The sequence below is a fragment of the Sapajus apella genome, unplaced genomic scaffold (genome assembly GCF_009761245.1).
Source record: "Sapajus apella isolate SASKATOON/1434 unplaced genomic scaffold, GSC_monkey_1.0 scaffold54, whole genome shotgun sequence".
NCBI lineage: Eukaryota > Metazoa > Chordata > Mammalia > Primates > Cebidae > Sapajus > Sapajus apella.
Window position 1 is genome coordinate 453,176 of NW_022436994.1, and position 71,321 is coordinate 524,496.

At 47.7% G+C, this 71,321-nt stretch overlaps 1 protein-coding gene and 1 long non-coding RNA gene across 5 annotated transcripts in view; one reads left to right on the top strand and one right to left on the bottom strand.

Moving 5' to 3' along the window:
• Positions 1-16,710: 16,710 nt before the first annotated feature.
• On the top strand, positions 16,711-24,570 carry LOC116527299. The gene is made up of 3 exons (XR_004258479.1): positions 16,711-16,769; positions 17,174-17,299; positions 24,491-24,570. It is a non-coding gene; the product is annotated as an uncharacterized LOC116527299 (long non-coding RNA).
• A 24,190-nt stretch (positions 24,571-48,760) lies between these two features.
• The window catches only part of EGFR (epidermal growth factor receptor), a 198,678-nt gene continuing 176,117 nt past the window's right edge, over positions 48,761-71,321 (bottom strand). For 3 of the 4 annotated variants that reach the window (XM_032244179.1, XM_032244180.1, XM_032244181.1), the window contains 8 exons: positions 66,615-66,770; positions 65,668-65,743; positions 59,803-59,949; positions 58,315-58,412; positions 57,381-57,548; positions 56,647-56,694; positions 55,891-55,999; positions 48,761-54,511 (listed from right to left, as the gene is read on the bottom strand). In XM_032244179.1, the coding sequence (XP_032100070.1) occupies positions 54,150-54,511; positions 55,891-55,999; positions 56,647-56,694; positions 57,381-57,548; positions 58,315-58,412; positions 59,803-59,949; positions 65,668-65,743; positions 66,615-66,770 (1,164 nt within the window). In that variant the 3' untranslated portion in view covers positions 48,761-54,149. The remainder of the gene's footprint in view (positions 54,512-55,890; positions 56,000-56,646; positions 56,695-57,380; positions 57,549-58,314; positions 58,413-59,802; positions 59,950-65,667; positions 65,744-66,614; positions 66,771-71,321) is intronic. The other variant, XR_004258480.1, reaches the window with a different exon arrangement.

Genomic DNA, 71,321 nt, shown 5'->3' on the forward strand with positions numbered 1-71,321 from the left:
CTCAAGGACCTAGAAATAGAAATTCCATTTGACCCAGCAATCCCATTACTGGGTATATATCCAAAGGATTATAAATCATTCTATTATAAGGGCACATGCACACGAATGTTCATTGCAGCACTGTTTACAATAGCAAAGACCTGGAACCAACCCAAATGCCCATCGATGATAGACTGGACAGGGAAAATGTGGCACATATACATCATGGAATACTATGCAGCCATAAAAACGATGAGTTTGTGTCTTTTGAAGGGACATGGATGAACCTGGAAACCATCATTCTCAGCAAACTGACACAAGAACAGAAAATCAAACACCGCATGTTCTCATCCATAGGTGGATGTTGAACAATGAGAACACATGGACACAGGGAGGGGAGCATCACACACTGGGGTGTGTGGGGGGAGGGACAGTGGGAGGTGGGGAGTTGGGGAGAGACAGCATGGGGAGAAATGCCAGGTATAGGTGATGGGGAGGAAGGCAGCAAATCACACTGCCATGTGTGTACCTATGCAACAATCTTGCATGCTCTTCACATGTACCCCAAAACCTAAAATGCAATAAAATATATATTAAAATTTTTTAAAAAATAAAATAAAGTTTTATTTAAAAAAGTGTTGTTTTGGTTTCTGTAAATTTGAGACACCTACTAGACATCTAAGTAGGCACTGGGATATTTGAGTTTGGATTTCAGGGAAGACGTTGGGGCTGGAAATAGACATTTAGCAATCTGAGCATTTGGCTCTCATTCATATCAGGGGTGGGTTGGTGGAGGGCGAGGGGAGGGCCCATGTAGGGTCAAGCAGCGAGCCGCCACAGAGGATGCAGCAGCCGGGGGCGACATGGTCTAGAAGGGTGGGAGATGTTAGAACATGCTGTGTCTATGGTAATAATTGGGGTGGTGTCAGCAGGTGGGGGGGAACTGATGACATCCAAGGGGGAGGAGGTAATTATAGGTGCACAGTCCTTGAGTTAACAGGAGTTGGAGGGGCTGCTTGAGAAAGGAGTGAGGGGTTTCACCAGAGGCCACAGAGCGGACAGGGGCTCGGTGGGCCCAAGCACAGGGCATCCTGCAGGGGTGGTGGCAGTGGAAGGTCATTGCCGGTGCACTCTCAGCGAAGTAAGAGGTGATGCCGTGGTTGCTGAGTGAGGAGAAAGGAGGACGCAGGGAGTTGGGCAGTGAGCAGTTGTGAAACCACCTTCAGGGGAAGGGAGAGCAAATGGATTCTAGAAATGCAGAGGGTCATTGGGTGGGCGGGTGGGCCCTTGGGGTTTATGGTTATATAGCCAGCAAGGCCGCCAGCACCCGCAGCCCCTGATGAATTCTGTTTGGTGCTCAGCCCCTCTCCCTGACAGGATGGCTTTTCTGTGAAGGAATCGCCGAGAAGAGGAGAGAATTGGCCTTCATCCTAAGAACCCAGAAGAGAGCTACATCCTAAGAACCCAGAAGAGAGCTACCAGATGGGGACCCACACGGAGTGCCCAGGACAGATGACCTCTGCATGTGAACACATGGAGCGTCTCCGTCATTGATGCCTGGACCCCAGCTGCGGTGACGGCGATGACAGGAAGGCAGCTGGGGACTGTCCAAGGGCCCAGCGTTTCCCTGCTCAGGGAAGCCGCCATGAGCCCAGCCAGCCTCCTGCACAAGTGCAGGACGAAAACAGTGAACCAAGCCAGACACAGCCCCACCTTCCTGGAGCGCGAGCGGGGTCAGGTTGCTTTCTGTGAACTCCCGGGCGGCTCACCTGCTCACTGGCTGTCCAAGGAAGGTTCCCGGCTGCAGCCCAGCCTCAGACACCCCTGGGCATTTGGAATTGGAAGGCCCTCTTCACTCTGTCCACTTGATGTCCCCACACCATGGTCCAGTTGACAAAGTGGGTCCTGAGCCAGGACCTTGCCTGACAATTTTCTTCAGGGTTGGTGTCAGCAGCCCTGACTTCCTCAGTGAGGGAAGATGGGCTCCTGGCCATAAAATTCACCTTGCAAATCCGCAGGTGTCACGTAGCAGAGATCTGACCTTCCATGCTGCTCCCATCAGATGCTGGGGTGTCTGACAGGCAGCCAGTGGCGGGCGCAGCAGCCCCTCCTCTTCTAGCAAATAGAGTTCAGGTTGCTGATGTGTTCCCTCAGGTCCAGAAAATCTGAAGACCAGGAGGGCGTCACCCTGGGAGATATCTACCCAGAGATCCTGTTCATCCTCACTGCAGTCTGTTGAGGCTGCCATGATGGAACCCGATAGGCTGGTCGGCTTAAACACCTGACATTTATTTTCTCACAGTCCTGGAGGCTGGAATGGTCCAAGATCAAGGTTTCATCTGGGTTTGGTTCTGGTGAGGGCTCTCTTCCTGCCAGGCAGACTGCGGTCTTCTTCCTGTGTCCTCACATGGTAGAGAGGGAGAGAGAGCGCTCTGGCATCTCCCCCTCTTTTATAAGGATACCAGCCCTATTGGGTCAGGGCTTACCCTCGTGACCTCGGTTAATCTTAATCACCTAGTGATAGGCGTGGTCTCTAATGCAGTCACACGCGGAGTTAGGGCTTCAGCAGGTGGAGTTTTGGGAGACACAGTTCAGCCCATAGCAGTCCTATAGCTCCACCTGGGCCCAAGAAATCCCTTACAGAGTCCCAGGCAGGCTGTGTCCAGCAGTGTTTGGTTGTACTTCTGGACACCTGGATTTCTGAGGGTGGCATCTCAGGGCACGCATGTCCTGTTGTCTGGAGTGAGGAGCCTGGGATAAAGGGCTGGTTTTCCTGATTCGGAGGCTTCAGTCCCTCTGGAGGGAAACGGCATTCTGGTGTTTCTGCTTCTCTGGCTGTCTTGGCACCATTAGGCTGCCTGAGGCACCTGTTATACCCTGTGTGGGGCTGCACCTCCCCTCCCTCTTGGTGGCCTGGCCCATCTGGCATGGCACCAGCCCTTGTGAGGACGCTCTCCCTGCTGCTCCCCAGGTTCATTGTTTCACATGAGAGCTGCAGAAGGGGGTCGCTGGGAGTCGGAGTGCTGTACTCAATATATGTCCTAAGTTTAGATGGAAAACTGGCAAATTTCCCTCTGTTCTAGCTAGGACTGGTGATAGAAGACCAAAGACAGTCAGATCAGGGAAAAAAGTGTCCTTCCTGCCTCTCAGCACTAGTTCAGTGAGTTTCCTCAGCACCAGTGGGGTCAGGTTCTCAACACCTGCCAGGAGTCTGCCTCCAGCCCTCTCTCAGCTGCGCCCGGCTCTGGCCGGCCCTTCCCTGCTGTGGGAAAGATGAACTCCAGTGCTCTACGTGCACATGATTCCTGCAGCTGGTAATTTGGTGAGGAAGGAGAATTTTGTCTTCAAATGTCCTCACCCCTATTTGTGGACATTCTGTTGCTTTTGCTTGGATCCTGTTCTGCGGGGTCTGGAGGCATAGGGCATCCTGGTTGGCCTGTCTTGTCACGCAGGAGGCTGTGGCCCTGGCTTGTCAGCCTGGCAGCCCTGTGTCTGGTGCTGAGGTCTCCACGAGGAAGCTGCATGCGGACACTAGTGCAAGTTCGCCTGCTCCTCAGCCTCTTCACGGCATGCACCTGAGATGCAGGCTTGGCTGCAGGGCCCACACTCAGAAGGGAGCGCCAGGAACCTGCTGCTGTCGGGACAACTGCACCATGCGCCTCCGTGCCCAGGTCCCGCCGCTGTCGGGACAACTGCACCATGTGCCTCCCGTGCCCAGGTCCCGCCGCTGTCGGGACTGCACCATGCGCCTCGGTGCCCAGGTCCCGCCGCTGTCGGGACAACTGCACCATGCGCCTCCGTGCCCAGGTCCCGCCGCTGTCAGGACAACTGCACCATGCGCCTCCGTGCCCAGGTCCCACTGCTGTCGGGACAACTGCACCATGCGCCTCCGTGCCCAGGTCCCGCTGCTCTCGGCACCACTGCACCGTGCGCCTCCCGTGCCCAGGTCCCGCATGCTCTGGCTGTGGCCTTTGTCCCGCGCAGCACGCTCCTCCTTGCCCCATTACTGACTTTGCAGACTGATCAGCAGGGTCACGAATGTGGAGCCCCCCGGGGGAGACCCAAGGAAACCTGGTCTCCTACGGCCGGCCACTTCTTGAGCGAGGTGCTTGTTGGCCATAATCGCATGGCTCTTTGTCCTACCCCGAGGCGGGCTTCTGCCAACACGCTTTTAGCTTTCCGACAAGTCTTCCTTGTCTTGTCTGTTTTTTTTTTTCCCCATTGTGACTTTTTCTCCAGTATGTTCTCACTCCCTTCAGGATCCACCGCAGCCAACAAGGGGTCCCAGAAAAGACGGGGTGGCAGCTGCTGCCGCTTAGTTTCCTTGAAGTTGTGTTCTTGGTTTTGTGGAGCTTGAGGGGAGGTTTTTAGGCTTTAAATATTTTTGCTCCTTGGATGGAAACCCAGGGCCTCCCAGTGGCATTCTCTGCCACTGGAGGGCGCCGTAGAGTAGGGGTAGTATTTATGGAATTGTGGAATTGATTTAAAAGCTGTTTGCTCCAAGTTCAATAAGCGGACCATGGGGGATGTCACCACGCTGGACTGTGGGGTGGTGGTCTTTAGGGATGGTGGTGGGAGAGGGAGTTCCCATTGTTTGTCATCCCAAGATTCCACTAATGCTGGGACAAGAAGCAGGGCTCAGGGAGGTGACCCCAAGACAGGAGTGAGGACAAAGTCCTAATCTCCCAGGGGTGGGGCATTTGATCTGGGCTCTGAAGCTTGGAAGGCCTATGTCATCTTTTTTTTTTTTTTTTTTTTTTTTTTGAGATGGAGTTTCACTCTTGTTACCCAGGCTGGAGTGCAATGGCGCGATCTCGGCTCACCGCAACCTCCATGTCCTGGGTTCAAACAATTCTCCTGCCTCAGCCTCCCAAGTAGCTGGGACTACAGGGGTGCGCCACCATGCCCAGGTAATTTTTGTAGTTTTAATAGAGACGGGGTTTCACCACGTTGACCAGGATGGTCTTGATCTCTTGACCTCATGATCCACCCATCTCGGCCTCCCAAAGTGCTGGGATTATAGGCATGAGCCACCATGCCTGTTCGTCTATGTCATCTTTTATGGGGTGTGGGAGTGCCCCATGGAGGCAGTCAGGGCCCATGATGGGAAACTGGGTCCTTGGGGATGGACAGGGGTCTTGGCTCCCATGAAGCTGCACAGCACTCTGAGGCCAAGCCTCATGGTCAGGTGTGGGGTCCAGAGTCAGTCAGACCCAAGCACAGGATGGTGGTGTCCTATGTGCTCAGCCCAGGGGGCTGTGGCCTTGAGGGTCCTGAGAACCAGGAGGGGCTAGTGCTGGAGGTCTGGAGTGTGTTGGGCAGCCTGAGATGAGACCCTGGAGGAAATCTCAGGAAGCCTGGGGACATTTTGAAGCATATCCATTGCTGGAAAGAGATACCCCTGTGGAGTGGGTCTGTGGGAGTGGTCTGTGGTTTTCCCCGGTTTAATCCTTCAGTTCCGGCATTCAACAATTGATTTTTCTGGCTCCCAGATTACAGCTTTGTTTTCTAAACTCTGGCTCAATCTTTCCCAAACTTGGCCAGTTGCAGGCTTTGGAAGAACAATTGCATCAAGCTTCTCGGAGACCCAAACGTTAGATGACAAAAAGCAGAGCTCAGGTGCCAGAGAGTCCTCTAGCTTCCACCAGGTACCCGTCATGTAAGTTATCACTGCAGGGCAGCTCTGAGTGTCTCCTAAGTGTTTTCCTCAGTGGGTGGAAATGAACGAAGATCATTCAGATGAGAACAAAGGCTGTTTATTCAGAGCTGCTCTAGCAAGGGGGTTCGCGGCCACCACTTGCATCCTGATAGACTCTCAGGCAGGCGAGGAGTGGGGAAGCTTCATAGTGGAAAAGGGGAGGCTTCGGGTGCCTGGCAGAGGCGAGGGCCTGGGGAAGCCGGAGGTGGCTGGTGAGAGGCGGGCATCCCATGGGATTGGCTAGGGGACATCCTGGGCTTTCTCTGGTTGGTCCTAGATTGGAAGCAGGGACGAAAACCAGGAAACTGTCAGTTATTAATGAAGTCCTGCACATTTGGGTCTGATTGTTACAGAATGTAATGTTTAATTTCCCATATTCTTTCCGGAGAAAGCAATCTGAATTCCTACGAGCCTGGGATGGAGCAGGTAGGCCTCCCGGGCTGGCTCCTGTAGATGGTGGCTTGGCCTCCTGGGCTGGTTCCCGTAGATGGTGGCTTGGCCTCCTGGGCTGCTTCCTGTAGATGGCGGCTTGGCCTCCCGGGCTGGCTCCTGTAGATGACGGCTTGGCCTCCCGGGCTGGTTCCTGTAGATGGCGGCTTGGCCTCCCGGGCTGGTTCCTGTAGATGGCGGCTTGGCCTCCCGGGCTGGTTTCTGTAGATGGTGGCTTGGCCTCCTGGGCCGGTTGCTGCAGTGGGTGGGTGGGAGTTCTACTTTTATAGGTGCTCTGGCCATTGTTCATTTATGTGGTCAGTCTCTGAAGTGCTTGGCTATAAAAAGTAGCTATTGTTGTCTCTCCCACTGACGATGCCCAAATTATTCACCTGGATGGTCTTAGAACTAAGTTCTGCCCACGTCAGTGGCTGCTTGGCACGCACACTGGGCCATCTCCAGATCTGGCTGACCCTGGCCTCATATGATCTTTCCATAGTGGGGGAATGGGGGGAAGGGGAAAAGGGCCTTGGCACATGGGAGCACTCAGGTGACCGGCTGCTAGACTCCTTTCCTAGAGGCTCAGGGTCCACAACCGATGCTGTCATATTATATGTGCTTTGCATTTTAAATTCTCTAACGTCATAGTCTTCCCAGGCAAGCATACATCCTTTACAAGGAAGAAGGCACTTGCAGAATGCCTTATCATTCTCTCTGCTCATATTTCTTAATTTCTCTTTGTGTCCTTCTCTCCCTCATTTCCTTCGGCATTTTCCCTTGATCTCCAATTTTTCTTTAGTTTCTCATTATTCTGAATATTCTGATTTTCACAACATCCAAAATATTTCCAGGATGGGAGATTGTATTCATTTTTCTTATTGCTGCTATGAGAACTTACCATAAGCCTGATGTCTTAAAACAACACAAACTGACTATCTCAGCGTTCTGGAGGTCACAAGGCTCATGGGGCTAAAATCAAGGCACCAGCAGGACCAGTTTCTTCTGGAGTCTCCAGAGGAGGATCCATTTCCTTGCCTTTTCCACTTTCTGGAGGTCATGGGTATCGCTTGGCTCATGGCCTGTCCCTGGCTCTGAAAGCCAGCAGTCGCATCTCCAGGTCAGTTGGCCTCTCTCGCCTGTCTTCTCCGGCCCCTGCTCCGTTATTACCCCTCTTTCCCTGACTCTGGCCCTTCTGACTCTCCTGGAGGGATTCTGTGATGATGCTATGCTACCTGAATAATCCAGGATACTCTGCTCATCTCAAGACCCTTCCTTAGATCTGCAGAGTCCTTTTGTCATGGAAGGTGACAAATTCATTGGTTTTGGAGATCAGGACATGAACAACTGTAATGGGCTGAACTGAGACCCATCCCCCATGTTCATGTTTAAAATCCTAACCCACAGCACCTCAGAATGGGGCTGTGGCTGTACTTTGAGATGGGGCCTTTAACTAGGCAATTAAGCTACGAGGTCAGTAGAGGGGGCCCTAATCCAACCTGACAAGCATCCTTATAAGAGAAAATTTGAACAAGGACACATACAGAGAAGAGACTGTGTGAAGACACAGAGAAGACAAGCATCTTGGCAGGTTCAGAGGAGACCAACCTGCTCACACCCGGCTCAGACTTTCCATCTCCAGAATTGTGAAACAATGAATTTCTGTCATTTAAGCCAGCCAGTGTGTGGCATTTTCTGTGTTACAGCCTGTGTTACGGTGGCCTTGCCAAACCAATATGACATCCTTGGCCATCTGTCAACCACAGAGGTTACAGCCTACGGGTTGCCTAAGTGTAGTTGGCTTTAGAAGCATTAATACTTCTTATTTCATTTGACAGGGATAAGAAGCCAGGGGCCTACCTCTGCTGAAATGCTTAAATGGGTTGAGAGGGTGTGAGCCTCTCAATAACTGAAAGGCTTTGGCTTCTAAATTTGACACGGGCCCCTTTCAAAGACAGCCAGGACCCAGCAGGAATTTCCGTCAGAAGGTTAGGACTTGAGTGGAGTTAGGATTTTCAAGCACTGGCAGTTTGTCCACCATAAAAAGAGACTGTCCTAATGGAGATGAGAAACTTCAGACCCAGCCTAGAGAGAATGGTTGGGAGGTCTGTGCACACGTGGACATGGTCCATTCTGGAATAAATTTAGGAGAGTTTACAGACGATAATAAATCGACTAAAGCCTGTTGTGAACCCCGAAGATCTGAGACAGGTCTCAGTTAATTTAGAAAGTTTACTTTGCTAAGGTTGAGGACACGCACCTGCGACACAGCCTCAGGAAGTCCTGACGACATGTGCCCAAGGAGATCAGAGCACAGTTTGGTTTGTACATTTTAGGGAGACATGAGACATCCATCAGTGTATGTAAGATGAACATTGATTCTGTCTGGAAAGGAGGGACAACTCGAAGTGGGGAGGGGGCTTCCAGGTCATAAAGAGACAAATGGTTGCATTCTTTTTTTTTCTTTATTGCATTTTAGGCTTTGGGGTACATGTGAAAAACATGCAAGATTATTGCATACGTACACACATGGCAGTGTGATTTGCTGCCTTCCTCCCCTTCACCTATATCTGGCATTTCTCCCCATGCTATCCCTCCCCAACTCCCCACCTCCCCGTCCCTCCCCATTTCCCCCCGACAGACCCCAGTGTGTGATGCTCCCCTCCCTGTGTCCTTGTGTTCTCATTGTTCAACACCCGCCTATGAGTGAGAACATGCGGTGTTTGATCTTCTGTTCTTGTGTCAGTTTGCTGAGAACGATGGTTTTTTGCATTTCTGAGTAGCCTTTCCAAAGGGGGCAATCAGATAGCATTTATCTCAGTGAGTGGAAAGGTGACTTTGAATAGAATGGGAGACAGATTAGCCCTGAGCAATTTTCAGCTTGACTTTTCCATTTAGCTTAGTGATTTTGGGGTGCAAAATATTTTTCCTTTCACAACATGCACTTTTTATCATCATCGTGGACTAGACATTCTACACGTCAGTGCTAAAGGACTCCTGCCTGCTACCGAGGAGGAAGCTCTCCCACTGGGGTGGGTGGGGAAGTGAGGCCTCTCTCTCCTTCCTCCCAAACTGCTTTGAAGGCGGTAACATGGTGTTAGAGGAAGGAAGAACACCGAAGAAAAGTGATTGTGTCACAGGATCACAAAAATAATTGTGTAGTTATTTAATGTGTTTCTCCTCCACTGCTGCACAAGCACTATGAGGGCAGGGTTGAGTTTGTTCTGATAATCACAGCAACGTGGCCTAATGTGGTTCATTACACATCATAGGCATTCAAAATACTTCATGAATAAATGAAAGATTCTGTCTGGAAGGAACTTTGTAGAGCCAAGTGAAGCTGACTTTATTTATACATTGCCTTTCTTTCTTTCTTTTTTTTTTTTTTTCTGACAGAGTCTCACTCTGTTGCCCAGGCTGGAGTGCAGTGGTGTAATCTTGACTCCCTGCAACCTCTGCCTCCCGGGTTCAAGCGATTCTCATGCCTCAGCCTCCCAAGTAGCTGGGACTACAGGTACATCACCATGCCTGGCTTATTTTTATATTTTTAATAGAGACGGGTTTTGCCATGTTGGCCAGGCTGGTCTCAAACTCCTGACCTCAAGTGATCCGCCCGTCTCGGCCCCCCAAAGTGCTAGGATTACCAGCATGAGCCATGTGCCCAGGCTGCCATTCAACTTTTAAAGAATGTTCACATTCATCTCAGTTGATTCAAACATTTCAGGTTGACAGTATCTGCATGGATTTGATACCCCCTTTAGGGAGGTAAAGGGTCTTGCACACACCCCGGTGTGACCACTGGGAAAACTGGGATCGGAAAGCAGCCATCAGACTCTGAATTCTCTTCTTAGGCTTCTTACTCGCTCAGATAAAGAAACTAAAGCCAACAGAGGTCAAGTAATATTCACAGCTTGCTTACATAAAAGCAAAATCATGGAGAAAATCTGTCAGTGAAGATAAACAGTATTCTTCTTCTCAATTATTTTCCTGCAGTTCTTTATTCTAGTGCAAGGCAGATTTCTGAGCCACTGGGTAAACACGTGTAACGGCTTCTTTTGAGAAGTCTGTTCAGATCCTTTGACCGTTTTTAGATCAGCTTATGTGTTTTCTTGCTATTGAGTTGTTTGAGTTCGTTGTATATTTCGGATGTTAACCCATTATCAGCTGTATGGTTTGCAAATTTTTTTTGCATTTCCCAGGTTGTCTCTTGGCTCTGATGTTTGTTTCTTTTGTTGTGCGGAAGCTTTTTAGTTTTAGTTTGATGCAATCCCATTTGTCTGTGTTTGCTTTTGTTGCTCGTGCTTTTGCCATCATAACAAAAAAGTCATTGCCCAGACCCATGTCAGGAAGCTTTTTCCTATGTTTTCTTCTAAGAGTTTTACAGTTTCGAGGATTACACTTAAGACTTTAATTCATTTTGAATTTATTTTTTATTTAGTATGACATAAGGGTCTAATTTCATTCTTCTGTATGTGGAACTGCAGTTTTCCCAGCAGCATTTATTGAAGAGACTGTCCTTTCCCCATTGCGTGTTCTTGGCACATTTGTTGAAGATCAATCAACCATGAATACATGGATTTTCTTTTATTATTGTTATTATACTTTAAGTTATGGTGTACAGGTGCGGACCGTGCAGGATTGTTACATGGGTACACACATGCGATGGTGATTTGCTGCATCCGTCCCCCCCGTCTTCGACATTAAGTATTTCTTCTAATGTTAGCCATCCCCTATCCCCCACCCCCTGCTATCCCTCCCCTTCTGAACTGTCTGCTCTGTTCCATTGGTCTATATTTGTTTTTTCTTTTTGTTTTGAGACGGAGTCTTGCTCTGTTGCCCAGGCTGGAGTGCAGTGGCACGATCTTGGCTCACTGCAATCTCTGCCTCCTGGGTTCAAGTGATTCTCCTGCCTCAGCCTCCCAGGTAGCTGGGATTATAGGCGCTTGCCACTGCCTGAACAATTTTTGTATTTTCAGTAAAGATGGGGTTTTGCCATGTTGGCCAAGCTGGTCTCAAACTCCTGACCTCAAGTGATCCACCTGCCTCAGCCTATCAAAGTTCTGGGATTACAGGCGTGAGCCACGTAGCCTGGCCAATTAATCTATATTTCTGTTTTTAAGTGGGCACCATGTTGTTTTGATTTCCAAAGCTTTGTAGTATATCTTGAAATTAGGTGGTATGTTTCTAGTTCTGTTCTTTCTGCTCAAGATTATTTTGGCTATTTACCAACTTTTGTGGCGCCATACAAATTTTAGGATTTTCTATTTCTTTGAAAAATGCAGTTTGAATTTTGATAGAAGTTGTATTGTAGATCACTTTGGATTCTATGTACATTTTGACAATGCTAATTCTAACAATCCATGAACATGAAATAACTTCCCATTGATTTGCGTTTTCTTTAATTTTTTTTCACCAGTGTTTTATAGTCTTCAGTGGACATCTCTTTCACTTCCTTCTTTGACGAAAGTTTTCCTATTTTATTTTTTCGTAGGTATTTTAAATTGGATTTTTTCTTGCTTTTTAGATAGTTTGTGATGGGTATTAGAAACCCTGCTAAATTTTATATGTTGATTTTATATCCTGTAACTTTACTGAACTTGTTTATTAGTTCTAACATATTTTTTGGTGGACTATTTAGGATTTTCTATAGAAAAGACCATGACATCAAATGGAGACAATTTTACTTCTTCATTTCTGATTTGAATGCCTTGTATTTATTCATTTATTTAGCCTACTTATTCTGGCTAGGACATCAGTGCTATATGGAACAGAAGTGGTGAGAATGGATCTCTTTGTCTTGTCCCTGATCTAGGAGAAAAAGCTTTCAGCTTTTCACCCTTGAGTACACGATGTTAGTTGTGAGATTGCCATATATGGTTTTTATTATATTGAGATGCGTTCCTTCTATATCTAATTTGTTGAGAGTTTTTTTCACGAAAAGATATTGAGCCAGGTGTGGGAGCTCACACCTGTAATCCCAAGGTGGATGCATCACTTGAGGTCAGGAGTTTGAGACCAGCCCGGCTGGTACATGTGTGTGCTGTAAAATTCCCTCTGCTAGCATTTTGTTGAGGGTTTTTGCATCTATGTTCATCAGAAATATTGGCCTTAATTTTCTTTTCTTATAGTATCCTTGTATGACCTTGGTATCGGGGTAATGCTGGACTTGTAAAAGTAGTTTAGATGTTTTCTGTCTTCTTAAGTTTTTTTTTGGAGTAGTTTGAGAAGGATTGGTGTTAATTTTTCTTTAACTGTTTAGTATAATTCACCCATGAAGCCATCTGGTTTAGGGCTCTTCTTTGATGGGTGGGTTTTAATTATTGATTCAATTTCCTTACTTATCATTAGTCTGTTAAGATTTTTCTATTTCTTCATGATTTACTCTTGGCAGGCCGTTACATTTCTAGCAGTGGGTCCATTTCTTCTAAGTTATCCAATTTGTTGGAGTACGATTTTTAATAGTAGTCTTTTACAATGTTTTTCATTTCTGTGGTATCCATTGTAATGTCTTTTTCCTCATTTATAATTTTATTTATTGGAGACTTTTAGTTAGCTTATCTAAGGGTTTGTCAATTTTATGTTTTCAAAAATAATAACTTATTTTAATTGATCTTTCCTATTGTTTTCATAGTCTCCATTTCATTAATTTCGGTTCTGATCTTTGTTATTTTTTTCCTTCTGCTAAGTGTGGACTTAGTTTTTTCTTCTTTTCCTTGTTCCTTGGGATGCAACCTTTGTTTGTTTATTTGAGATTTTTCTTTTTTGATGTAGACATTCATTGCTACAGACATTTGTCTTAAAGCTGTTTTTGCTGCATCCCATAAATTTTGGTTATGTTGTGGTTTCATTTTCATTTGTCTCACAATATTTTTAATTTCCCTTTAAATTTTGTATTTGACCAATTGCTTGTTCAGGGGTATGTTTAATTTCCATCTATAGGTGAATTTTCTGGTTTTCCTTTTGTTCTTGATTTTTACTCTCACACCATTACAGTCAGAAAAGATACTTAATTGATGTCAGTCTTCTTAAATTTGTTAAGACTTGTTTCGAGGCCTCACATACAATCTTTCCTGGAGAATGTTGTGTGTACACTAAAAAAAATGTATATTTTGCTATCTTTGGATAGAATGTTTGTATATTTCTGTTATATTTATTTGGCCTATGGTGTTGTTCAAGTTGAGTATTTCCTTATTGATTTTCTGTCTGAATGGTCTGTCTATTGCTGAAAGTTAGTTGTTGAAGCCTATTATTATTATTGTATTGTTTGGTATTTATCCCTTCAGTTCTACTAATATTTGCTTTATACACTCAGGTGGTCCAATGTTGGGTGCATATTTATAATTGTTATAGTATCTTAATAAATTGATGACTTTATCACTGTACAATAAACTTCTTTGTCTCTTATGACAGTTTTTAACTTAAAGTATATTTTGTCTAAGTACAGCCACTCTACTCTTTTCTGGTCACCTTTTGCATGTAGCATCTTTTCCATTTTTTCACTTTTCACCTCTGTGTGTTTTTAAAGGTAAACTGAATCTCTTATAGGCAGTATATTGTTAGCTCTTTTTTTTTTTCCTCATTTGGTATTCTACATCTTTTAATTAGAGATTTCAACTCATTTACCTTTAGAATAATTATTGGTTAGGTAAAGAGGTACTACTGTCATTTTATTAATTGTTTTTAGTTCAGTCATTGTGTTCCTTAGGTCCAGAATTTCAGTTTTTTTAAATGGCTTTCTCTTTTTATTTAACTTCTAATTTTGTTCATGTATTGTTTTCCTGATTTGGTTTAGTTGTTAATTTGTGTTCTCCATAGCTCACTCAACTTCTTTAACATGACTCTTTTGAGATTTTTGTTAGGAAGCTGGTAGATCTCTGTATCTTTAAAGTCAGTTACTTTATTTTTTTTTTTCCTTTGGTGGTGTCATGTTTCCCTGATTACTTGTGATATTTGCCTTGCATTGGTATCTGTGCATTTGAGAAAGCAGGCACTTCTTCTAGTCTTTACATCCTGGCTTTGACAGTGAAAAATACTCACCAGTCAGCCCATCTAGAGATTTTGGGTTGGCAACTTTGTGGGGATCGTGGATAGGCTTGTTGTTGGAGTCTTCAGGCAGTTTGGTCTGGTTTTGGGTCATCAGGTGGATGATCCTGTTTCTTGGATTTACAGAGGACTTGCGGGGTGCCAGGATCCACTACAGCAGGCCTTTTGACTGGGTTTTCAGAAGCAGACCTGGAACCCATGTCTGCAGCGCCTGGCTGGAACCCTGAGTTCACAGGAGAAGATCTGGTACTGGAGTGGAACTTAAGCATGAGTCTGTAAGGGGATGACAGTGCTGGGGGACCTGGTGTCTGTGTCCATGGAGATTAACCTGGTACTGAATCTATGTGGGCTGACCTCACACTAAGGTTAACTTGGGGAACATGGCATCTGGCCCATGGGGGCAGGTCTGGTGTCTGAAACCATGGTGTTGGGCCAGAAGACTGTATCCCTAGGCAAGGTCCTGGAGCCTGGGTCCATTGGGGCCAGCCTGGAGCCTAGTTCCATGGGAGTGGTCCTGGAATCTGAGTCTGCAGTGACTGGCCTGGTGTTAGGGTTTATAGGGGAGGGCCTGGATCCTGAGTATGTAGCTGGAGGGTTACATCTTAAGATCCTCCCACCCCAACTGAGGGGCTCAGTTGGTGTTGGAGAAGACATGGAGCCTAGGGTCATGGTGAGGGGACTTGAAGTCTGGCACTAGAGGAGCTGATTACTGGGGCATTCCTGAAGTCTGGGACCATGGGAGTAGGTCTGGTTCTGGGACCAGTTTGGAATCTGAGGGGAGCCTGAAGCCTCAGTTTGCGGGGTCAGCCTGGAGCCTTGGACTTTGAGTTCTGGCTTGGCACCAGGTTTTACTGGTCCTTAGAAAAACTCCTTCTTTATTTTCAGCACTGAAGAAGTGTAGACTCAGAGGTCACACAGTTGGCATGTGGCAGACAGAACCAGCCATGCCATGCTTCTTTGAGGCCCAGCAACCCTCAGGATCTTAGCAAAATGCCATCTTCAAAACAACTTGTCAAGATCTCACAGGCAGTGAGTGTCATGTTTTATATCGTGTACAGCCTGCAGGGCAGGGCGCAGCAGGTGTGAGTGCCTCTGTCTAGGGACTCTATTCCCCCCAGGGTTCAGAAGCAGGAAAAACGTGGGCCACGCATGTGGTCGTGAATCTCAGCCAGCTGTCTCCTCTGTCACAGCTTTCTCTCCAGTCTCACCTGAGTTCGAAAATTCCGAACGAAGTTGCTGATATTTTATTGATCTGAAGGGCATAGGGGTTCATGGGATTTTGCTGAGTCGTCTACACCAGGTGTCAAAGAGTCCGGTGCCCAGACCTTGGCAAGTGCACGTGACTGATTACCTCGTTGACAGAAAATGTGGAAGTGCGGCAGGCTTGGGACAATCTGGCTCAGACTCTTCCTTTCAGACCGGAGCACCGAGGCCCGGGCAGCGGGGGCCACTTACAGGACGTGGGGAGGCAGAGAGCAGGAGCTGGGCTCCCCCCTGCCGGCCGGCTCTTCGGACGCGCTGCGTCTTCGGGACTTGAGGGCCCGATGGCCGCGCTGCGCAGGCCGCGCGCCACCGGCAGAGGGCACCCGCGGTCCGCGAGTGTTTGCGGACATTGAACTGAGGGCCGCCGCGCTCCGTAAGAACAGATTGACTTTTACGAAGATGGGAGACGCCGCGATGCAGTCCAGCGTGGAGATGGGTCCGTCTGTGACAAGAGGCAGCGCGCTTGGAAGGCGGCTTTGGGAAATGCAGGGGCACCCGCGGTGGCGCGGCTCCTCGGAAGTCCCTGGGCAGGCCTGTTATTCAGGCCGCTGCTCACACTGAGGTGAGACAGCTGGAAAAGAGCTCGCCTTGTGCAGCGTCACACGGAGCGGCCCCGTCCCGTCAGCGTGGGGGTCCCCTGGGCGCCGGCGAGGCTCAGGCGGGACGAGGAATAGAGCTCGTCCCTGTGTCGGCCCGGGCGGCTGCTGGCGGGCGGGGCCTGGAGGGTGTCCGGGCCGCAGCCGCCAGGACCTTGGCGCGCGCCGAAGGCGGGCCTGCAGGCGGGGACCTGGCCCCGCGGGCCGGCGTGTGCGGCGCAGGGCTGGGCGGCGGGCGCCCGGAGCTGGGGGCGTGGGTCCCGCCTTCCCGGCCACGCCGGGGCGAACGCGGAGCCGCGGCCGGCAGGGGGCGCTCTCGGCCCCTCCACCCGCGCGGCCGCCGCGGGAACCCGCCCCCTCCCTCCTCCTCTTTCCTCCTCTTTCCTCCTCCCGCCCCCTCCCGCCTCCTCCCTCCCCCTCCCGCCTCCTCCCTCCCCCTCCCGCCTCCTCCCGCCCCCTCCCGCCTCCTCCCTCCTCTTCTTACCTCTTCCCTCCTCCTCCCTCCTCCTCCCTCCTGTTCCCGTCTCCTCCCGTCCCCTCCCGCCTCCTCCCTCCTCCCTCCTTCTCCCGCCCCCTCCCGCCCCCTCCCTCCTCCCGCCCCTTCCCGCCCCCTCCCTCCTCCTCCCTCCGCCTCCCTCCTCCTCCCTCCGCCTCCCTCCACCCAGTTCTCCCAGACCGACCTCTCCTGCTCCCTCTCAGCGCCGCCAGGGAGCAGGGCAGGACGAGGGGCGCCCCCTGGTCCGCCGTGGAAGCCCGAGGCGCGGGTGCCAGGGCAGGGAGCCAGCCCAGGGCTGCGGGCGCCAGCTGCGGGGCGGCCTGGGGCTCATCCGCTGCCTGGGCGCGGGGAAGGCGAGGGTCCCGTGCTGGGTCTGTGTGCGCAGCGCCATGCGTCGGCCTCAGGACGGGGACCCGGGCGAGAGACACAGATGTGGGCGTTTTCCCGTGGAAGCTGTCCCCGAGGCCGTGGGAGTGGAGGGCACTGGGCCGCGGATGGAGACAGGATGCCCCGAGGGCGGGGAGCGGGAGGTCGGGGAGGGGAGGCAGCAGGCGGGAGGGGAGGAGGGGCCGCGGGACCGGGAGAGCCGCGCGGGGCCGCAGGGCGCGCCCAGGGAGCTTCCTGCCCTTCGCACCTCAGGCTCGGGGAGCCGTTTCGTTTCAGCTTTGGCAGGTGCAGGATCTGCGCTGGAAGCCACCTTACTTCCTAGGCGGTACCTGAGGTGACGGGCAGGATCTTCTGTGATGAAATTACCCACACGAGTCACCACGGGATGACGGTGAGCAGGTGCCATGGACGGTAACACTGAGCGCATGCAGTTAACGGAGCAGGAGGGAAAGGAGGAGGGCAGACACCCATTTTCACAACTCTTCTGTGTTAGGGTTCTCTAGAGGGACAGGACTAATAGGATAGACGTATATATGAGGGGACGTTTATTCAGGAGTATTGACTCACACGATCACAAGGTGAAGTCCCGCAGTAGGCCATCTGCAAGCTGAGGATCAAGGAAGACAGTCCCAGTACCCAAACCTCAAAAGTAGGGCAGCCAGCAGGGCAGCCTTCAATCTGGCAAACCGCTGGTGTAAGCCCGAGTCCAAGAGCCGGAGAACGTGGAATCCCGTGCTCGAGGGCAGGAAGCATCTAGCACGGGAGAAAGATGGAGGAGAGAAGACTCAACCAGTCTCGTCTTCGCACGTTCCCGTGCCTGCTGATACCCAAGCTGTGCTGGGAGCTGATTAGACTGTGCCCACCCAGATTGAGGGTGAGTCTGCCTTTCCCAGTCCACTGACCCACATGCTAATCTCCTTTGGTGACACCCTCACAGACACACCCAGGAACAATACTTTGCGTCCTTCAATCCAGTCAATACTGGTTGACAGTATTAACCATCACACTCTGCAAGGAAGGTGTTTTATGTCCATTTTATAGAAGAGGAAACTGAGGCTCAGAGAAGTTATTTGTCCAAGATCATAGAGCTAGTAAACGATAGAGCCAGCTTCTGGCCAAGCTTGAGCGGTTCTAAAGTCAAAGCCCCTTCTGCTAGGTCCTGCTGATATCTGGGTGCTGCCTGACTACTGGCTGCACAATTTCCCCTTGAGGCAGTTCTTCTGCGATTGTGCCCAGCTGTCCTGCTTGGTAGAATTATCCAGTAGACACTCTTCAGTCCCTGTCTTCCATGCCATCCCTCTGGTGTGTGACCCAGACCGTGCATTCCTCGCAATGTTTCTCTCCCTTGACTCCTGCAAAGCCATCTGCTTGCTTCTCTGCCCATTTCTCCTGAATATGTTTCATTAGCTTCCTTCTCACAGTCCACCCGTGGTTGCTAGTGCTCTCAGGGTTATGTTCTTAGATATCTTCTCTTTTAACTTCACATGAGGAAGCACAAACCCAAATAGCTTCATGGCCATGGAGGGAATAGTAACCTGAATAGCCGATGAATGTCAGATATCAGGAGCTGCTGGAAGATGGCACAGATGCATGGCTTAAGGAGGGAGTGGTGGAGAGAGAGGGTAGGAGCATTCGTGAGAAATTAATCAAGTGATGTCTGGATGGGGACTACAGCCAGAAAGACGGAGAATGTGGGATCCCAGGAAGCTAGTCCTTAGGAAATTGTTTTGGGTAGATGGAGGAATTTGACATGTAGAATCTTAAAACTTACATTTCTAAAGTCATGCCATTAGGTTAGGGACTATTTTGAGTAGACACTTCAGGAAGCCTGAGGCATCAGGACAGCCATCAGGAGCTTGCTTTCCATGGAGCTCTTTTAGAAGTGGCCCAGAGGGTTTGAAGTCCAACAGTCAGGATTCATAGACAGGGGATGAGATTCATGGATCGCAGTGGAACAATAAAAATTGCTTTTCCCCTGGGGCATGAGGGAGAAAGAAGCTCTAGGAATTTGCAGAGAGCACTTACAGAATGACACTTGGTGACACTCATATGCCATCAGCCCAGCTCCAGAAGGACTTAAACTTTTTTCACAGAAAGAACAGCAAATTGGAAAGAGTAAAACTCCCTTTCAGAGGCAGCTGGAAGCCTCTCCTCCCAGCCTACACATCCTGGGGGCTCTTCCTGACCCTGCGCCTGCTCTGCACTGCTATTCCCGAGGCAGACATGGCCCAGGAACCACGTTCAGCCCATCATCTCCTCTGGCTGGCTTTTAAGAGAGGAGTGTCTCAGCTTAATTTTCAGTGAACGGCAGCCCCTGGGACCCTGAGATCACTGAATGTATTTGGCACAGGCTATGAAACCAGCCCCTTTAGACAGACCTCAGACTTCCTAGTGCCATCCAGGCCACCTATGCCCTTAACTTAGACTTGTGATGAGGTATCCTTGTGTCTGCTGGTCCTCCATGCAGCAACCCCCAGGCTGTGGTTCCTAGCTGGCTAGAGCTGATGCCTCAGAGGAGATACACTGACCCACTGAGCCCTACATCTTTCTAGACGTGCTTTTACTCCACCCTGCCTTCTCCAGCTCCCTTTGCTCTTGATTTCTGATTTGTGGTTTTATACTCCTAACTCTGTATTTTTTCATGTCATTGTTTCTTCCTAGAATGCTTTCCCCACTGCCTGACTATTCCTAAGGTTGGTACTATCTTTTCAGACCTCAGGCCACTGTGACGCCACACAGCAGCACAAACTCACGCTTCCCTCAGTTTCCACAGAAAACCACGGAATCAAGGAAAGACAAACATGGGCTGTGGCATCGTAGGGTGAAGCAAAAGACAAGCACACCCCAATCTCCAGGGAAACTTTCACTAATGTCACCTTTAATGATAACCAGTTGCCAAGTGTACCTCAGCCTCCTGAGTAACTGGAACTACAGGCACAAACCACATTTAGAGATGGGGGTCTCATTATGTGTCCCAGGCTGGTCTTGAACTTGTGGCCTCAGGCCATCTTCCTGCATATCTGGGATTACAGGCACGAGCCACTGCACCTGACCCTTCCTTCTTAACTGGTGCAGGAGGGCCACGAGGAAGGCAGAGAACACGGAGACACATACCACCCTCCACATGTAGTTCTGGGAACCCCACTCCCAGCCAGCAAGAATGCAGCCCGCGTGGGCTGGAGACATTCTTCATGCCTTGTTTTAATACATCATGACCAGTCCAGGGAAATCTCTCCACTCAGGGATGAATGAGTATATCTTTCTTTGCACCCACCGATCACCCCCTGCAGTACAACATGCAGTTTCTGGTGTGTTTCAAGCACAATGATTCAGCGCACCTTGACACGGGCCGCCCCAAATCTTTGCCCACACAGGTCCACTCCAAACCACATTAACAAGACACAAGGACTCTATCAGGGATTTTGTAGGTGTTCAGTGTGGAGGGTACATGCTGCAAACCCTGTGGTATAACTTCACTTAAAAACCCTCCAAACATTTCTTTTTCCCTGAATTCTCTCCTGGCATCAGCAGCCTTGTTTTCTCCCTCAGAGTCTCTGTGTCCGGGCCTCCCTGTCTGGGCTGCTGCATCCCCTGACTTCCCTGCACAATTCCTCTTAGTCTCTTCCATTTGCATCTTCATCCTCATTTGCTGCTGGCCTAACATAGATTGTCCTTGGGATCTGACCCTGTGCCGGAGGCCACTGGGACTCTCCCATGCCCTCCTTTCTCTCTATAATAATGCATTTGCAATTTTTAGCTGGGTGAACAACCGCCCAGAGTAGACTCTACTTCCCAGTGAGGTGTGGCCGTGTGAGTCAGTCTGATGGGACATGAGTGGCATGTGGACACCACCTCCGAGAAGGGCTCTGAAGAGCCAACACACCCCTTCCCAGGCCTTGCCCCCTTTCTCCTGGAATACCGTGGTTCGAATCAGGATAGCCCTCTGGAGGCTGTGTACGGAGGCTCTGTGCCTGAGCCTCAAAGAAAAAACAGAGAGAACATGGGCCCCTGGTGGATGATTCAGCCTTTTATTTCAACTTAAAAAAATGTTCCCAAGTTTCCTTTGTTGTATTTTTTTCTACAGGCATTATGTTTTATCATCAATAAAAAAAAATCCCACCATTTGAGGCCTATTTAAAATTTTACTTTATCGACTTCCATTATTTCCTCCTATCACAGAAGATATGAAATGATTTATAATTAGATTTTGAGAATATTTTACAGTTTTGACAATAAGGAGGTTGGAATACTGGCAGCAGAGGGCCCATTTGGGCCCCCGATTTTCTCTCTCCAGGTCGTTAAGTGTTTGACTGGGCCTTGCATCTACTGGCCCTGCATCCTGCAAACGATTTGACCCTAGGACCTCTCTTCACTGCAACATGTGAGGAGGAAAGGAGACAAAGTGAAGGGAGTCAAAGGGTGGTGCTGGTAGAGAGAGAAGAGTCAGTTCCTCCCGTATTCCTGCTTTTTGAGGAGCCAGTAAAATGTTTTTATTTACAGGGAAGGTAGTTACTGGGCCTCCTACTCATTCATGATCAAACCTGGACAAAAACCTACAGCGCTGCCTTCTCTTCTCATCCTTGGACGGGGCTCAGAGCCCAAGTCCAGGCTCTTTGACTGCAGGAGGAGGAGCCGGGGTCGGAAGACAGGCTGTGCTCTACACCGGGCTCCACATTACGAGGCCTGCACCATGGGAAATCATCTGGAGGCAGCTGTAGTCACGGCTCTCAGATGGCCAGGCGTGCCTCCTGCCACTGCAATCTGCACAGTCCTCTCTCAGAGGGATGTGGAGAGATCGCTTTGCCGGAGCCTTCTCACTTAACCTGAAACTCGGGTCATGGTCTGAAGGAGGCGGCTCTGCGTCACCCTTAGTGGTGAAACTAGAGGAAAGAGGCTCTTACTTCTCCAGTTTCTCCTCCTCCACTATTCTGAAATTCAGAGATGCAAAGTCTCAGCAAACTCAAAATGTAATTGAGCTGCCTCCAGGAAAAAATCTGCATAGTTCTGGTTCTCTGGCTCTTCTTGATCTTTCTACCCAAGGAGGTCCCAGTCACAGAACCATATATAGCTCTTGCTAATCTCTCAAGTTAAATGATAAATATTATTTAATTACAAACCATTGTGCTAGTTGTGCAGGGTAAAGAGTTTGTTGTCTGCAGAAGCTCACGACCTAGGGAGAGACAGTCATGTGAGTGAATGTAAAGGCAGGAGCTACCACAGATCCCCTAGCAGAGTTCAGTGAGCATGTAGCTAGCTTGGCCGGGGGGAGGAGGATGCTTGGGTCTGTGGAAGCTTTATAGGGAAGGGGGGTTGTGAGCCAACTCCTACGGGATGGATGGCGATAAAGACATCCCAGGCAGCTTCTGGAAATAGTCACCCAAGCAGGGATTGGGCCATGAGGTGAGTGAAGGGTGATGTGGTGGTGGATGTCATCACACGAAACTAGAAATCAGACAGGGGCTTCAAACGCCACAGTGTCTGCAAAGGAGGATTCTGTATACTTTCAGAAAACAAAAGTGACATGTAGGCATCTGTGCATCAGACGAAAGGGGAAAACGCAAAGACCGTTTAGAAATGGAAGTGCCCAAATCCTGTGGTGAGTGCAAAGGAGGCCACAAGGGGAGGACTCGCAGAAGACCTTCCGCACGTGGCCGGCGGGCGCAGCAGTGGTGATGGTGGGGACCGGCTGAGAGCCTGCCTTGCTGTGCCAACTCCCCTCCACCAAACAGGGCAGCTGGCATTTTCCTCCCACACACTTTGATTGCTTTTGATATAATAACAATTCATAGTACTTCTATAGAGAGAGTAGGAATATTTAATTATATTTAATTCTTTTTTTTTTTTTACTAAGGTTGACCAAAATTTTATTTCTTATTGATAGTGTAGAAAAGGAATGGTTTTATTTTTGTAAATTTTACAAAAATATTCATCACGTGCATTTAAGGCCAAGGACTTGGAAACCACCCATGCCAGTGAGAGCCTTGAAACCTCTGCCTTTACTCCTCTGTATCTTTCCCAGAAACTACTACAAGGTTGTAACCTGGCAAAAACAAACAGCAAATTTTAAAAAGCTGTGTGAGCTACAAAATAGTAGATCTGAATCAAGAGAGCTCTGAAGAGAATTTCCCGGAAGACAGTAATGCAGTAGTCTTAGGAAGCATTGAGTTTTCTTCCATGTGGGAAAAGGAGAACTCTTTCCCCAAACACACACTACAGATCTTTGAAGACACCAGAAGGCTCAACTACAAATGGCCAATCTATACTTAGGACTCATCAAAAGCTCACACGATGAAAATAAACTACACTTTTCAGCACAGAACTGCTGAGATGGAAAGGAAACCTGACCCCAGCTGGCTGCCTGCTATCTCTGACAGCTAGGAATCCTAAATTATGAATCAGAGCAGAAGGGGTATTAGTGCAATAATCTGGTAAATATTTTATTTCTCATTTTGACTTTGATTAATAAATAAACATCAGTGATTAGCTTTTATGAAGAAATAAATTAGATTTTGGAAAACTTGTGTCTGCCCTCATGAGCTTGACAGTTTTCCAAATACCTATTGACTTCTCTGATGAGATAGGCAGTGGCGTGCGCAGATGTGACTTGGGGTATCCAATAATGAAATGTGACAACATTTGAAAAAATTCATAACTCAAGGATGCAGTCTTTTCCAAATGACCGGTGCATTTTGTTACAAAATTTTGCAACATTTTATAATATTATGTAGCATGTTGTTACAAAAATGCTGCTTCAGTAAAAGGTCTGTTCACACTGGAATGGCTATGAATGTGACAGAATCAGAAGCCTTAATTGACATGATTTCATGTACCACATTGCAAGGAACCTTTGAGAAACTACTATTTTTGAGTTTTGGTGTAATATTAAAAAGAATATCCATAATCACCCAAAAAAGATAAATACCCTTCCCTTTTCTGAATTTTCTGCAAATATTTCAATCTTGATAGCATACAACAACAGATTAGAGATATTTGTAAAAACATAAAAATGCCACTTCCCTTACTAAATTTTCTTTTAAAAATCATTATTTTTAAAATAATTTTTTCATTTATGTTAACATATAATTAGTTATTATTTTATATGAATTAATACACACTTTAAAAGTTTCTTACCTTTAATTTCTACTTCAGCAAGTACCGATAGAATTAAATCACATAACCAAAGCTCTTTGGAGACTTTAGTAATTTTTTTGAATACATTTTATTTGGTACAATCTCTGTCATTTAAAAGTTAGGCGTTTATTCCCACCATCCTCACCTCTATTACTGTTTTACTTACAAATAGCCCTAGAAACCTATGGAAATTCCTCATAGGTGTCCTTCTGTAGACAGACATTGCACTGACATAGCACTGAAACCCCCATCTGGGGTCATGAGGGGAGAAGGCTCATTGTCCCTCCCTGGCCTCAGGGAATTGCAGGGCTGTCATTCTGCAGACACACAGGGGCGTGTGGAGCTATTCTTGATGTGGAGCTTCAACAACAAAGCCCAGCAGAGCACAAAATGCAAAATAATCATGTAAAACATTAAGTGGCACATGATCAAATCACAGCTTGTAAATAATGCTGTTATTGTAATTCTCAGGTTCTCGGAGAACTGTAAGTTCAACAGAGGAAAATGGCTCATTTGAAAAAAATGTCCATGTGTTGCCTGCTCTGGTGAGATGAAATGTCTTGAAGCCAAGCAACAGGGTTGCTTCAGTTCATATTTGTGCTCACAGGCGGGAATGTAACTCCAGGAGCGACGGAGTTTTCTTATGGTTGGTTTCTGTGACATTTGCCTGCCCTTCCAAGCGATCACAACTAGAATTGTCATTACTGCCCTTTATGGGGTCTCCAACGTGAGTTGTCCAGTTGTGATGATGGGCCCTGTCAACTGCGTGTAGTTCAGTTGGGCACATGGCTATCTGCTCTAAAACTGAGGTGTGTGTGTGTGTGTGTGTGTGTGTGTGTGTGTGTGTGGTTTTGAAAAGGTTCATTAAAATCCAGGCTGAACTTGATGGCTCACACTTGTCATCGCAGCACTCTGGGAAGCCAAAGCGGGCAGATCACCCGATACTGGGAGTTTGAGATCATCCTGGCCAACATGGTGAAGCTCTGTGTCTACTAAAAATACAAAAATTAGCTGGGCATGGTGGTGCACGCCTGAAATCTCAGCTTCTTGGGAAGCTGAGACAGGAGAATCACTTGAACCTGAGAGGCAGAGATTGCAGTGAGCCAAAATTATGCTGCTGTACTCCAGCTAGACAACACAGAGATACTTTGTCTCAAAATTTAAAAAAAAATAAAGGAAAAGAAAAAAGAAAGAAAAGGTTCATTAGAATCCAGACTTGCGAACCATGTCAACTTATGGCAAAACATACACCATCCATCTCAAAATTCTGCATTTTCATTCTGGAACTTTGCAAAGCACTACAGTAGTTGATGCTGTAGGGTTAGAACTTTGTGTGATACTGCTCAGCTCAGTTCCTCATCCCACAGATGGTGCGGCCCATCTCTCTTCTGACTCACAGCGGGGCTCTATACTCCTTCCTCTTGGCATTTGGCTGATAGGTAATAGATATTCTTCTTCTTAGGAAAATTCCAGAAATGACAGCAAAATAACAAAAGCCGATCACAGGCTGAGCCCTCTCTGATGAACTGCAGTCAGTGATGATGGTTTGCTGAATCGCCAAGGCAGTGAGGTATGGAATCTGGACACCAGGACACACGTTCCACGCTCAGCTTGACTGCAGTCTGGAATACCGCCTGAGTTGGAAGCAGCACTAGGTTACAGTTGAATCACAAATAGCCCACATCGCCTGCACAGACATGGCCACGCAGTGCATGAGAGGTCAAAGGCCTGCGTGGATGGCTGAGAAGACTCCCAGAGCCCACTCTCTAGGAGTCCCCAGCTGATTTTCACATAACCCACTGCACAGGCAGCCACAGTCCCACCAAACACTGCAGGCGCTTTGGTGCCTCGTTATGGGTATAAGAATATTGGGGTGGTGCCTTGTAGCCTCACAGGACTTGAACATTGTTCAAAGCTAGGTTAAAACCTGCCGTGGAAAAAGCCCACCGTAGGGATTAGTAACAAAGGCCTCTGGGGAGCAGCACTCCAAATCTTGGAACCATGGCACACAAACTTTCAGAGTCACCGTTTGTGGCTCTATGCTCGTCTGGCTGTCATCTGGGTTTCCCCAAAGTGGTGGGCTTTTCCCAAGTGGGTTTCTCCCCTTCACAGCCTTGTGCTTCACTCTTGTGAGGTTCCTTTAACCTTGCACGCAGGCTTGGGGACTTCTTTATTTCTTTGCTCAGTTTCACATGGAAAAACATGCTGTGTTGGGTATCGATAGAAAAAGTGAGAAAATGAAGGCTGTGGAGGCAGACTCTGGCCATGACGATGAGGTGAAAGTATGACCCATTCTCTAGGGACGCCAAGTGTCGGTCTGCACGGGGGCCGCTGTGTCAGCTGCCAGCGTGACACGGCCATGGTGGCCTCTCCCTTCCTGGCAGTGCTCAGGGCTGACCGTGCTACATGGGTGGATACAGTAGGCCACCTGGGAGGTGGTGAGTATCCCGGAGGAGAAGTCAATAGCATGTGTAGTCTTCACCCCTTGTCCCAACAAGAGCAGCAGCTGGGTAACAGTAATGACGAAGGAGAGCTCTGGTGAGAGGGTGACAGGCTTGTGGTGACTCGAGAGGACAGACACGGGGAGCAGAGTGTGTCCAAATGGGAAGGACCTTATCTGTGATCTCTGTGCCGCTCAGTTTTTCACTTGGTCCGGATACATATGGGATAAGGAATGATTCTGGGGGTCTCGTCGTGGAGAACAATCCGAGTAAGCAGAGGAGCACAGCGGATAATTGAGGAATGGCTTGGTGAAGCTCTGAAACCATCCACAGCCATTTCTTCTGTGCCCTGAGCTGCTTTCTTTCTGGGATCAGGCCTGCTTTTCTGCCTTCAGATCGCACTTCTGCTCCTTCCAGCTACTGGCTGCTACAAATCCCAGGCACAGTGCCCTTTCCTCTTGCTGGAACCTCTCATCCTCCTTTACGTAATAATTTTAAAAAATGAACAAGGATCTTGAGATCAAAAAGTTTAAGAATTGCTGCATTTGGACAAGTGTGCTTGGAGGAAGCGTTTGTGTTCTTCTTGGCAGATTCCTCAGAAACATTAATTTGTTAATAAATTGGTACTCTCCAAGGGGTGGGAATTGTTAAATCAAAGTCAGTTTGGCCTGAGGCTGCCTCTGTATCTTGAGTCCCTAGTGAACTACAGGTTTTCCAAAATTTTAGTGTTCATTAAAAAGCTTGAATCTTCTCATTGGCAACTAGAGTTATTTTCCTTAAAGCAACAGGCCCAGTTTGTTTATTTCTGAGCAGATGCCTGCCTAATGCCCAAGTGTAATTAACATCATTCGCTCTTTAAGTGGAATTGGTGTTCCATGAAAAAACTGGCTGGCTTCGCTTGTAAATCAAATTTATCACAAGCAGTTTTCCTTGGGATGACTGTCACAACTCAGCATTCAGCAGAAGTACTTTATGCGTACTTTTCTCCAAAGACGACATGCAATTGACCGAGGAGGACATGAAAAGGTGCTCAGCATCACTGGCCACCAGGGAAATGCAAATCAAAACCACCAGGAGCTATCTATCACCTAACACCTGTTAGGATGGCTGGTATTGAACAAACAGAAACCACAAAGGTAAATGGTGCAAGGATGCAGCACAAGAGAACTTCTTTACTTTGTTGGTGGAAATACATTTGGTACAGCCATTGTGGAGACATTATGGAGGTTCCCCAAATGTTAAAAATAGAACTGCCACGTGATCCAGCAGTCCCACTACTACACACCCAAAGGAAATGGAATCAGTGTATCCAGAGACGCCTGCACTCCCATGGTCACTGCAGCACTGCTTACAACAGCAAAGATACGGCATCAACATGTGCCCACCGAAGAATTAGTGGACGAGGAAAGCGTGCTGCGCATACACGAGGGAATGTGACTCATCCTTCCAGAAGGAAAAAATCCTGTCTTTTGTGACAACACAGATAAGCCTGGAGCACGTTATATTAAGTGAAATAAGTCGGGCACAGCAAGATAAATTCCATATGATCTCACAAGCAGAGTCTGAAGTGGTCAAACTCATAGAAGCAGAGAGTAGAATGGTGGTTACTGGGGCCGGGTGAGTGTGAGATGGTCAAGGGCACACAGTTTCTGCTGTGCTGGCTGAGGACATTCTGGAGACCAAATTCACAGCAAGGTGCATGTGGCAGCTCAGCTCTGTACTGAGTGCTTAAAATTCACTATGAGGGTAGATCTTCCATGAAGTGTTCTTGTCACAAAGAAATCTCCAAGGGGTGGGAGGAGCCTGGGGAGGGGACGGATGTGTTTGTGGCCTTGCTGCAGGTGATGGCTTCTAGGCTGCACAGGTGTCCCCAGACTCGTCGGGATGTACACGTGAAATATGCACAGCTTTCTACAAGTCCTCCATAAAATGGTTGAAAATACGACAATAAAATTAATAATTGTTGGCTCTTTGTCAAGAACATTCTTCAGTGGACTGACCGTCTTTATCATTGTTGTTGCTGTCTGATTGTTGACAGAGTGTGTGCGTGGTGGAGAGTGCACCAGAACAGCAGGCACTGAGGCCCTGACTTCTGCGGAGGCGCCGGCGGCATGCCCACTAGGGTGAGGGTCAACATGCGACCCTTCCATCCTTTATTTCATAATTATTAGTTGCCATTCAACTTGAAGGAAGTGCTTTCGCTTTCATTTATTTGTCACTGTGGACTCATGAATCCTGTCCAGCTACTGGGTTATATAGTCTTTTGCCATCATCATTTATTTGGCTCTTCAGATAGTTACGGATTTGGCCAGAAATTCCCCTGGAGCGCGCCCTTGTCTCTGCTTTCTGCCCATGTTTCTGCCTCTGGCTGCCGACAGGCCTCCTGTGCCTGTCACCAGCTGGCTCCTACCCGGGTGTCAGGCTCTGAAGCTGTAAGGCTACACGGTGGCTGGGCCTGCCGCAAGCCCTCCCTGCACCCAGCCTGGAAAAGCCGAGCCACGAGGGAAGAGGCCCTGCTTCCTCACTCGCTACCGTCAGTTTCATTTGGTCTCCGACTGGAATGGGATGAGTTTGTAACACAGTGCAATATTTTCCTTTCAGGAGATTCAACGATATTTACATTATTATATGAGGTTTGGCCCATGTACTACTGAAAAGTTGTTTCAAAAGTTGTTTCCCACAGACTCAACAAAAGATGGAGATACATACCTAGAAGACACCCCTGGGCAGGACGCTCAGGGTCACTCCTAGTCTCCTTGGCGCCGACATTGGCTGGGGCATTGACAATATATTGTCTGCTATAGCTGACAAGCTGGAAGGGCAGTCTCTGTCTTCAGGGAGTCCCAGTTGTAAGCTGGGCCAGATACAGTAGATACACATGGAGAGGAAAATACTGGATTCATGCATTTTTTTCTGATTTTGCATGTTTTGTTTGTTCGTTTTTTTGTTATTTACTCCTGAATGGGCAAGCATAAAGAAGTAATGAGAACAGGGAAGGGAGAGCTCTGCTGACCGGCACTCACTGGGACCAGGCCTCATGCTGGCCTCGCCACGATCTCCCTTGCTCACTGTTCACAGTGAACCTGCCAGGTGTGTGCCTGTGACCCCTCGTTACAACCGCTTAGGGCTAACCCCCTGCGTTTACAGCTGTTCCTATCACAAATAAGAACCTACATAGCAATGTCTAAAATCTGCATTTGCGACTGCTCCTGGGACGCACAGTGGCAGGCGCGCCCTGCCCGGTGGGGTTGGCCGGCGTCCGGCAACCTTTCCCAGTGATAGGAAGGTGACGGGCTGAACGTGAGTCAGGGAGCCTCTGCTTTCAAGGATGTGTGATCGGATACAGTGACTCCATGTGCCTCTGAACCACGTGTCATTTCAGCGGAGGCCTCTCTTCTGCGTCCTCAAGGACAGATGCAAGAGACATCCCAGGTGGTCAGTGGGAGCAAAGGACGGGGCAGTGACTTTCAGTGGGGAAACAGCTGCCGTAACACCAGTGACTGGGGAGGTGCAAGTGGCAGCCCTGTGATGACGCAGCCAGCAATGTCTCCCACACATCTGCGGTCTGCCACGACGGTCGGCGGCATCGTCTTCATTTCGTACGTGAGGAAACCACAGTGCAGCAGGGAAGCCAATTGTCTGTGATCGCAGGGCTACCTCGAATTGAGTCAGGATTCCAGCCCATGTGTGCCCAAGGCCAGTGTTCTCACTGGACCATGCCGGTGATTATATTTTTAAAAGAGAGAAAAACTGAAAAGAAGGGCAGAAGGAGAAAGGTCTGAGCGGGTGTGGCGGGGAGGATGAAGAGGAGGAATCAGGAAAACGCGAAACTGAGGGGGTCTGGGTGACCGGTAAAAAATTGCAGTAAGTCATGTCTCTCTTCTTCGCTTTTGTGGGTGAAGAAACGATCTTCCTCGTCCACGAATACAGGTGTACAGCTGTAAAAGCCTTCGGCAGGTGTCTCCACCTGCCATTTCGTGGTTTGCCCTGTTTCAGGCTCACAGCAGGAGGGTCGAGCAGATTGATCTGTTGACGGTGGGCTTCTCAATTCCTCACAGCACAACGAGCACAAGCCTGGCAGCCGTCCAGTGAGACTGAACACCTGCGGCCCCTCACTGCCCCCCGCATCTCCAAGGACAGAGCCACCTGGCTCTCCTGTCACCTTGCCGAGACACTTATGACCCCAGAAAATCTGCTAATGAAGCTCAGCCTTGTTCCAGAATCTCAGCTGGAACCCTAGGTGGCTGGTCTAACACCACCCTGGAAGCCAGTGGCTTAGTGCTGTCCTGGGAAGGCACTTGGCCCGACATCCGCCTCTTCCCTGCTGCTGTATGGAGCAACTAACTCCAGCCTAGAAAACACTCCATTTTCTATTTCACACTCTGCCAACAAGGATGTTTTATTTAAATCAACAAATAAAAAACAATAAACAATAAAACATGAATGCACAAATTAAAAAATAAAGACGGCCTGCAACCAGATAAGGACACAAACAAACACTAAGCCTTTGGCAGCTCCAAATGGTCATCTTCACTGACACGGTCTTGCAGCCACTCGTGGTGAGAACTTGGCATCTGCCGCTGAAGGCTCTGCCACCTCTAAGACTCTGCCTTCCAAGACTGACGGAGCACTTGGCCCAGAACGGGACTCTTTTTCTCCTGGACTGGTTCCTTAACCCTTTTTCTGATCTCATTTTCCTCTTGCGGTTAAATATTACTTTGATTTTAGCGGAATATTGAACCCGCGACATTTATAGATTGATGAAACATACTATCACGTGTGGTTTGCAATACTGACTGACTTGCGGAGTGGCTTGGGCCTGTGCGCCCGTGGCTCTGACTGCTGAGTGAACGAGATGTACAAAGGAGAATATATCCTTGGGAACTCCATGGAGCTCCTGGCTTTGGTGACTGAAATGGCATCAGTAAAAGTCTGACATTGCGGAAAGACACAAGCGTGCATGGACCTGGTTATTTCTGACCCTGCACTGCTCACGACGCCTGCCTTCCACTCCTTGACCACGTGCACTGAGGGAGAAAGAAGGGAGGGAAGGCCGAGGCAGCCACCACATTTTGCCTTCCTCCCATCTGGCCCCTTGTTCTGCTGTCGTAACACGGTTACCTCCTTTCACCAGACTCTGAGTTGTCCTATGAGGCTCATACATTTGGCTCCCCAAATTGAAATCCAAACAGCTGTATGTCTTTTCAACTTGTCCTTTCTCACTTATAAAAGAGAGTCATGTTTTACATAATGCTGTGCATGGCACTGGGGGACCCTTATGGCTTATGGTTTTTCTAATGTTTGGGAACAGTAAGAGCATTGTGGGTATTCTATAAAATATTTACCTTGGATTGCTGAGAAAATAGCTGTGCCTGCCTATTAAAAAGTCCAGTTTCCTTCTAGATGAGTTATTTACACATTATTAAGCTCATTTCCACAGAATCATTGCAGATTTTTCTGTGTGATGAAGCCACCCCAGCTGTCTGGTCTTTATTTCACGTAGACGTGTAAAAATCATGTCAGTGGCAAACTGGAAGCTCACGGTGCCTGGAAGTGCTGCATCTTAAGACAGAAGTAACTTTCTTGTTTACTAGTCTCAAACGCCTGACCTCGTGATCCACCTGCCTCAGCCTCCCAAAGATTAGTAACTTTCTTAATAAAACGTGTGGTGTGTTAGTCACACAAATGCAAAAAAATTAGCACGGGCCTGTAATCCCAGCTACCTGGGTGACTGAGGCAGGAGAATTGCTTGAACCCTGGAGGTGGAGGTTGCAGTGGGCCAAGATTGTGCCACTGCACTCCAGCCTGGACAACAGAGTGAGACTCTGTCTCAAAAAAAAAAAAAAAAAAAAGTTGTCTTTGAGATGCAGCTTCCTCATCTGTGAAATTCCATTATATAACATATGGAATATAAATATTCCATATGTTATATAATATTATCACTTGGCTAACCTTGGCATTTGACGGATTCAAAGCCTGAGTCCAGCACAGAGAAGGTGCTTGAGGAATACCCCAGACGTGGAGGGAGGCAGCATCTGGATACGAACTTCTTTTCCTATATATGCATTTACATATCTCTGAATAGGTATCTATGTGTGTTCCTTTTTTTTTTTTTTCTTTTTAAAAGACGGGATTTCACCATGTTGGCCAGGATGGTCTCGATCTCCTGACCTTGTGATCCACCAGCCTAGGCCTCCCAAAGTGCTGGGATTACAGGCGTGAGCCACCGCGCCCGGCCTCGTGTTCCTTTTATTATAGATAGGTTGTCTGATCTCAGTGAATTAGAGTGGGGTAGCCTTAGGGACCTGCCACCCTGTGGCAGCTTCGAGCTATGCGGACTCTTCAGATTCTGGGCCCACCCCTCACTGTACCGGGGATGTAGGATTTGCCCAAGGTCCTACCCATTAGTGAGGAGCAGAGCCTGCATGAGCTCCTCAGATCAGAAGGAGGGGTGAGCTCCTGTCCTGTGAGATGAGGCCACCCTGAATCCTGGGACAGGTGCAGACGATTGCTTTCACCTTCTAACTTTAGAATCTGGAGAGTCCGCACAGCTTGAAGCTGCCTCAGAGAGTCTTTGTTACTGCAAAATGCATGTGGGCAGGCTGGACCAGGCAGTGGATCTTATTGTTTGTTGGGAAGAAAGGAAAATTGAAGTTCCCATCACCTGCCAATTAGTCTTGGTCTACCTCCAACCCAAACCTCGGCTCAGCGAAGCCGATTAATAAAGTGACAGGGCATCTCTGGCTGCTGCGGGCACCATGAATATGCATGCAGTGCAGGCCGCCGGCTGGAACGATTTTCCCTCCCTGGAATTCGCCAGTCACGTTTCTACTCTCTGGGTTTCTTTCTAAGTTGAAAGATTCTGGAATTGTGGAGCTGGAAGGGACGTTAGTGAAGACCATCTGGTCCAGTGTCCTCATTTTACAGATGAGCTAACTGAGGCCAGAGGGGAAGGGCCGCTCCAGGGCACACTGCACATGGCTCACAAACCTAGGACCAGGCCAGATCTCGCGGCTCTTGTTCCGGAGGATGCTCAGTGCCTCCAGTGCGTAGGGCACTCATTTTCTTGCTGAATTTTGCTTATTGAGACCATATGGAAAGCGATTTGAGGCTGAAGTTACATGCATTCAGGACCAAGAGAAATGCAATTAACCACAAGATCCTTCCGTGTTGGGCCCCTGAGCCAATTGTGGGGTCACCCTCTCTCCCAGCAGTACAGACCATATTGATATGATGATATCACCTTAGAGCTAACGAAATGCACTCCTGAGAAATAACACGACCGTTTCTGTTTTCTGCAGAGCGATTCCAAATGAGAGAAGCAATAACATTGTTTATGACCTATTAAAATCGCTCCCATCTCACCAAGCAGCCTTCACAGCTGTGGCAGTCCTAGCTTCCCTTGGGGGGGAACTACCTTGATGTTGGAGAAAACTACTGAGTGAGGCCTGACACTGTGCATGCGATGATGTGAGCCATCTGCAAACTTCACTGTGGAGGACAGAATACCGTTAGCCAAAGCAGGAGGAAGGGGGCCTGTAATTCCCATCATCTTTTGTTTGAATGCAGAAGAAACTACAGCCCAGAAAACGAATTCATTATCCTTTGACAAATCATGGGTAATCTTACCAGCATGGGGGCCAGTGGAGTAAGATGACCACCTAAACTAAAACAATAAAAATCAAACAAAATGAAACAGCATGTTGTTTAGAAATGCGTTCATTTCTGATAAAACTGTTTTGAAAAAGCAAGAACATGATAGACACCCAATTTGGGACAGTGGTCATGTTTGCGGGGCTGCAGGGGAATGCCGTATAGAAGAGGCACAGCGAAGTGGTGCTGTTTGTAAATTGGGAGTGCGTTAACAAAGTGGGAAAGAAGGAAGATACCAAACCAATTTCTGGACAGAACTTCTGACTTTGTAGCAGCCTCTCAGTCTTTATTAAGCAACATGCGTTATACCAGTTATTCCAGATAATTTACTAGCAAGAGGACACTTAGTTCTGTCTTGTTTGGGAATGAAAAGTCCAAAATAAATGAGGCTCTCTGCTGTGGCACCTCGATGTTTCCTGCTCTGCAGCGAATGATCACTGTGACTATTCACTGTTCTGTGCTAGCAGGGGGAGGAACTGGAGAGTCTGAGGGGGGGAGAGGGGAAACTGAGCAAGCGGTGGCGTCTAAGGAGTCTTAAGGAAGAGCTCCGCATAGCAACATGAACACACCAGGTACTTGGTGTCCCTCCTGGTTGTAAGATGGCTGCTATACTTCCAGGCAAATGTTAGAATTCTAGGTGGGAAGAAGAGCTGAGAAAGGCATGAAGGCGTTCCAGGTCCTGGCTGTGGGGCCTGAAGCATCAGTGTCTGCAGGGCTCTCAGGCCGTCCACACCCCAGGCTGCCCCAGTGAGTGCAGTGCTGCAGTGGAGGCAGGTGTGCACAAATGAGCCAGAGTGCCCAAGTCTGGCACAACGGAGAAAAATCAAACCCAAATCAGGAGTCTGGGACGGGGTCACGGAGAGTCAAGAAGGGAGGGTATTCTTGCCCACCTTCCTGCTAGAGCACCTCAGGACTGAATCCCTGGCACAGAGCCCTGCAGGAGTGGGGGTTCTGATGACTGAAGTGGGGTGGGGAGGCCTGAGGACTGCGTTACCCGCGCTTCCCAGGCCCTCCGCCTGCAGCCCGCTGCCTCAGTGCACGTCAGCTGCAATCACCACCTGGTCACTCCGGCAAGGGCAGAGCCCACTCCTGTGGGCTTGGGGTCTAGAATCAGCCATCCTGCCCTGATCTCATTCCCAGCCCTCCTGGGCGCACATGGGAGCACTGGGGAGCCCTTCTGTGCCTACAAAGTCCCAGCTTTCCCCTGAAAAATGCTGTTACAGTGAAACAGCCAAAGAACACAGCTAGCTCCATTGTTAAGGGGTCTTTACCCATTCCTGCACATAGGGGAGGATAATTTCAGAGCACACAGAAAATATACAAAACAGCAGTCGTGTCGTTTTTAAAACTAGCTTTGGGACTAAAGAAGAAGTATGTAAACAACTACGTTTTGTGAAAGATTTCCAGGAGCACGGTGATCTGAGCAAGGACACAGCCGTTCTCCACCTTCTTGGACCCCTGCTGGCTCCCAGATGTCTGGGGTCCTCCATTACCTCTTGATCCCAACCCCCTTCCTCTGTCCCCTGCCCGTGACATAAACGAGCCTAAAATCTGTAGTGACTTGAGGTGCTGCGTTAGGATGCTCGCTGGCCATCTTCCTGGCTTGCTGGCCCTCGTTCTCCCCGCCAGTTCTCTTGTGTGCGTGGATTCCAGCTGTGAGCAGCGGACCCTGGGTTTGGTTACCTCTGCCTGCGCTGCCCCGTGCCTGTGAATTTCCTCCTGAGGCTGCCCTCTAGGCCTGCTCCTCACCCTCCTGCTCCTGTCTCCCAGGGCCTCCCCAAAGGGTTGAACTCTGCTCTCTGGGCCCCCATCAGCCTTCTGGGGTTCTGCTCCTCACGGAGTAGAGTGCAGTAGAACCGCGGGCATTGACACCCCTGGCATCCCCAGCACCCTGGCAATGCACCCTGGCCCACTGCACATACTCATGCCCAGCCTCAGTTTCCCACGTTGCTAGGGTGGGGGCCAAACCTCCACCCTAGTGAGTCTGTCCACTGCGGTGGCCATGCTCTCCCTTGCGTTTCTCCTGTGTGTGCTCTGGGTACAGTCCGCCCAACCTCATTTCTTCCCTCTTATTGTCTGCTAACAGTACCCCAGGTATTAGGGTCGTTGGTGGAAACCCTTGAGTCGGGAGGGTGACCCCCTCATCTCAGGTTGGGATGATGATACACAACCAGGCTTCTAGGTTTCCTGAAGCAAAGGGGCTGGGTTCACTCGCCATTCCTCTCTCCCTGTCCCTCATCTTCCTGCCTGGAATTCTAACTTGTCAGCTGAGGGGCAGCACCACCTTGCGAGTGGCACAATGATGAAAGCTGGCATAGCTAGGGCAGTGTCTCCCCGATGCTGAGCCCCTGCGTCCGCCCTGGGCTGTCTCCCTCGGGCCTTATTCTAAGAAAGGAAATTAACCCCTTTTTGTTTAAAGCGTGAACCTTTTGGAATCACATTGTTCTCCGAGATTTGTGCCAGATTCGTCCCTAAGTGACCTTCTCCCTTCCTTGTTGACCTGGACTTAAGCACAGAGTTCCTCGAGGTACAGTCCAACAGAATGTGTCAGATGCGCAGCAGAGAGGGACAAGGACAGGGAAACGTTCTCTCCTGTGGGAAAAGGGCCGTAGTGCGAGGCCTGCCCAGGCTCTAGAGAAGTGGGGAGTCCTAAGGGGGTGCCCAGGCCCGTGGTGGGTGAGGGAGCTGGCCTTGGAAGAAGCCGGGCCCAGTGGTGGGCAGGTTCTTCCAACAGGGCTGTGGCAATTCTCTGGGATAGACTGTGCAGGCTGTGACCAAGCCTGCTAAGATTTCCCAGACCCTTGCAGCCACCTGCTGCTGCTAGTTCCGGTGGGGGCACATGGCTCTGCGTGGAAGCACTAAAGAAGCATCTTTTGGAGCTGTCCAGGGATCGCACACATCTCCTAACCGTCAAGACCACGTTGCTCCTCAGTTTCCAGGCACCATGGGTAGCAGGAGGCATTTCTTCACCAGAGCTAGAAAGTCAGGGCCTGCACTGTGAGAGCGGTGGGGGCACTGGGAATGCTGCCACCCACCTTTCACCATGCGCTGAGACGGGGAGCAATAGGTGACTGTGAGGGTGGACGTGAGCAGATGGCGATGGGGACAGCAGGCCTGATGGACTGGGGCTTGGGCCTGGAAATGCCAACTGAGGATTGGGCCTGGAATGAGAGAAGCAGTCCCATTGGGGGCAGCCAGAGGCCGTCTTCTGTTCAGAGTCGTGAAGTAGAAAATGAAAGTGCTCTGCGCTAGACAAGGGTGTGGGAGGAAGTTTATTTCTATGGGGAAGAGGAAGGCCTGCTAAAGCAAGATGTACAAAGCACCACATGTATCAAAAAGTAAAGTTGATGTAAAAGATTTAAAATTACATTTCACCAAAGATAATATTTACAATGTACAATCCACGTGACAAGAAAGTTAAAAATGAAAATCCAGAATAAATAATGAACTTTTATAAGTCAATAAAAGACAAGAAAAGGCTGGACACAGTAGCTCAGAACTGTAATCCTAGCACTTTGGCAGATTGAGGTGGGAGGATTGCTTGAGCTCACGAGTTCAAGACCAGCCTGGGCAACATAGGAAGATCCTGCCTTTACAAAAACTTCAAAGATTAGCTGGGCATGGTACTAACTGCATGTAGTCCCAGATGGAGGAAAATTTACTCAGCACATGGAAAACAGAACAAAGCACAGGTCACACTCCTAATTTTGACAAAACAGAATTTAAATGGAGGGTGCAGTCCAGAAGAATGGAAAGAAGGGCATTTTTTAATTGCGTCATAAATTAAAAAGGCAAAGAAGGGCATTACATGATGGTAAAGGGTTCAATTCAACAAGAGCTAACCTAAATATATACGCACCCAATACAGGAGTACCCAGATTCATAAAGCAAGTTCTTAGACCTACGAAGAGACTTAGACTCCCACAATAACAGTGGGAGAGTTTAACACCCCGCTGACAATATTAGACCGAAAATAACAAAGATATTCGGGACCTGAACTCGGCTCTGGATCAAGTGGACCTGATAGATAGCTACAGAGCCTTCCCCCACAAAACAACAGAGAATGCATTCTTCACATCACCACATGGCACTTACTGTAAAATAGACCACATAATTGGAAGTAGAACACTCCTCACCAAATGCAAAAGAACTGAAATCATAACAAACAGCCCATGTGCAAGAAAGGGAGGCATGGCGGGGAAACTTGTTCTCTAGCCGACTCTACCAGGAGTACAAAAAAAATTGGTTTAAGATGCATGTCCTTTTCCCCTTGGAGTGATTTTTAAAAATACTTGATTTTTAGAGTGGTTTTGGGTTCATAGCCAAATTGAGCAGAAGGCACAGAGGTTTTCCATAAAGCCCTTATCCCCTATATGCAAAGCCTTCCCTTATCAACATCCTACCCCAGCTGCTCATTGGTTACAATATATGGACCTATCATGATCTCCCAAAGTCCATGGTTCACATGAGGCTCTCTCTGGGTGTTGTACACTCTGTGGGTTTGGACAAATGTATCCACCATTATAGGCTCATACAGAGTAATTTCCTGCCCTGAAAATCCCCCGTGTTCAGCTGATTCATCTGTCCCTCCCCACTGGCTACCTGCAAACATGCAACTTCTTACTGCTCCAGGTTCACCTTTTCCAGGACATCATCAAGGAGATCTTCATATTTTTCTAGACACAGAAGTATGCTGCTTTATCTTCTGTGTTATGCTCTGTACTTTTTCTAATGAAGAATGTTGCCTTAGAGCCCATGCTCAGTTTTTGATTCTTTCTTCAACATGGAAAGAGTCAGCCTTTCCTCCCGCTTTGTTTTCTTCTCTGGTTGTTTTTTTCTTTAAAAAACTAAAAAACATCAAATGGCCTTCTTGTCAATCTTTTTTTTTACACCTTTGGGGTTTTGCGTTATGCATTAGGATCACATCCGCTTCCTGAGATTCAAAAATATTCACATACATTTTACCCAAGAAGCTGACAGTTTACCAGGTTGCAGGAGCTCAGCCTGGTGGTCACCAGTTGCCAGAATCCTCCTTTGTCAGATGAGGGTGAGGGTAATCCTGCCTACAGGCTCTTCACCAACTTTCACGTGTGTATGCGTGTGTGTGTGTATGCGCGCGTGCAAGGGCTCGCCTGTCTGTGTGTGTAAAGCTTTGTTTTGAGCGCTGGCCTTGGTACTTCCGCAGTGCTAAACATCTGGCTTGGCACAGAGTAGGCCAGTACCTCTGCTGCAGTGGGCTGAGCCTCTTCCTCGCATGCTGGCATAAGACTGTGTGGGTCGGAGCCCTCTCCGGGAGACCTGGGTCCCGGTCTACCCCAGAGCTGACGGGTTTTAGTTTGGGGTTGGAGTCTGGGAAGTGTGGCAGCTGATCCCCAGGAAATATCCAGCTATGGAGGCTTTGGTCCCCAGCAAGCTTGACATGACTTTTCCCTAATGAAGTTCTTAGGAAGGTAAAGCACTGATGTGGTAGATCTATAATATTGTGTTCAAAATAGCAGTGTAATATTGCACTTTAGATGTTTCTTCATCTGTCAAATGGAAATAATTTCTCTCTTAGATGTACACTCTGGACAGTGTCTGATCTACACTGAAACTCAATATATATATATCATCATTTATTGTTTCTTTAGTTACAATTCTTTCATTGTTCAATTAGAACTTTACGAAATTGTTACATCTTTCTGTTTTTTTTTTTTTTTTGAGTCGGAGTTTCACTCATGTTACCCAGGCTGGTGTGCAATGGCTCGATCTCGGCTCACCACAACCTCCGCCTCCTGGGTTCAGGCAATTCTCCTGCCTCAGCCTCCTGAGCAGCTGGGGATTACAGGCACGCGCCACCATGCCCAGCTGATTTTTTGTATTTTTAGTAGAGACGGGGTTTCACCATGTTGACCAGGATGGTCTCGATCTCTTGACCTCGTGATCCACCCACCTCGGCCTCCCAAAGTGCTGGGATTACAGGCGTGAGCCACCGCGCCCGGCCTGTTTACATCTTTCTTTTGCTTAAGGTAATATATGAAGTTTGAAATCATCTTTTATCCTGGGATTCTAGTGGGCCTTTCTCAACTAAGGTCCCAGGAGAGAACTAAGCCCTAAAAAATAATTAGTAGATGGCTGTTGTCTCTGTTCCCCCAAGGATGATACATAACTAGCACAATTCTAGAAGGGTAGGAAAGAAGGTGTTAATTACTTGCAGTAGATTCCTGCATACATCAGGGATAAATTCTCTTGTGGGACTGAGAATCCCCAACACCCTGCTGCGTCAACTCCCTTTTAAAAGCACATTCCAACTCTTTCTGTTGCTGGTTCTTGTAGTCAATACATTTTAAAATATTGCTTGTTTCTTAGGATTTAAAATGTGTTATATTGAAACATCGAACCATCATGGCCAAGACTCGGATCAGTGTCTCACTTCAAGAAACAGGACACGTACATTCTAAGTTATTTTTGGTTCTTCCTTACGCTGTCGGGTGCTTATACTTTGATTAAAGTCCTCTATCATTCCTTTGTCTCTTGCACCCTAAAATAAAGGCACCTCTCTGTTATGGACTGAACGGTGTCCCCCCAAGTTCATATGCTGGAACCCTAATCCCCATGGTGATGGTAACTGGAGATGAAGTTTTTGGGAAGTGATTAGGGTTAGATGAAGTCATGAGGGTGGGGCCCTCAGGATAGGATTAGCGTCCTTATAAGGAGAGACATCAGAGTTTTCTCTCTCTCTCTCTCTCTCCCCTTTACCAGGAGCCGAATCAGCCAGCACCTTGACCTTAGACTTCCTGGCTCCAGGACTGTGAGAGTAAACACTACTGGGTCAGCCACGGGCTCACAGCCCTCTGTGAGGGAAGTGCGAGCTGGCTGACGCCCTCCTACCCCAGCAGGGCTCTCAGCCTGTGCCGACGTGGGCTGTCCTGGTCTCCCAGGAGCCAGGGCACTCCACCCGAAGTGGTCCCAACAGGACACACGCACCTGCCACCGTGGCCCACGAGGGCTGCATCCGCCTCCACTCAGGGATCCTCCCACAGGGAGGTGTGCGGCAAGGATTTTCTTCTGGGGGAGAGAAATCAGGAAGAAGAGAAAATTAAATAAGACATTGCTAAATGGTCTGCTGCAAGTGGAATGAAGGGGAAAGGCTGTGAACTGACACATAAAGGTTGTCCTACCACAATTGCTGACTTTTATATTCTTCATAAAATTCAAGCAACGGAAGTGTATACAATGAACAGTAAAATTTCTCCTGTGTCATTTCGCCATTTCACATTCTACTCCTTACTCACCAGAGGTCTCCAGACTGTGAATGTCTAGTGAATTGACATTACGATTTCCAACTGGTTTCCAGATTGTACATACACACACACACACATGCACACACACACAGGCATACACATGAATAGAAGCTTTTTTCAAAACAAAAATATTATTCACCAACTTGTTTTGTTTCATTTAAAATTATATCTATCTATCTATTATATATATCTCTTTCTCTGTCATGGGGATGTATCTCCATGCTATTGTAGATGGATTTATTGCTTTTTTTTTGAGACAGAGTCTTGCCCTGTGGTCCAGGCCAGAGTGCAATGGTGCCATCTAGGCTCACTGCGACCTCTCCCTCCTGGGTTCAAGCGATTCTCCTGTCTCAGCCTCCAGAGTAGCTGGGATTACAAGTGCCCACCACCATGCCCGTCTAATTTTTATATTTTTAGTAGAGATGGGGTTTCACCATATTGGCCAGGCTGGTCTCAAACTCCTGACCTCAAGTGATCCACCTGCCTCGGCCTCCCAAAGTGCTGGGATTATAGGCATGAACCACCGTGCCCAGCCAGATTTATTGTTCTATCAACTGCACAGAACTCTATACTATGATGCTTCAAGATTTATGGGAGTTTCCCTTTTGATGGACATTAAAAGTGTCAATTTTTTCTCCATTACAGATTGTGGTTTAGTGAACATTCTGATTCATATATCCTTGTATAATTGAATGTGTTCATAGAATTTATGTTTACCAGTGAAGTTGCCATGTCAGGAGGATACACAAATGTAAAATTTTGTTTGCCCTCCAAAACGTTTATAGTAATTCATATTCCCACCAAAACGTGTGCTGAAAGGTAATCATTCTGTTCTAAGTATCCTTTCTTTCATTGTTAGTGAGGTAGGCTATATACTCATTACTTCTACCTGTCGTTTGTATTTTTTTGCATAAATTTTGCATTGATACACTGTCAAAATTTTAATAGAGCGTTAAATTTGTTTTTACAAATTCATTGGAATTCTTTACATTCTAGGGTATTAATTGTTGATATATCTTAATGTTTTTCTCCCTGAATATATTTTGACTTTTCTTCAGTGGTTATTGTTTTCTTTAAAAACTAAAAAATGTTGGATTTCCTTCTTGTCAATTTTTTCTTTATGCCTTTGGAGTTTTGTGCTATGCATAGGATCACCCCCTCCCTGAGATTCAAAAACGTTCACATACATTTTACCCAGTACTTTGTTTTGGCTGTTATAGTTAGATCTTCGGTCCATCTGAAATTTGTCTTTGGATAGAGTGTGAAATAGAATTGTAATTAATTTTCAAATGTATAGACGTTTTCTCCAAATCATTTACTGGATAGTCTGTCATTTCCCTCCCTCCGGAGCTGTTCTCTTCATCATGGACACACTCTTGCGCACACACATGTCTGCTTCCAAACTATGTTTCTGTTAATTACTGTGCAGATTTAGTTATTATAGTTTTATATAGTATATTTTGATATCACTCCCTCACTATTCAATTGTTTTCCAAATGTGGTTGGCTACTGTGGTACGTTTTTCATTCTAAATTCCAAGTTCTAAAACTTACACTCCCCAAAATAACCACAGAAATTTTCATTTGAATTGCATTGAATTTATGTTATATGTAGGGATAATTGGTATCTTTATAAACGGTCTTCATATTCATGAATGTAATATGTATTTTTAAGTCTTCTTTTATGCCTCAGCAAAGATTCTGTTTTTGTTTTCATATTATTCTTGCACATTTAAGTTTAATTCTAGATATTTTGTTGTTTTAGATGCTATTTTAAATGGACTTCTTTTCCATTATGTTGTCTAATTAATTCTGGATGGTATGTGGAAAAGCCATTGATTAGATTTCTATGTGCTCACCCTACTGATTTTCTTGTTTAATTTTGCTTTCAGCTAATTATTTTGGGAGAGGCAAACTTTTGCTGTATAGGGTCACACAGGGAGTATTTTTGGCTTTGCAGGTCAAAAGATCTCTGCTGCAACTACTCAACTCACCGCTGTAGCATAAAAGCAGTCATAACAGGCAATACATAAATAAATACAAGGGCCAAATCTAGCCAGCAACCTGTTTTGTAAGGTTTTATTAGAACACAGCCATGCCTATGTATTGGTTTTCTGACTTTATTCTAATGATGCAAATATATCGTATTTAAGTAATTTGTCTTCTCTTGTCTTCTAAAACACTGGATTTCTGAAGAATGTTGAATAATAGAAGCGATCATAGTTACCTTTGTCTTGTTCTGATTTAAGGTGTTAGGCTCTTGGTATTTCACTCTTATGTTCAATGTTTCTTATTCATTTCTGGAAGATACTTTAATCCATTTAAACATGTTTTCCTCTATTGCCAAGTGACTAAGAGATTTTTAACAGCAATGTGATTGAATGTTTTGATGCCTTGTGAACGTGTGTTAATATTAACGTATCAGTTATTATTTTCCTTATGTGTGTAAACAAAATGAACTATCTTTTAATTCCTAGAATAAATAATTCTATTTCCTACATTTCATTTAGGATGTTTACATCTACATTCATAAATAAAGCTATAGTTTTCTTTTTGCAGTATCTCTCTGATTTTTAGTACTGTTTTAACATTGTAGAATTAGTTGAGAAGCTTCCCATCTTTTTCTGTGTTATGAAACACTTTAATACAAAAATCAGCTGTTCCTTGAAAGTTTTCAAGGATGCTCCAAAGCCACTTGGACCTGGTAAATGGTTTCAGCAATGAGCCTTGCCCTTCCAGTGTCTTCTATGTCATTTATCTACAGAAATGCTGTCCCCTCCACATATCACGTCTCTTTTTCCCAACCCCTCAAGTCTGTGTATGGCAGTGGCCGGTGTTCCCTTGGACTTGCCCTTGAGAAGCGTCAGCCCAGGCTACGTGCAAGTGCAGAGGAAAGGTGTCAGCGCCTGAATAGCTTGCTGGTTTGTCACCACATTTCTGCTTGGGCTCAGGAGAGGTTAGATTATACAAGGGAGGTAAGTGGAAGGACAGGGGTCTGGAGGAGCTGAAAGGGCAAGAGGAGCAACCTCTTTAGAATGAAAATGGTCATAAAGGATGGCCCCAAGCCAGCTGGAGTGAGAGGGGGACGGCTCTCCCTGCCCCCACCTCCACTCCCTCAAAGATAGAGCTGCGCTGGGGGTTTTAATGGCATCACTGGTTCAAATACGGGACTATGCACTTCAGAAAAGTGAATGGGATTTTAGGTACCTGGAGGGTTTGGGCCTCCCACTTCCTGTTGGGTTTTCAGGTGCCATTTGCCTGGGCAGTGCTGTCTTCAGTCCTAAGTGATGAGGACCCTGGATTCCAGAGCCCCTGGCCTCCCCGGTGCCGCTTCCCCATCTGTGGGTTATACCCTTTCCCTGGATATAAATGTATGCCCTGGCCAGGGGTGTGCAGAAAGGCACAGAGTCACCCATCTGGGGCCTGCCCCTCTCTCTTCTGGACAGTGCTCAGGTGCTGGGAATGTGGGGAGTCCTTGCGGAGAGGCCTCGGGCTGGCAGCCTGTTCAGATCCTGCAGTGTGCACACCTGGATGCCCAAGCTGCAGCCGATGGGTGGCCTATTGTGGGGCAGGATTAAGCGACAGGTGAGAACTGAGGGGTGGGCAGCGCTGGCTTACTTCAGATCTACACAGGGGCCAGGAGCAGAGGACCAGGAGTGCCCTTTGCTTGGGCTCAGAAGGGATTGACTGTTAGGAGCAGGATAAAGAAGAGGTTTTGTTTTAGAACCCAGTTTCCAGGTTTCCTGGCCCCGAGACCAGGTAGGAAGAAAGATGGAAGGCAGAAGCCACAGAAGGCAGTAAGGGTAGGGCTGGCCCCCACAGGGTGCGTGTCCTCGGTGCTCAGAGGTGACGAGCACAGAAGCATGAGGGCGCTTCAGTGCTTGGTTTTTTTTTTTTTTTTTTTTTTTTTTTTTTTTTTTTTGAGACAGAGTCTCACTCTGTCACCCAGGCTGGAGTGCAGTGGTGGACTCTTGGTTCACTGCAACCTCCACTTCCCGTGTTCAAGCGATTCTCCTGCCCCGGCCTCCCGAGTAGCTGGGACCACGGGCACGTGCCACCAAGCCAGGCTAATTTATTTTTTTGTTTGTATTTTTAGTAGGGATGGGGTTTCACTGTGTTAGCCAGGATGGTCTCCATCTCCTGACCTGATGATCCGCCCACTTCGGCCTCCCAAAGTGCTGGGATCACAGGCGTGGGCCACCCAGCTGGCCAGGGCATGCGTTTATAAATAGCAGATGTCTGTCCATGGCTCCCTATCATGCTTTGTTTATTGTTTTTGAGACCAGGGCAAATACCAGATGTGATCTTGCTGCTTCTCGACCTGAGTGTTTAAAAGTCCTTTCTGGAGTGTTGGGACCTGAGCCCCTCGAGGGTGTGCCCACGGCCCACAGGAAAAGCAGCTCCCTCCTGCGCATTGGACTCTCCATTCTAGGGAAATTGCTCCTTTCCCAGACAGGTATAATTACTTTTATAGGATTATTGGCCCGAAGGGGAAACCTCTTCCAGCTGAGACCCCATCTGCACCCAGCTTCAGCTGGGATCCTGAGGGTCAGTGACATGACAGTGGTGGCAGTGTCTGCCCTGAGGCGAAGGCTGTTCAGCAGTCATGGCCGGCCGTGGCCTCCACTTGGGGGATCATTTCAGGCTCAGATAGCCCACACCCCAGAATGCTCCCCATGCTTGCCTCATCTGTGGAACCTGGCCTTTCTCTATATGGATTAAGCCTCCTAATTTAAGGCTTTGATTATCATAAACCTTCGTGTGCCTGAGGGGTTCCCAGGTAGCCAGGGTGTGGAGGCTTAGGAGCTGAGAGAGCAGAGGGGTGGAGGGGAGGCCTGGAGGCTGGCTCGTTCCCATATGGGAAGCTTGGCCCTGAGCAGAATGCTGCGAAGCTCCAGATGTTCTCATTCCTCATGGACCTGGTTATTCTGAAGTCCTGCTTCCACATAGAAATGTTTACTGTCAGCCCCACGTTTGCGCATAGGTGAGGGATGGCATTCGCAAAGCTGCCATCTTCCTGAAAATGATTAGCATCAACACTGCCAGCCTGCTTCCTGCCCTCACTTCTCCTGTGTGAAAGAAACAAGGCCGGACACTGTGCAGCCACCGCCTGGTGGAGGGAAAGGCACTGGAGCGACAGGCTTTAAGACAGTCAGAGCCACCAGGAGCCCCAGGGCCATCCCGTCAGGCCAGGGGAGCTGCATCCGGTGCTGGTCCACTCTGATGCCTGCGGGGGGCACCCTGCCTGCTCTCCCCGCCCTGGGCATTCCCACCGGCCTCCTGGCTGCTCGGCCCTTCATGCTGGGTTTTGGGAAGCTGTTCTTTCCTCTTTGGTGGCATCATCTGCTTCATCAGAAGTTTTGCTTTTTCTCAGGTGTTGAGTTCAAACCCCCCAACTCTACTTTTACAGCTAGAACTGAGAAAACTTTCTGTGCTCATTTATCTGTTTAAGCATTTAGACACAGAACCTGGGTTTTAATAATGTGACATGTAACGATGTTCACATGGCCCCTAAGATTATAATGCCATGTTTTCACTGTGCCTTTAAATGTTGAGCTGTGTTTGTAAACACAGGTCCTTACCACTGTACTGCAGTTGCCCGCAGTATTCAGTACAGTCCCAGGCTGCACAGATCATCAGCCAGGAACAGCAGACTCCGCCGTATCACTTGGGCGTGTGCTGGGCTGTGCCAGCTAGGTGTGTGAAGTGCGCTGTGACACTCGCACAGTGATGACGTCTCCTAACGATGCGTTTCTCAGAATGTGCTCCTGTGGTGAAGGAAGCCTGACTGCAGTCTCAGCTGGGTCTCCCGGGAACCCTTCCCTGCCGCCCCCGTGGCTGTCCCTGAAGCGGGGGTAGTGGCTTCATGACATTCAACACAGCAGTGAGCGCTCCTGCCATGAAAGTTCTGGGTGGTGGGTGGGACCACCCACATGTAAGGGAGGTTGGCCGTGAGTGGGGCAGCTGAGTGGGAGGCCCCTTGCCCACACTGGGGCCCACCTAATTCCTCTGATTTTTAGCAGCACCAGGGCAAACTTCTATTTATTTTGGTGCTCTGAAAAAACAAAACCTGGGCTTGTCATAGAAAAGTCTCTTTTTTCAGGGAATTCCCTCTTGGCTCTGTGAAAAAAAAAAGCTATGAAGGGATCTTCGGAATGAGGGGTCTGGGGGCACTGGAAGGCCCTGGTGTGTGAGGAGCTTGAACGGGAATGCGTCTGAGAGCCCGAGGGGCTGGCCCAGCCACAGGAGGAAGCCTCCCCGCTGGCTTGCGTTTTTTTCCATTGAAAAGTTGTCTGGCTCCCAGGGAATGACGCTGATGGTGGGGAGGCTGGTAGGGGCAGGGGGCTCTCTGTACTTTCTGCTCAGTTTTGCTGTGAACCTAAAACTGCTCTAAAAATAGTTTATTAATTTTTAAAAAAGTTATCAGGAAAGAACATCTACAATTGGTTAGATATGATTAATAACTAGTACCAACACGGCGTTGTTAACAAAGAATACGTTATTATTATTATAAGGTATTCATGAGTAAAGAACAACGAATAACATACATCTAATTTTTAATACTCAATGCACAATCAACATTTCTGATCAACTGTATAAACCATATAAAAGAGAATTCTGCTTTTCATTTGTACAAATACTGCTTTCACCGTTGCAAAACTTTCAAGGTTAAAACGTACCATAGGTTGAAACTCTAAAGCTTATGCTTGAACATTTCTAAAACGAAGTTATTGCTGTCTGTTGTTAATTGGTTACATTGTTACCTCTAATACCAGTCATCAAATCCATAGGATCTCTTAATTTCCAAGAGATTGTATTGTACAGCAAGATTATTTTTGTGGCCAAATCGGGTCATAGGCTTCCTTTTTTTTTTTTTTTTTTTTTAAATTTAAATGGAGTCTTGCCGTCACCCGGGCTGGAGTGCAATGGTGCTATCTCAGCTCACTGCAACCTCCGCATCCCGGGTTCAAGCGATTCTCCTGCCTCAGCCTCCCGAGTAGCTGGGATTACAGGCGCGTGCTACCACGCCCAGCTGATTTTTGTATTTTTTGTAGAGACGGGGTTTCACCGTGTTGGTCAGGCTGGTCTCAAACTCCTGACCTTGTGATCTCCCCTCCTTGGCCTCCCAAAGTGCTGGGATTACAGGCGTGAGCCACCGTGCCCAGCCTAGCCTTACTTTTTTAAAAGATAAGTAAATCCATCCAGAAATGTAGTCATGAATTGAAGTGTTCCCCGTAGTTTTATCTGCTAGGTGATAGCATGGAGCTTCCTGGTGCTTCTGCTGGGAATTCAGACGGGACAGACATGTGGCCTCAGAGGACACGCTGCGGTAGTGCAGACTGGGAAGGAAAACACACAGTCTGCTACAATTTTTATCCCAGGTATAATTTGTGAAGAATGTATAGCAAATGTTTCTTAAAGCATGAATCCTCTACTTGAATTCTTGTTTTTATGAAAGCCATCCAACCACTTACTGAATCCTCTTGAAATCTGCCTTTTGTAATGTAACTGATAGGTCAATGTTTTCTTTCACTCTGGGAAATAAAGGCTACTTGGTTGCTTTAGGGAGGGCAGCAATGTCAGCTGCATAAGCAGCAAGAATATTATATTACCAGTTTGCCCTTAATAGAGCAAGCCTAGGAAATGGAAAATAGGCATCTGTTTTATATACCCTTTCCTTTTCAATCATTGTTTCGACACTCTCCATTCTAGGGCTTGGAGAAGCTTCATGGAAACTCTGTTCAGGTTCTTGACTCTCAGTGACAGATGTGGAGGTCTTTGTGTCTTGGTTCTCAAGTCCTGAGAATCACATACACTGGCAGAATTTGCCTCCAAGTCCAAGTTCTTCTGGCTAATTCCTAGGCTGGGAGTTCTCAACTTCGGCTGCACATTGGAATGACCTCAGGAGCTTTAAAAACTACAAACGCTTGAATTTTAGCCCAGAGATGTGTGTTGAATTGGTCTGAGGTGCAGCTGGGCTTCAAGCTTTTTAAAAGCTCCCCAGGTGATGTCACTGCCGCCAGGGCTGAATACCTTCCCTAGGGCGGCTGCACCCAGGCTCGGTAAGACTGTTGGTGAATTTCATCAGTAACCAAAGGGTGCTGAACATTATTCGACCTCTCCAGTTACGTCTAGTTTATATTGATAAAGGCATATCAATTGCAAATATAAAAATAATTTGCACTGAAGTCACATTTATATGTAAACAAACAAAATGCTGTTATTGCTTTTCTTACATGTACAGGGTTACACTGGCAGATGATGACAGTATGGCTGGCAGCTGGATTTTTCTAGTAGTGACAAAAGACAGAGAGTCTTTCCATTAACATTGCCTCAACAGCCTCAACAGAAGCTGCCCCAGACCAAGCTAAATGTGCTTTCCAGCATCTTCTTAAACCTCCTAAATATAAAAATGATTATTCTCTTCTTCACCATGGCAATGACCTAGCTTAGCCCTGTAATGGGTTTGTGCCTTTCTGTAAGAGACAGAAAGGGCTTCCTTTTGCCTCAACTTAACCCTTTTCAACAAAGATTTCAGTTTCCAATTTTGATTGTATTGCAGTCTCTCTAAAGTAAACTGTGCTTCCTTTAGTAGAAAAACGAGTTTCAAAAAAATATAGTGTAGAAAGTTCAGTGCTACATAAAGAGAACAGTATCCGCAAAAAATTACAAAAATAGATTTACATTTAAAAATCCTGTCTGTGTCTTGAATAGTACAAAGCTGTACCCATGGTATGGCAGGTGTGGCTGGTGAGAGGCAAGGATTTCTGTTTTGTAAAGTTTTACAGCCGCCAGGCAAGGAAATGCGAACAGATAATTATGTTGCGATAAAAGTGTGCGCTTAGCACAAGAAAGAAATGCAGAGCAGATGTTGAGGGCAGTTTCAACACCTGCTGCCTACATGGAATAGTAGCTTGTTCACAAAGGAGGGAAGAGACTGGTTTCTGTAACTTACTTAGAGAATGCAGAGGGTCCCAGGGCTTTTTCAAGGCTCAGTTGGGGGGTATTTGCCCGTTTCCAGCTGAACTGCTGGTGATGATGAATTGGAGGGGTTTGGAATGGCCACTAGCAGCCAAGCCTCAGGCTTATCAGTAACTGCAAATGTTTCTCTCCACTGCATATGAGAACCTCTACCCTACCCGGCCTTTTATTCTACCGACCGGAGGCCCTGGTACAGACCCACCGTCTTGCACTGAAGACTTCAGAGACAAGGGCTTCAACCCTGGTTACCCATTAGAATCATGAGAGCGCCCCTGAGATCTGGGTTGAATTGGTCTGCAGAGACTCCAGGCTCCCTCTTCTGAAGCTCCGCCGGTGATTCTCTTGTGCCTGAGGGGAGGTGCCGAGTCGCCATCACCCACCGGCCTCAAGCTACGCAGGTGCAATCAGAGGCCTGGTGAGAGTGGTACTGGGTGGGAGGACCCCCAGTGAGCCGCAAGCAGACCCCCACCAGGCCCTTCCCTTAGACCAGTGGCTCTGGAAACTTTGAAGAAGGTTGCAATAATCAGGGGGTGCTCTGACAAGGCCCTAGGGCTGGGCTGCACCTGAGAAAATCAAGGCACAGTCTTTCTGGTTGGGACCAGGAGATTCCCAAGGGCAGCTGCCCTGGAGAACCAGTGCCTTTTGTGCTAAGCAATCCACAGTCCCCTTCTGTCTGCAGTTGTGAGGCGGGAGTGGTAAATCACAAAATCAAGAACTTTCAGCAAATACCTAAGCTTGGTTGTCGTCAGCTGGAGTATAATAAGGATGCATCCACAGCGCTCCTCCTTACAACCTAGACTCACAGCGAATAGAGTTTAGAAGACTCATCCCTTCTTTGACCCCTCATGCGGTGACGGGCAGGGTGTAATTACAGTAGCTCCTTGGAGATGATGCAAGAAGACACACAAAGTGAATGGGAGCTCCCGGCTCCTTACTTTCCCGTGACCTCTGTTTCCAAAGGTTGCATCTGAAGCTGAGGTCGTGGCAAAGGTCTTCCAGGAACTGACTGAGGAAGAAACAGCTGACAAGTTCTCTGTAGTGTATGGAGGCCAGGCTAGCAATCAGGAAGCCCTTCAGGGATGGAGTCCAAGCTTTGAGAACTGACCAAGCAGGGCTGTTAGGTGACAATCATGGGACTTTGGGCAGCTCCTTTCCTGATCTGCCCACCGTGGTGGCCAGATCCTTGGAGAGGCTAGTGGCTTTGTGGCTTCCGCCAAGCAGACCGCTGTGCCTCCCTGGACAGATGAAGTGAGAACTATTTTGGGAAGCACAATCTTAAAATTAATAGAATTTAGCAACTACACTTTACGCTGGAAAATTAAAATATGAAGGAGAAGAAAGCTAGAATAGCTTTTGTTCTTTTATTGTTAGTGTTTCAAACTACAAAAATACTAGGATTTAATAAAACAACGTGACTCACAACTGACCTGCCTCACTGATCTTCCGCTTCTTGTCACACAAGTGACAGCAGAATGTGGGTCCTTCTGTTTCTCAGTTCTGACTGAAATATTTCTGTATGTCCTGAGGTGAATGAATAATGAAAGTGGTTTACTGACAATGATCTAAAATCTCAGATTCTTAGAAATGTTGCTTAGTCTTCTCACTAAGCATGTGCAGAAATCATAGCTCAAAACCCCCCGGCGGGATACAACATTTAAGGAACTTGTGGGATGCTCCAAGCTCATCCCCTAGCTTAGAGGGAGCAGGTTGTTAGGACAGCTGACCGCAGCCTTTCAGGGACTCCAGCAGTGGAGGCCTCTGACAGCCGTTTCCTTGGTCAGGGTCCCCCTGCTGTAACTGAGCTTCCCCCTCTCCTGTGGCTGCAACCTGGTCATCCTCCTGTGAGGCCTTCCTGATGAACCTTCCAGGTCTCTCCTCAGGTAGAACTCAATGTCCCTGCTCTGTGCTCTCAGTGTCTCGCTGGCGGGTCCTGTCTGGCATTTGTCATGTTGTTTTAAGGTTAGCATCTATGAGTCCGTTTCCTTTGCTAAATTGTGAATTTCTCAGAATCAGGGACTATGTTTTATTTATGTTTGTATCTTTTGTACCCATACCAGGCTGGTATAGGCACTTAGGGGTATTTGAGAGCATAATGGAGTGGAAATGAATATAATTTTATTTTCATCGAGACAAAAATCAAATATTCTCTTAACAAAAGTGTAGGAGCCCTGACTGATCTGGGAGTCAAAAAATGGTTTAAAAGCAAAAGGAACATTTTGTATGCATGTGTGACTGAACATAATTGTAGGCTGAAAGTATTTTCTGAACCATTTCTTCCTTGATAAATTGGATGGGGTGGATATTGACTAGAAGACTTTAAAACGCTCCTTGCAAAGGACTTCCGTTAACCAGTCAGGTTACAAGGCACACACAGATGAGGAAAGGTGGGATCCTAACTAGCCGAATCTCCCAATTGTAGAGAAATTATTTTAGAAAGGAACTTTTTTCTTGTAAAACATCTACAAGTGTTGTGAAAGCATTATCAGTTTCAAACCCTGCTCTCCTATTTACCGCCTGGATTCCACACTACTCATAACGCTACTCATTTGCACCTGTAAAACACCCCGTTGCGGCCAGAGCTGTAAGTGCTTGAATAGCTGCCTCAGGGCGGAGATACTTTTTGTTTGACAAAGGGCGAGGATGGGGTCTGGGGAGCAGAAGAAACATCTTTGAGTAAAAAGCTTTTAAAGTGAAGTAAAAGGAGAAAATGATCTTCCATGAGTAACCTAAACTAATTTTGGGGGTTGGGAGTGATGGCTAAAGGAGATTTCAGAGCAGCTTCATTTTTGTAGTCTCCTGATCTATGCCCCAGAGGACCTGATGCATTTCATCTGAGCCTCAAATTAGGAGACGTATTTTTGCGAGAACAAAAGCGGCACCATCCTTAGGTATTCTGCATTCTCAGATGTGGGCTACTGGTCTGAACCCTGATGAATCCGGGGTGGGCTGGAATCCGAGTTATTATGGGACGTGTCATCCTCTCTTGCTGACTTCGTGACGGCAAGACAGGGGCAGCATACTGAGTTTCAAAATGATGGAATGGAAGACAGAGAAGTCTGTAACGCTCACGGCTGGAAGACATCGGTCAACCAGTGGGCAGTGAGTACCATGGAGACATATTTATAAAAGTCTAATGAAGAATTTATCCCCTCTGTTTCTTCTTTGCCCAGGAAGGGACAGAGTGGCTTATCCTATTGTACCTGCCATGACTCGATACAGTACCGATGCGGCCTGCTGGGGCCATGAAGGGATTCTTGGACCTTTAGTGTCGTGGGGTGGAAGCCGTGAGTGGGACCGCTGGAATCAAGCCGCTGCTGGAGACTTGAGGCCGGTGCGGCTTGCTCACTTGGGCCTGGATGAACTCAGGGCAGCAAGTCAACCAGCAAGCTTCTTCCCTGTTGGAAGAGCTTACTGCAGTAAAAATCAATAGTGACAATTAAAAACTCCAAGATCCCCAATCAAGAAAAATCCTGACACATACTTATTTTTTTTTTTTCAAATATACCTCCTTGAAAGATAAACTTCGCTCAGAACTTCTTGCTGGATGCCTTTCTGTAAAAGCTTCACAGTTTGAAAACAAAGGAATGCACCTGCCACTTGCCAAGTGCGCCCCAAGTGGAAGCACTTCCTGACTGATCAGTGTCAACGCTGGGGAAGCCAGTCTGTGGTTCTGACAGCTAACGCGGGCATAGCGGTTGGGATGGAGGACCTGCTGCGCTTGGTCCTGGGTGCTGAAAGTCTGGATTTTTAGGGCTGGTGCTATTCTCTGTGGTCACGCTCCAATAAATTCACTGCTTTGTGGCGCGACCCTTAGGTATTCTGCATTTTCAGCTGTGGGGCCCTTAAACATGCCGTTGGGCTTGGCTTCCTTGGGAAGGAAGTCCTGCCGGTAGTCAGGGTTGTCTAGGCTGATTTGGTGGATGGCTTTCTGGATCCATTGGTCAGGGCTGTCCACTGCGCTGCTGACCCAGGTGGGCTGCACAGTGTTGAGATACTCGGGGTTGCCCACTGCGGTGCTGTGGGGGTCCTGGTAGTGTGGGTCTCTGCTGGGCGCGAGGTTCAGGGGCTGATTGTGATAGACAGGATTCTGCACAGAGCCCGCAGGCCTTTTGGGAACAGACTGGTTTATGTATTCTGAAAGTGAAAAGAAATCAGAGGTGAAGTAATCAGCAAAGCACCATCCCATACAGGAGCCCCGGGTTCCCAACCCTGTGAATGTCTTCAACAAGGCCACTGACTACAGGGAGCAGGAGCCTTGGGAGGACCCTCTTGCTGCTGCTAGAAAGGAGAGTGGGTTCTTTCCTGTACTTCTCAAGGTAATGGACACGTCTCTTTTACAAATTTAAGGTTATCAGAGAATAGCCTGCTTGAGGAGTGTGTGTATGTGTGTAGGTATATGTCTGTACAAGTATGTGTGGTGTGTATGCGTGTGGTGTGTGTGTATGGTATGTGTGTCTGGTGTGTGGTATGTGTATGTGCAGTGTGTGTGTACGTGTGTGGTGTATGTGTGTGTATGTGTGTGTGCTGTGTGTATATGTGTAGTGTATGTGTCTGTGTGTATGTGTGTGTGGTGTGGTTGTATATGTGCACATATGTATGTGTATGTCATGTGTGTACATGTGAGCATGTGGTGTATGTGTGTGTGTGTATGTGTATGTATGTGTGGTATATGGTGTGTGTGTGTGTATATGTGGTATGGATATGTGTATGTGTGTGGTGTGTGTATGTGGTATGTGTGTGGTGTGTGTATGTGTGTAGTATATGTGTGGGTATGTGTGTGGGATGTGTATTGTGTGTTGTGTATGTGGGGTGTGTGTACATGTATGTGTGGTGTGTGTGTATGTGTGGTGTGGGTGTGTATGTGTGCGTATATATGTGTATGTGGTGTGTGTGTGGTGCAATGTGTGTATGTGTGTATGTGTGGTGTGTGTACATCTATGTGTGGTGTGTGTGTATGTGGGTGTAGGGTATGTGTGTGTATATGTGAATGTGTCTGTGAGGTCTGTGTGGGGGGTGTGTGTGTGTGTATGTGTATATGTGTATGTATGTGTATATATGTGTATATGTGTGTGTATGTGTGTTAGCAGGTTGTATCTAGATAAAGCTTACTATTTATTAATATTAACATATATTTAATTAGTTAAATATATGCTTCACAGGTCAATAATGGAGATGGCAGAGTGAACAGGGATCAAATCTGTCACACACACACACACACACACACACACAGAGATACACACATCATGCACACACACATACACAGAGATACACACTTCATAATCTAGAAAATTTGCTGATTCATTCTTAGAACAGACACGACCAAGAGCTTGTGCGGCTCGGCCATGTGTCTCTCTGCTCCTTACGCCCTTCACTGTGTCTGCAAATTGGCCCTGTTTGTCCCTCTGGAGATGCTGAGGAGGCACCTGGCTTGGGCACTGGGTGGTGGAGGCTGGCTGCTGCTGAGTGGGCTGAGGAGGCTGAGGAGCAGGACTGTTTCCAGACAAGCCACTCACCAGGCACTGGGAGGAAGGAGTCATCTATGCTGTCCTCAGTCAAGGCTCCTGTGGGGTCTGAGCTGTATCGCTGTAAGAAGCTGTCTTCCTTGATGGGACAGGTCTGTAGCTGCAGGAGGAAACAAGAGAAGGTTACTCCAGTCAGGGTGGCTCCAGCTGCAGTGTGTGCAAAAGTCACCTGAGATCTCCTTGAGATGCAGGTTTTGATCAGCCAGGGGGGCAGGCCTGAGAGTCTGCACCCTAGGGGGTGCCCGTGCCACTGGGCCGCAGGCTGGGCTGCAGGGGCGGGCCCCAGGGCTGTGCTGGGTGCTGTCCAGCAGAACTTTCCACAGTGAGGGTGGTGTGCTTCAATACGGTCACCACTAGCCACCTGTGGCTACTGGACACTTCAGATGTGTGAGAAACTGAATTTTATATTTTATTTAACTTATTCACATTTCAGTTGAAGTAGCATCTGTGTCGCCTGGAAGGTGGCTCAAACACAGACTATGGATGCAACCCCTGGAGGTCCTGATTTGGTCAATCTGGGGCAGTGGCCTGAAAAATGGCATTTCTAACAAGCTGCCAGGAGATGCTACTGCTGGTCCGGAAGCCATGCTCCGAATCGCACTGTGAGGCATGGCAGCTGTGCAGGGAAAAACCCACCCAGGAAGGAAACTCAAGATTATCTGGGTTAAGATGATTTAGGTTAAGGCATTTTGTATAATAGAGCCGTAGTGCAGAGCTGTAAATTCTGGCTTGGGTGTTCATACATACCCCGTTTCTATCAATGCAAGCCACAGTGGAATTGTTGCTGTTTGCACTCTGAAAAACACAACATAAAACAGAGAAGTTGCTCATGGAATGCTTGTACCGTATCTCACCCACTTTTCCTGAATGCAGGAGGTGCGCCTCACGGAGGGTATATCGCAAAGTTGTTTAATTTTTCTCTTAATTGTTAGTTTTAGAACAACTAGGTTTACTTTTGAATTCTGTTCCATAGCGGACCTAAAAGGCTTAGAATCAAGTTGTTGCAATGCAATAAAATAATTAATACACTTAATTCATTTTCATTTTGATTTCACCATTTGGTTAAAATTGACTTCATCTCCATGCAAGTTTCACTAGATGGTTTCTATTTTCCCTAAAATTCAATTTTTTCAGGCTGGGTGCGGTGGCTCATGCCTGTAATCCCAGCACTTTGGGAGGCTGAGGCAGGTGGATCAAGAGGTCAAGAGATTGAGACCATCCTGGAGAACATGGTAAAGCATGTCTCTACTAAAAATATAAAAATTAGCTGGACGTGGTGGCGCACGCCTGTAGTCCCAGCTACTTGGGAGGCTGAGGCAGGAGAATTGCTTAAACTCGGGAGGTGGAGGTTGTAGTGAGCCGAGATCGCACCACTGCACTCCAGCCTGGCGACAGAGCGAGACTCTGTCTCAAACAAACAAAAAACGGTCAATTTGTTCAAATGAGTAGACAAAGCGAGAGGGGGAGGAGGGGTTTCATACGAGAGAGCTGAGGAGGGGAGTCCGCGACGTGGAGGGACTGCTGAAGAAGCCCTGCTGTGGGATGAGGTACTCGTCCGCATCCACCACGTCGTCCATGTCTTCTTCATCCATCAGGGCGCGGTAGAAGTTGGAGTCTGTAGGGCTTGGCAAATGCATCCGTTCATCCCCCTGGTGCAGAGAGTTTGAGGCTATTAGAATGGCCCATGGAGATGCTATTCCACTTCTTGGCTATAGGAGCAGGGGTCTCTTGCCAGCCGGTGGCTATGTGTTTGCCAATTTTGTTATAATGAAATCCCCCTTGGTTCTCTGAATTACGGCTCCCTCCCCTCATGGGATGTGGGTGTCTTAAAATAAAGCATCAACCATCTTTTGATGCTTGTAAGACCCCACATGAGATGCAAATAGCTTCTGAGGGAACAGAAAGGGAAGAAGCGACAGCATTCGAGTGGGTACCTTGCAGTGAGGTGCTAGGCAGTATATTTTGCAACGTTTTTTATTGAATCTTTGAGACAATCATGGGAGCTTGGTTTTGGCGTTCCCATGTTATGGAAGGAGATAGGTGGATTGGCTGCCTGGGTGATGGGGTGAAGTGGAGAGTCAGGGGTGTGAAGCCAGGTCCGCTTGGCACCAAAGCGCAGTAGACCATGCTTGTCTGTTAGCCCCAGCTGAGGCTCTGGCTGGCTGGATGGTGAGGATGAGCATGGGAGGAGAGTTCAGATGGGGAGTGGGAGATGGAGCTGCGTGGGCACCACCCATGGACCCTGCTTAGTTCACAATGCGGCCTGCGCCTTGACTAAGGGTTGCTTTAATGGACTGGAGGGTTTATTAACATGACTGGGGACACAGGGAGGCCAGTTGGCACAGGACAGAGCAGTGACATTGGATGCTCATTACAGGGACTCTTCCCAATGGAAGGACAGACCGAGGTTTGTACCTGAATGACAAGGTAGCGCTGGGGGTCTCGGGCCATTTTGGAGAATTCAATGATCAACTCACGGAACTTTGGGCGACTGTCTGCGTCTATCATCCAGCCTGGGGAAGGAATGAGAAGAAACAGTGCAATTAGAATGCTGGAAGCAATGATAAATACGGCATTGCTTAAAGAAGGCATGGGTGATGCAACACTTCCATCAGAGGAGTGATGAAAGGCCCAAGTGTTTGCAGTAGACTTTTCTGTCTTGGCCAAGTAGTACTGGTTGCTGTTTAAAGAGCATGGTAGCATCGAAGATTTGAATTAGACTAACAATAACGCCCTGGAGCTTTTCTCTGCCCACTCTTCCTGGGGTCAGCTTCCTGTGCCGTAGCCTGACGGGATGCAGCAGCGTGGGTCTGTGCAATTTGCTGACTGCAGGGTGCCCTCGCTCACACCCACCCTCAGCATTCCTTCTGGCAGGAAACCAGACGCAGTGTAGAAAAACAGGCTTTAAAGAATTTGGGGTTGGGATGGGCCTGTGCCCCAGCACCTCCAGTACAGCACATACCCAGCGGGCACGCATGCAAGTGAGAGGGCTGGTTGTGCAGGCAACTTCCACCGGAGGACACACTGTGAAGCGTGCTGCTGCATGTGACTACACAGCAAGCTAAATCCAGATTAAACAAGCCGGGGGTACAGCTACTGCCTGGAAATCCTCATGCCTCTTGAGGGTTCACATTTATTTTCCATCCGCAGGATGTCAAGCTATTTTAGGCCAGACTGCTATGTGACCTTAGACAAATCACGTGGCGTCTCTGGATCACAGCTTCCTCAGCCCAAACCAAGACAGTTAAAAAAGATTAACTCTGTGGTCTAGAGTTCAGAAAGGCATTAATATTTACATTCCCTTGGCTCCGTCCTATTCCTTATACAACTTTCTTTTGTAAATGCTTATCATATGTAACGCCACCTTCGGAGCCTACTGCACTTGTGAATCTGGTAGAATAACAGCATCAGTCAAATGACACACTCTTATCTGGACGAAATGTTTAAATGCCGCACTGCAGAGGACTTCACATAGATCTACTGGTTTGGAAGGTTTAAGTCAAAGCAGAAATATTGATTCTATTAGTCTCATGTTGTTAGTCACTATCAAGCATTTAAAAACAGTCTCTCTGGTAACAGGCCTCAAAACACAGGGCAACTCGGTATTTCATTGAGTAACTCAGAGAACAGAATATTTTGGTGTAATGGCTTGTGGAAGGCTTTAGTTTTATTTATCTGCCTGCAAACATGGGCAGATGTCAGGTCACACTGCCCAATGAGTCAGGAAGTGCCTTTTAGAAGAATGCTTGAAGGGTTATTTACAGATGTTCCTGGATTTGTGTGCCTGCCTTAAGTAATGTGATGACATTTCTCCAGGGATGCAAAGGCCTCAGCGGTTTGGCTAAGAGCAGTCATCAAGGCCCAGCGAGGCAGTGGGGACCGTCCCACCCACAGGTCACTCACATTTGACCATGATCATGTACACATCGATGGTGCATATGGGTGGCTGGGGGAGGCGCTCTCCTTTCTCCAGGATGGAGGAGATCTCACTGGCAGGGATTCCATCATATGGCTTGGATCCAAAGGTCATCAACTCCCAAACGGTCACCCCTGAGAGGATGAAGCCAGAAAAGAAGGCAGTGACATCATAAATGAACAACCACAATGCCTTGCTTAAGTCATCAGTACTGGTTACCGTGCTTTGATGTTTAGAAACCTACATTTCTGCAGTCTTGGGCAATCTGCTTCAGCACTGGAAGCCTCAATTTACCTCTCTATGAAGTGGGATAATGATAGTATCTGTTTCACAGGATGGCTGTGAAGACCCAAGAGGATAATACAACTGAAATGCTTAGCACAATGCCCAACAAATAGTAAGTGACTGATAAATGGTAAACGTTGGTAATAAAAATAAAGACAACGGTAACTCTACTAGCCTAAGTGCTATCATGCTCCAGGTACAGTTCCCTCAGGGGAGGTGATGGAGGGTATATACTCCGCCACCTGCGCTGTATCTGCAGAAGGAGGAAGATGCAGATTCTGAACAACGTTTTAAACTTTGCACATTTTCAGATCATAAAAAAAACTGGAAATGAAAAAGCTTATGTTCCTTTTGATAAAAATAAAAACCTCAGGAAGAAACTGAATCCCTGAACAGACCAATAACGAGCTCTGAAATTGAATCACTAATATTCCACCAACCAAAACAAAGCCCAAGACTGGATGGATTCGCAGCCGAATTCTACAAGATGTACATAAATGAGTGGTACCATTCCTACTGAAACTATTCCAAAAAAAATTGAGGAGGAGGGACTCCTCCCTAACTCGTCCCATGAGGCCAACATTATCCTGATACCAAACTTGTCAGAGATACAACAAGAAAACAAAAACTTCAGGTCAATGTCTCTGATGAATATAGATGTAAAAATCCTCAGCAAAATACTGGCAAATCAAATCCAGCAGCACATCAAAAGCTTATCAACCAAGATTAAGTTGGCTTTATCCCCAGGATGCAAGGGTGTTTCAACATATGCAAATTAATAAATGTGATTCACCACATAAACAGAACTAAAGACAAAAGCCACATGATCACCTCAATAGATGCAGGAAAGGCTCTCAATAAAATTCAGCACCCTTTCATGTTAAAAACTCTCTATAAACTAGGTACTGAAGGAACAAACCTCAACACAAGAACCATCTATGACAAACCCACAGCCGACATCATACTGAATGGGCAAATGCTGGAAGCATTCCGCTTGAAAACTGACACAAGGATGCCCTCTCTCAGCACTCCTATTTAACATAGTATTGGAAGTCCTGGCCAGATAAATCAGGTAAGAGAAAGAAGTAATAGACATCCAAATAGAAAGAGAGGAAAACAAGCTATCCCTGTTTGCAGATGACATGATCCTATATCTAGAAAACCCCACAGTCTTGGCCCCAAAACCCCCTGAGCTGATAAACAACTTCAGCAAAGTTTCAGTTGTGCAAAATCAATGTACAGAAATCATTAGTGTTCCAATATGTCAACAACAGTCAAGCTGAGAACCAAATCAGGAATCCAATTCAATTCACAATTGCCACAAAAAGAATAAAATACCTAGGAATACAGTCAACCAGGGAGGTAAAAGATCTCTACAATGAGAACTACAAAACACTGCTCAAGGAAGTAAGAGATGACACAAACAAACAGAAAAACAGTCGATGCTTATGGATAGAAATAATCAAGATCGTTAAAATGGCTATACTGCCCAAAGTAATTTATAGATTCAATGCTATTCTTATAAAACTACCAATGAGATTCTTCGCAGGACTAGGAAATACAATTTAAAAATTTGTATGGAACCTAGAAAAAGCCTGAATTGCCAAGGCAATCCTAAGCAAAAAGAACAAGGCTGGAGGCATTATGCTACCTGACTTTAAACTACAAGGATATAGTAACCAAAGCAGCATGGTACTGGTACAAAAAGAGACATACAGACTAATGAAACAGAATACAGAGCCCAGAAATAAGACAGCACACCTGCAACCATGTGATCATTGACAAAGCTGACAAAAACAAGCAACGGGGAAAGGGTTCCCAATTCAATAAATGACGACTAGCTAGCCATGCAGAGGACTGAAATTGGATCGTGTTTTTACACCATATACGAAAATCAACTCAACATGGATTAAAGACTTAAATGTAAAACCCCAAACTATAAAAACCCTGGAAGACAACCTAGGCGATACCATTCTGGATATAGTAATGGGCTAAGATTTCATGATGAAGATACCACAAGCAATTGCAGCAAAAGCAGAAATTGACAAATGGGATCCAACTAAGCTGAAGATCTTCTGCACAGCAAAAGAAACTCTCATCGGAGTGAATGACAACCTACAGAATGAGAGAACATTTTTGCAGACTATGCATTTGACATGGGTCTAATAACCAGCTTCTATAAGGAACTTAAGCAAATTTACAAGAAAAAAAATCAAACAATCCCATTAAAAGTGGGCAAAGGACATGAGCAGACGCTTTTCAGAAGAAGACATACATGCAGCCAACAAGTATATACTAAAAAGCTCAACATCACTGATCAATAAAGAAATACAAATCAAAACCACAATGAGATACCATCTCATACCAGTCAGACGGCTACTATTGCAGAGTACAAAAAACCCAACAGATGCTGGTAAGGTTGTGGAGAAAAAGGAATGCTTTTACACTGTTGGTGGGAGTGTAAATTGGTTCAACTGTTGTGGAAAAGAGTGTGGCAATTCCTCAATGAGCTAAAAAACAGAACTACCATCTGACCCAGCAATCTCATTATTCAAAGGAATATAAATCATTCTACCATAAAGACATATGCATGTGTATTTTCCCTGCAGCACTATCTACAATAGCAAAGACATGGAATTAACCTAAATGCCCATCAGTGACAGACTGGATAAAGGAAATACAGTACATACACGCCATGGAACACTATGCAGCCACAAAAGAGAATGAGATCATGTCCTTTGCAAGAACATGGCTGGATCTAGAGGCCATCATCCTTAGCAAACTAGTGCAAGAAAAGAAAATCAAATATGCTTGTTCTCACTTACAAGTGGGAGCTAAGTGACGAGAACACATGGACACACAGAGGTGAACAACACACACTGGGGCCTATGGGAAGGTGGAGGGTCAGAGGAGGGAGAGGAGCAGGAAAAATACCTAATGAGCACTAGGCTTAACCCTGGGGTGGTGAAATCATCTGCACGACAAACCCCTATGACACCGGTTTACCTGTGTAACAAACCTGTACATGCACCCCTGCACCTAAAATAAAAGTTAAAAAAATGACAGGTACTAAAATCTCAAAAATACAAAACCACAATAAAAGAACAGGCATAGAATAAGAACCCGATTTTTCCTGCAAAATCAAACGACCATGAGGGCTAAAAGCAAGTGAGAGCAGTGATAACTTTAGAATCGGTGTTTTCTCAGACAACCCCAAGTTTTCATGGCCCTCCCATCTTGGGTAACGGAGGCCCTTCCCAAACAGAACTACCTGAATGGATGTACAGAATGCGAGCTTGACAGTGGAAGGGAAGCAATGGTTGGGGGACAAGAAAACAGATTCTTGCGTTGTCCCCTGCCCCCATCACATAGTCAGTATGGACTTGTAAAAGAAAGACAGGCTCATTTCCAGATCTCTGCAGTCAGTGGAACTACTATTTAACTAGGTTTTTAAACACCCATGATGAATTCTATCAGGTTTTGCAACAAATGACCAGGGGGAGGAGAGCCTGTGCAGCGGGTGTTGGTTGGACAGCGGACTGAAAGATATTGTGAATTTTCTCTTTTTAGCTCTTTGGTGCAACACACTAGGTCCCCAGTTTATTAAATTGAATAATTTGCCTTGAGTAGAGACTAGGGGGAAAACAGGATATGAGTTTTAGACTTAAAATTCAGGCTCATGTCTGGTAGCTGCAGTGGGCTGCCCAGGCCAGTGATGAGACTCTGCGGTGGCAGCTTCAATGATACTGAAAACACGCGAGGTTCTCAGTGGGATTCTACTTCCTGAGAATGGGTGTGACCACATCAAGGCACCAAGCCACTGGATTTGAGAGGGCTTCCATTTGTGCGTGGAGCGTGGGCCGTGCGCTGGCACTCACGGGCTGTGGCTGGAGCGTGAGGGGAGGGGGAGCGCACGGACGGGAGAGGTGCCAGGGCCACGCTCCCGGCGTCCTATCAGTCACGGCTGGGCACTCAGGTTTTATCTCAACATACCTGGAGAACCAAAGAAAGATGTTGAGCAGAGAAGGAAAAGTCTGGGGCCGAGCGCGGTGGCTCACACCTGTAATCCAAGCACTTTGGAGGCCAAGGAGGGTGGATCACCTGAGGTCGGGAGTTCAAGACCAGCCTGACCAACATGGTGAAACTCTGTCTTTAAAAAAAAAAAAGAAAAGTCTGATAAAGTTAAAAAAAAAAAAAACAACAAAAATACAGATGTGGTCTCTGTCTGGAGCATAGATGGGGGGGAGAGTTGGAAGAGGGGACACAGCAGAAGGCTGTGCCTGGGGAGGGAGGGGCCGGCTGCGTGGAGACAAGAGAAATGGCTGGGGCCGGACCCCGGGGTTCCCTCCTGGAGAGGAGACACATGCTGAAAATGGCTGAAAATAACAATGCATCAGCAGACCTTTATTTCCTTATCTGTTCCATTAATCGAGGCAGCTCAGCCCACAGGTGCACACCAAGCTTGTTATTCATGGACACAGATCTCGGCCTTTGTATCGTAAATCTTACATTTTAACAGAAGAGATAAAGACTCAGGAAATTTAAAAATATGTGTGTATTTGGCAAATCAGAAAGTTAATAATGCTATAGGAAAAAGAAAAATATACTAAATAAAAAAGGATGATATCTTGAATAATTTTGCTTTTGTGGTACTGACTCAATTACTCTTGGCAGTTCCCTTCAACAGTGTTGTCCTCAATATACTTTTCTAGAGAGGTGAGGTGACTCCCCCTCGCTCCTGTCGCTGTAGATGGCTCAGGGTAACTGACTTTCCTCAATAAAGGGGTAGGTTCATGGGTTTCAGCCTTTCAGTAAGCTGCTGGCTGAAATTTAGGGTAAGTGTGGAACACGCCTGGCACAGGGGTCAGAGACCAATGTGTCAGCAACACTTGCTCAACAGGGGAGGTCCTTGAAGGCTCAGGACAGGGCAGGGACCCAGGGCCAGGTGAAAAGAGGGGCCCTGGTGAAGACAGGTGTACAGGCGTGCGCTGGGATTTGGAAGAGGAACAGAACCCCCGGGTCCGGACCAGGTGGTCCTCCCACGGAAGAGGAGCAAGGGCCAGCTCCCTTCCGTCTTTCTCCCCTACACATGTGCTCAGTGTGCTTGTCAAGACAGTCTCTCTGACACACAAGGGCCACTGTCCACATAATGCCACAATGGCCACAGGCAGTTCGTCGTAAGCCTCATTCTCTACTGGAACTATTCCCCACCAAGCTTCTTCCGTCACCTCCCTCTAGTTCACTTCACATTCATGGCAACGGGTCAAGTTTGGTTGGGCGTTGCAGGGAGAGGCGTCAGGGAGAGGCGTTTCCTAAGCTCTCTCCCTCCCCTGCCCCCTCCCTGCCAGACCAGCTCATCGCCCTCTCCAGTGACTTTCAGATGGCAGCTGGACTCTTCCTCTGTCATGCTTTCTCAGTGCAACAGACAGACAGCAACGATTACATTACCATTAGTCATTATCTCGAAAGAAAATACTTGCATGTCAGAGCATATAATGTAAATTAGCCAATAATAAAAGCCAGCTCGGCCTCAGCACAGATTCATTAGCACCAGGATGACGACTCACCGTAACTCCAGACATCACTCTGGTGGGTATAAATTCGGTGTAAAATTGATTCCAATGCCATCCACTTGATAGGCACCTTGGGATGGTGAGAGATAAAGCAATAAGACAACGAATAGTTTCCCTCTGTTGGAAAAAGGTAATTCACTCAGTGACACACACAGGGGACCCAGGTCACCCTGTGGCCCGTCCCCCAGGCCTGGCGCCTCCTCCCCGCAAGAAGGATTTCTGTCTGACGGAGTTCAGGGCTGCTGCGGTAAGTTTCTCAGTACACTCTGGGACCTGGGCTGCTCTGGTGAGCTGGGCGCCCTGGTGGGGCCCAGTGGCCTCACTCCCCCAGGCCTGTGTGTGTTTTCAGGGTCCAGCATCATAGGGTTGGTGGCTGCTAGGAGACAAGCAGCCAGAGTGAAACCTCAGTGGGGCATGGCTGTGGGAGGGCATTTGCAGGCCTGACAGGGGACGTGTATCCCTCAGTGATGTGATGGTTCCTGGGAGAAACCCAAGCCAGAGAAAGGAGAGGACTCCATCGCTGCCTGTCCCAGCCAGGAGCCACAGAGAGTGCTGGAAGCTTGGGCCACGTGGGGGCCTTTCCTGCTCCTGAGGTGTCCTTGACAGCAGTGGGCCACCAAGGCAGCTGTGACCTTTTCCAGTGGTGCTTTTGAAGGGGGTTTATGTCCTCCAGGGAGAGGCTGAAACCTAACCTTTGCTAATGATCACCTGGGGATAAAATCCTCACTCAGTGTCCCAGCAAGCCCGGTTCCCAAAGCAGCTCTGTCTAACACTGCCAGGAGACCCCGGCTGGCCCAGCTGCCAGCAGCAGCTGCTGTGAGCTCACCCAGAACGATTGGAGAGTGTCCTCCCCTGCGTGAGTTAGAAATACAGCTAGTGGGTAGGGAGCCTGGTCCCTGGTGTCAGGAAAATGCCTGCCGATCTACAAGCCAGCTCCTTACTTTGCCTCCTTCTGCATGATATTCTTTCTCTTCTGCCCCCAGCAGCTTGGCCAGCCCAAAATCTGTGATCTTGACATGCTGCGGCGTCTTCACCAGCACGTTCCTGGCTGCCAGGTCGCGGTGCACCAAGCGCCGGTCCTCCAGGTAGTTCATGCCCTGAAACACAGGAGACCCTGCTGTGAGAAGCAGATCGTCATGGGAGAAGCTCTGCATCTGGGTTCAGGGTCATGTGCACGCCAGGCTCTGAGCCTTTCCATGTGGAGGACTCACGGCTGGTGAATGCTAGTAACTACCGATGGAAAGAACGGAAATGCAGATGAAAGGTGGTGTAACCTGCTACTGACCATTAACTTCTCTCCATCCAGTTCCTTGAGTTTTAAGCCCAGAGGTGCTCGTAGAAGAGGACAGAGGAGAGCAGGAGCCCTGCTGTGCGGCTGACACCTGGGCTTGAACTTGCCCTCAACTTGCCAGGTTGACCTTCCTGCACATGGTTTATCTGCAAAGCGGGGGTCGGCGGGGGGAGTGGTGGGTGGTTGCAGGGACCATGCCCTCCTCACCAAGCTGGGGCAAAGCAATGTCTATCAGGGTTTTTAAGCTACACTCTCATTGTGCTTTCTTGGACTCTCTGACATGGTTCCCTGCTTATGAAGATTTTTGCCCTATTTTACTTTTCACTGGTTTATTATGATTATTACTGAAACCACATGGATACTGAATATGCTTTTAGAAGACACCACTCCCCCCACCTCCCTGGCTGCTTCCACAATCCCGCTGCAATTGGAAAAGAACATGTGAGAAGCAGCCAGCACAGCGCCCAACAGAGTGAATTCCTAGAAATGCTACCCTGACCCTCGCTGACCCTGACCCACGGCCTCTGGTGTCCTTGTCACACGCACCTGGCTCCCTGCTGGCCGCTGGGGTCACTGCTGATCCCTGCTCCTCCTTGCTTGACGGATGCCTGCCTCGCTGAGCCCAGCTGCCCCAGGCTTTGGCATGAGCATGGCAGCCCGCATCTCTCTGCAAGGGCCAGGCTGGCAGGTGGGAGAGGCTGGGAGGGGTCAAGTTCTGCAGACCTCTTACATTGTTTCCCCCACAATCTCTCCCCTCTCCAGCCAGAGGGTGGGCCGTTTTTCCAGTTCCCTTTACGGCTGACACACACTTCTAGCACAGAGTGGGCACCCCAGAAAGGCTTGCTGCGGTGCGGCAAACAGAAACAAACAGGCGTCCACAGCCTGCTCCGCGCCACTGCTCTGCTCCCGTATGGAGGGGTCCCACTGCAGTGCGGCTGCCGGGAAGAGCTGTAGATGTGGATGGAATCTTAAATTTTCCAGCAAATTGTTTGCTTTTTTTTTTGCCTGAATATTATGTGAAAATGATTCGTTGATTTGGCATGTCGGAGTAAAATTAAATTTTTTTCTTTCTCAGGCAAAATCAGTCATCATAAGAACGTAGGGTCTCACAAAGATGCTATGCAGAATGAGCCTGGGCACCATTTATGAGGTCCTTGATGTTTTTCTCGCTTGGAAAAGAGACGCTTGCCTGCCACCCACGGCTTGTGATGGCACGGACTGTCCCCCTCCCCGCATTGCCGAGAGAGCTCCTATGGGTTCCAGTGCTGCTGGACGCTAGTGCTTCCCTGCCTACTTAAGAGGAAATGAGCAGGCTCTTCTCTGGAACAACGCTTCCAAATTAGGAAGTATTATGTCAGCATGGTGGGTGGAAGGGAGAGGGATGGGCAGAAGCCGAGGAAGCGCTTCCTAACAGGGGACTGGCCCGGACTCCCTGCCACTCTGGCAGCCTGGGTCTCCTTCAGAGGCCAGGTCCCTGCCACCACGTCTGCCTCCTCTGGGTCCTGGGATGCTGACTTGTGTCTGCCTGGTTCTCTGTCTCTTACAGAGCAAGGCCTCTGCTTACTAAATATCATGAAGTCCTGCCCATTCGAAAGGGAGGCTTAGGCTCAGGCTCTTGCCAGGTTCCACCCAGTGCCTTCCTTCCGGGCTGTGTGGACTCTCTGGCTGTCTCCTCTTCTCTCTTCTCTGTCCCGCGATTTCTCACTCACCCTTGCTTTCTCCTTTCCTTCTACCCTGCATCTCGTGTTCGTTCTTCACATTAGCTGAAGGCTTCCCCTGTGGTAGCTGTGAGCAGGAGTGGCACAGGCCTACAGTAAAGAGCCCTACACAGGGGACCGGGAGCCTCTCCCTTTCTCCCTCCCTATTTAAAATGTGTGGTTTCCACATGTTCTTTAAGCCCACAGGAGGCCTTCAGGGTGCACTCGCAGCTTTGTTTCACCACCATCACTAACTTCCATTCTGCCTCTTTAAATGCTTAGCGGAGATTCCGGTACGCTGGGCACATTTTTAAAGTGGCCTGTTGAATAATGAACAACTGAATGAATGAATGAATGAATGGCGATAGCAGCTGACGGTGCTGAGCACTGGCGATGTGCCAGTCATTTCAAACACATCTGTGCAGACGCCTCTTCTGTCCCAGTCCCCACACGAACACCTTATCAGATGACCCGGGGTCCAGAGGCTGAAGCATGTGGCTGCACAGACCAAATCCCTTGAGCCCAAGACCACTACTGGGACAGTGGCCTTAATTCCCCTGCTGGGAAACATGCCTGTCAAGCCAGAGGCTGCTTGGGGTTCTATCTATCTATCTATCTATCTATCTATATCGATATCGATATCATCTATCATTCTCTATTCTATGTATCATCTATCTACCTATCTCCATTCATCTATGTATATTCTATGTATCATCTATGTATCTATATCTATCATCTATGTATCCGTATCATCTATCTATACCTATTCTTTGTATGTATTATCTATCTGTGTCTATCATCTATCTATCTGTATTATCTAATCTTTTATCTATCTATCATCTATCTGTATTAGCTATCTAATCTTTTATCTATCTAATCTATCATCTATCTATCTGTATTATCTATCTATCTAATGTATCATCTATCTATCTATCTATCTATCTATCTATCTATCTATCATCTGTCGTATCACCTATCTATCTAATCTATCTATCTAATCTATCATCTATCTTTATCATCTATCTATCTATCTATCTATCTATCATCTATCTATCTGTCCGTCCGTCAGTCTGCCTATAATATGAAAGAAAGCAGGAGACAGCGTGAGCACGCACCTTGGCCCGTGCCTCTGAGGAAGTCCACAGCACTCTGGCAATCTAACAAATCCACCTGAGCTGCAGCCCAGCCCTCCCCCGCTCCTCCGGACGCGGCTTTAAAGACCTGAGCCATTTCCACAGTGTCTGTTTCCTCAGAACACCGGTCTTCAACAAAGGCATGGGTAAGGGCGGAGAGAGCACGGGACAGTTCTGGAACTCAGGTAATCAGCTGGAGGGTCTTAGATCGGAGATAACGTTGGGACAGAGAGGTGAGCCCATGTGAACTTAGGTGAGACTCGACGCACGCGTCTCTGTCCCACTGCTGGGACCTTTAAAAGGCCAACTCTGTGCCTTTCAAGCGGAGTCATGCTTTAACCAGTCCTCAAAGATAAGAGCCGCGACACGGCCTGTGAGGTCCCAGGGTCCAAGCAGAGACACCGCAGGAAGCAAAATCAGCAAAGCCTCAGGGGGCTTCTCGGGAAACTCAGTTCCGGCTTCTTCTCCGAGACCTTCACTTTAATTGAATTTAACATATTTGTCTTGCGTTAATTACTACAGGAAAGCTGGGATGAACTTTGAAATACAGCACTGAGGGTAAAATGGGATTTGAAAAGCCAGAAGGGAACTTCCACTTACAAAAAAGAAGGATTTTTTTCTGGCAGTTACCCACAGAGTGAGGGGCAGGGGCTGTGCCTGACCTTGAAGGGCTGGGTGGTAAAGTCTTGGGAGGAGTTCACAGTGAGAGGCGGGAGTTGGATCACCTGTGTTCTGTTTTGTAAACCTCCTGTGGAAGACCTCGTGGGGCAGTGACCCAGTGAGGAAGAAGCGGCGCAGGAGAGGACGGGAGGCCGCGTGGTTCGGGTGGAATGGAGCTGGTAGTGCAGCATTCCCGTCACCCTGTTTTGCTGTTGCTGTTGTTCAGAAGTATTTACTTAAAGCAAGATCAGAAAGATGCTTAAGGTCCACCATCTTCAAATTAATCCACCTCTACCAGAACTATGCTGAGACCTAGACTACCATCACGCTTCCCCTGGGGACTGGGGCTCATCCCTCACCCCTACTTGGGGCTGGTCCTGACACAGGCAAGGCCAGACACTCCCAGCCACAGCTGGGGAGAAGGTGAGAGGCTCTGCATGGCTTCCTCAGGCCTCAGCCCCCAGGATCCCTCTGTATAAATGATGGTGGTCTCCTCTTAACTCTTCAGCCCTTGGGGTGCAGGTGGGGAGGACAGCCCCACTCCAGGGACCCACCGACAGCTGGTAGAGGTAAGGGATGGGGTCCAGGGGGCTCTGAAGCTACAGGTCTGATGGAGTTTTTAAGGAGTGGTCGCCAGGAGAAGCTACCACTGCTGTCCCTGGACTTCAATTCTCAGAGCATCCGAGGTTTTCAGCTCCCCCAAAATGGAAGAGTTTGCTGCTCAGGCCACCTTGCTCCCTTCCCAGGTGGGTATAGAGTAAGTGCTGGACCTCAGAAGAGGGAGGAAAGTGTCAGAATGTCCTATTCCCAGACAGAAGCAGTGCAGCATGGGTGCCCTGCCGTGCAGGGAGGGAGGGCTGCTGGGAC